This window comes from Erithacus rubecula (genome assembly GCF_903797595.1).
Source record: "Erithacus rubecula genome assembly, chromosome: 4".
Classification (NCBI taxonomy): domain Eukaryota; kingdom Metazoa; phylum Chordata; class Aves; order Passeriformes; family Muscicapidae; genus Erithacus; species Erithacus rubecula.
The window spans coordinates 32,803,482-32,872,731 of NC_136686.1; the positions used below are offsets into that span (position 1 = coordinate 32,803,482).

At 50.8% G+C, this 69,250-nt stretch overlaps 3 protein-coding genes across 5 annotated transcripts; 1 reads left to right on the plus strand and 2 right to left on the minus strand.

Moving 5' to 3' along the window:
- Window positions 1–2,350: 2,350 nt before the first annotated feature.
- Window positions 2,351–11,129, minus strand: TAB1 (TGF-beta activated kinase 1 (MAP3K7) binding protein 1). The gene is made up of 11 exons (XM_079304688.1): window positions 11,058–11,129; window positions 10,175–10,311; window positions 9,833–9,986; window positions 9,142–9,228; window positions 8,485–8,623; window positions 7,900–8,013; window positions 5,338–5,449; window positions 5,087–5,231; window positions 4,489–4,711; window positions 4,045–4,201; window positions 2,351–3,035 (listed from the first exon to the last, which is right to left on the minus strand). Exons 1-11 carry the CDS (start codon window positions 11,088–11,090, stop codon window positions 2,828–2,830), a joined length of 1,509 nt encoding a protein of 502 aa, XP_079160814.1. The 5' UTR covers window positions 11,091–11,129; the 3' UTR covers window positions 2,351–2,827.
- A 6,900-nt stretch (window positions 11,130–18,029) lies between these two features.
- On the minus strand, window positions 18,030–35,856 carry SYNGR1 (synaptogyrin 1). 3 transcript variants are annotated; one of them, XM_079303246.1, is made up of 4 exons: window positions 35,600–35,856; window positions 24,958–25,195; window positions 24,003–24,148; window positions 18,030–21,403 (listed from the first exon to the last, which is right to left on the minus strand). In XM_079303246.1, exons 1-4 carry the CDS (start codon window positions 35,696–35,698, stop codon window positions 21,251–21,253), a joined length of 636 nt encoding a protein of 211 aa, XP_079159372.1. In that variant the 5' UTR covers window positions 35,699–35,856; the 3' UTR covers window positions 18,030–21,250. The 3 variants fall into 3 exon arrangements, with proteins under 3 accessions (XP_079159372.1, XP_079159371.1, XP_079159373.1); XM_079303245.1 differs by having other exon boundaries at window positions 18,030–21,469; window positions 35,600–35,854; XM_079303247.1 differs by having other exon boundaries at window positions 18,030–22,690; window positions 35,600–35,854.
- Window positions 35,857–37,978: 2,122 nt separating this feature from the next.
- On the plus strand, window positions 37,979–44,574 carry RPL3 (ribosomal protein L3). Its single transcript, XM_079303505.1, has 10 exons — window positions 37,979–38,073; window positions 38,706–38,898; window positions 39,386–39,554; window positions 40,399–40,534; window positions 41,669–41,855; window positions 42,155–42,315; window positions 42,607–42,708; window positions 43,168–43,263; window positions 43,731–43,850; window positions 44,465–44,574. The coding sequence occupies exons 1-10, from the start codon at window positions 38,071–38,073 to the stop codon at window positions 44,507–44,509; spliced, it is 1,212 nt and encodes a 403-aa protein (XP_079159631.1). The 5' UTR covers window positions 37,979–38,070; the 3' UTR covers window positions 44,510–44,574.
- Window positions 44,575–69,250: the final 24,676 nt, after the last annotated feature.

Below are 69,250 nucleotides of genomic sequence, written 5' to 3' on the forward strand. Positions count from 1 at the left end.
GCACCTCCAGTGACCAGAGCTCAGGAACATGCAAAGCATTCCCACTACTCCTGTTTTAGGGATAAAACTTCTCACTTCTACCCTTGCCTTGCAGGGGGGTGGCTCTTGAAAAATAGTATTAGCTGCCTTTAAGACAAACTTATCCCTCATATTCAGGTCTTAATTTGCCAGCGTCTCTGCAGCAGTCCTGTGAAGCATAGTTGCACTGTTTTTCTCTGCCTAGGTCTTTACATTTCTAGTGGTTTTGAATTTCACTACAATGCAAAAAGGCCCCTGCTCTTGTTTCTAGAGATCGCTCTGGTTCTCTCCTCTTCCATCCACTCCTTCATTTTAAAGGGGCAGGGAAGAGGAGGTTTTTCCACTGTTGTTACAACCTGCATCTTCCCCTCACTCCCTGAGGACAATATTAAATACCAATATTGGCTCATGAGCCTCCTGCCCCTGTACACAATGTTCAGTCTGTTCCTTTGACCTGAACTCCTAAGCCATGGCTTACAGAGCATGCACAGAAAACCTACTTTCCTCATCTTTTTTCCCAGTGGCTGTACAAGCACAGCTTAGTGTGATCCACCCGCTCCTACCCGCATTATTTTTTTGCACTTCCTAAACTGGTAATGATGCCTAAGGATCTGTTTGTTTTGTGTGATCTGCTTTATATAAGTGTGTTGGCAATTCTTAAACTTTTATCTGGAGTATCCACTTGCTGGAATATTTCCCATTGGAACAGTTCTCAGTATAAGTTCACAAATACCAGAGATAAATGGGATGGGGGAACAAGCAAGAAAAACTTGTTTATACAGCTATTGAGATCTGTGCCAGGTTAGGGAACATAGAATAAGACAAAACCTTTCCAACTCCATTTTAGTCCATACCAGGATCACACTACCCTGTTAAATAGCCATACAACACCCTGGAGGATAGGACCCCCAGGTCAAATGACATTGTGGAGCAGCCCTGGGCAGCAAGGCCAGGCTGGGCTCAGATACCTGAGCTCTCTGCACCTTGCAGGGCAGAGGCAAGGGCTGAGGACAGGGTTGAGGGACTGCCAGCCCCTACCGTGTTCAGCCCTGGGGACAAGGCACCAAACCTCCTACAACCCTGCAGCTTTTGCCTCCAGGCCACTGAATGTCAGGTCCCTGGCAGGGCTGGAAGGGTCTGCACAGGAGGAGCCTGTGCTGGCACATCCAGCACACCCAGCCTCCCTGGGAATTACATGGGAGCAGGGAAACGCGAGCTGCTGCAGGCAGTCCGGCAGCACACGGGATCCCGCAGGGCAAAGCTGTGCCAGCGGGAGCTGGAGGGGCACAGGCACAGAGCCACCCACCCACGGGCACACAGGGATCCCTGCCCTGCCTTGCCAGGAAACGGGCACTTCTCACCGCTCTGATCTGCCCACGTATTTCTCAGTGAGCTCAGGTCTTGCCTCTGGGCACTCAGTGCTACTTAATTTATCCAAAGGGATAAATCCTCGTCTCCTACTTTCCAGGCTGGCATGCCACAAGTGCCTCAAACCCACACACCACACATCGGGGCTTGGCTACACACTTGGCTACAGCATCCCGTGCTACATCATCCTAAGCCACTCTCATTTCCCTTCTTCCTAAGGTGCCAAGCCTGAATGCAAATATAAACCCAGGAAAGAGCCCTGGCCAGTTCTTACTCTTGCCCTTTCTCCTCTAATCCCCTCTAGCCCTCTCCTGGCTTTGCCTGGTGCCTCATCACAACACCCCAGAGGTACCGGGTGCTGCAGGTCACCCCTGAGGCTTCCCGAGTTTGCTGGGGAAAAGCGAGGCGGGCTGGAGCCGGGAGGGAAGAGCCTCGCTTGCCGCCTGCCGTCAGAAATCTGAACTGAAGAGGAGGATTGCCGTGATCCTGGCGCCTTGGCCAGCAAGCCAGGCTGGGCTCACACAAGTGTGCAGCCAGCAGGACCCCTCCTCCGTCGCTGTGCATCTCCCTGCTCCAACACGAGGGTACCCATCTGCATCTTCAAGGCACCACGGCAGAGCTCTGACTTCTAGCTGTGCAGAGAAACTTCATTACAAACTCCATCTGCCCTCCACACCTTTCCAGATGGCCTACATGAAGGGAAACAATGTGCATTTTAGCTGCAAAAAACAATAACCTGTATTTATGGTTTGATTCTAAGCCATAATTCAGTGCGAAAGCTCAGCAAGTAAACAGAGCTTATGCTTTTAAGTCACCTGCAAGGCTTCAGGCCACTTGTTCAGCAGAAGCTTTCCTCCTGCAAGGTGCCAGCCTCTGCTCAGGAGGAGTAGAAGGTTTCACCAGGAGGAGCTGTCACACCCACACACGACATTACGAGGAAGAGAGCAAGCCACAAGAGTGCCAATGACTGTAGCTATAAGTTATTTATTCTGCAAAATAGAGGTATCTTCTATGGAGTTGAACACTGGAATCACAGCATTTTGAACTGAGTTGTGGAAACATTATGACAGCACACACACACACACACGCAGGCACACACGTGTACACCTACACACGCGCACACACGCGGCCTTCGTACGGGCCCGGCTCCTGCATGATCCACAAGGAGCCCTCTCTGCACCTTTACTTGCAAAAACCTGCAGTGAGGGCTGCATTCAAGACCCCTTCCCCTACTCACAGGGCTTCCCAGGGCTGGGCAGCATCGGGAGCATGGCACAGGCAACACGTGTGTAGTGCACAAGATCCCCTGCTCAGCGTGCAGCATGTCCTGGATAGGAGTTAGCTCTGGGCAGAACGCAGCCCTCGGTGGGACACTCTCTACTCTTGCTCAGTCTTTGCTCACACAGAGGAGCACAAGGTGTCTGCAGGCAGCAGATACAAGTTAGGACACAGTCAGTGCTCCCTGCTCGCCATGGTCCATGTTCCAAAGCCGGTAAAACTCTGCAAAATCCACATAGGGCTCCACACGCCCATCCTCATCGGGCTGGAGAGAGTGGGTGGGTCGGGAGCGGAACAGACCTCCATCTGAACTGGAGCTGCTGCTCTGCGTGTGAGTGTTGGTCGACTGCAGCGTCACAGTTGGGCTTTGGCTAAGGAGGGAAAAGGAGAGGACATGAACATCTTCATTCTACTTCACCTGATGCAGTGGACAAGAAAAGCACCAGAACAAGCACCCGTTTCTTCACCGATCAAGCTATCTTAGCAGACAGATAAAAAGTTGCAGTCACTTGCTCTACGAGAGCACTCAGTGTTGAGAACTGATTGTCAGAACCGACAAACATCAAAGGTATCTGATTCACATTAACTGGAAGGCCTTAAGTACAACCAGGCATCTAAGGAACAGAAAGGAAGCAGAAAAAACCAGGCATGCACTCTGCTGGCCTCCCCATACCCAGAACAGTATGAGCTTTACGGGAAGAGTCTGGCAGCAAGGAAAGCTGTTCTTGCATGACCTGTGCTGCAGCCAAAGCAGCTCTAGTGCGTCAGCCTCATTGTTTCTGGAGCTACAGAGCACAATACCCACAGTGCTTCTTCACTGTGCAGTGTGTACACACCATGCTGGGCCAAGGGCTCAACCTAAACTACAGCCACTAACTAGTATGACCCTGCAGAGTAGATCCAAAGAGGACCCAGTTCCAACCTTTATCCACAATTTTCCCCCGGGCTGTGCCTGTAAAAAAATCAACTTCAGTAGTGCAGCCTCTCCAAGAGCTTTACAGGTGACCTGCATAATCCCTCTTCCTTGCTGAAATGAAGGGCACCCACACTGCCTCTGTGCACACACCCAACACACTAGGCACATGAGATGCCAAGAGAGGGGCTGCTCACTGCCAGAATGCCCTCCACAAACAGCAGCAGATGCTGCTCCCAAGGCACATAGCCAGAGCTGTTCAGAGCTGTTGCTTTGCTCATTCCCACTCCTCACACAATCGCCTTCCAGCTAACACATGATGCTGGCTGTCAATATGGTAGTGGGGGGAGCACACTCCAGATAAGGGACTGACTGACAGGTAACTGACAGCAGTCCCTGCTTTTCAGCCACTTTATACAGCGTGAGGTGCAGGGAAAACAGTGGGTAGCAAGAGAGCAGGACTTTACTTAGTGAGGGTGGGGGTGGCTTCATCCAGAGTTGAGCTGCTGTGGGCACCATTGACCATCTGGCCTTGAGAAGGCATGACAAGAGACAGCGTGACACTTGTCTTGCTTGTGCTTTGGGAGCTGGAATATGGCACAGAGACTGGGTAAACACGGCCTCCTGAGAAGGGAGAAAACAGAAGTTATAAAATGCAATTCAGACATGAGCAACCAGGGGTGCAACACAGCAGCAAAAAACCCCAAAAATTTGTATCAAAGTGCCCTTGATGTTGTACTGTATCCCATCAAATTGTCACAGGTTTGACATCTCAAAAGCCAATAATCTTGTCTAATAAGAAAATTCCTTCTACACCAACTACCTCCTCTCCCAATGTGAGGTGAGTGCCGGATCAATCAAGAGATCTTATCTTCCTCCCCCCATTTTGTTTCATTCTCTCCCCAACACACCTTGCGTTGGTGTCAGCGTGGGCTGGCTCATCTCACCCAGAGGGTACCCAAAATTCCTCACAAGCAGTGTCATGTCTTCGTGACGGGGACAGAACTTGGACCGCTCCCCACCGCTGGCAAAGGTGTCACAGTGAATGCGCTTGACGCGGTCCACCACTGCTTGTGCCACAGCATCCAGTGACGTCTGCTTGGCAAACTCTGTGGCTATCATGGCTGCAATTTCCTGAGCAGAGAAGAGAAAAAAAAAATCACCAGAGAAGATTTCTAGGAGATTGTGGAGGAAACATTTTCCTGCCATCTGATCTAAGAGCTTTTATGGCAACTCATCTGACTGTGATGCTTACCTGCTGATAATGTGCCTTTGTGCCTTGAGTCTCCCACTCTCTTTAATGGGCTACTCCTAAGAGACAGGCAGCTGCCTAGAAGAACTGGCTTGGCAAAGCAGCTCCCATATTATTAGACTGGAATGGGGTGGCACAGGCATTCAGCCCGGCCAGCACTGACAGCACAGATGAGAAGGATAGCCTATATGAGAACAGCTGACACTGCTGCAGTGAGTCAAAAGCCACAAGAATGTCTCCCTTGTGAGGAGCCTCACCTGGTTGGCCTGCCCAGGCCCATGAGCTGCCTCTAGAGCTTTGTAGAGCCCTTCCGACATGAGCACCAGGAAGCCCGTCACCCCATCCAGCGAGTGCCCGCCGTGGATTTCAGGCTCTGCTATGATGGGTTTAGATTTAGCAGCACTGGAAAGAGAGAGTAATGCAGCATTTAATGATGACATAGTAGGTGAGAATTGAGTGATCATGAAGAAAAGGAGGGCTTGAAACCCCACAGTCGAGTTTTTCTGACCTGAGCAGTTCAATATCAGTATAGCCATATTTGACTTTGTAATCTCCAATGCGCCGAGTGCTTTCCTGCCCACGAATAGTTCCCACTTGTTTTATTTTCCCTGCATCCAAGCCTGCCAGATTGAAAATCAAAAATGCTTCGTTAACTTTGTGAAACTTGCAGAACTTACTCTGAGAAAAGAAATATCCACAGTTGCAAAGAACTGTACAACAAAATGAGACACGGAAGAATCATTGGGTGCTAAACAGGGAGAAAAGGAATAGCTGTGTTCCGAGGGCCACCTTTTAATTAGTGAGAGAGAAGGAAGGAGACACACACAGCCCAACAGGCATACTCTGAATGCAACAGCTGGCCCTGAGACAAAGCCCACATCCTGGTCCAAAGCCACCAGCACTGCTGGCCTGGCTGCACAGGCAGCCGAAAAGGCAGGGCAACATCTGCGCCCGTCAGCTCTGTATAGTGTAAAGGGAGGAGAAGGCAGGAATGAGGAAAACATGTGAAGGATTCTGTGTTTTCTTCCACCTGTAACTGACCCCTGCTCCTAAGCTCCACACGGCAATTTCACTAATACTAAATACTAATGCTAAATACTAAATGAGACTGCAGAGAAAGGCTGTGGAGTCTTCCTCGCTGGAGATATTCAAGAACCTGTACAATGCGCTCAGGGATGACCCTCCTTGAGCAGGAGCTTGGACCAATGATCCACAGTGGCCCCTCCCAACCTTACCCATGCTGTGAATCCGAGAAAAAAAGGGAACTATCTGTGAGAGGCAGAACTTGTCTCAAGTGCTCAAAGTGATGTGGGATACTCCTAAAATAAGAACAATGATCAAACAAGCATTTATTTAAATAAACTTACAGTGATATAGCTCTGGCAGGGGCTAGGAAGTAATCCCATCTGGAAGAAGGTCCTAACAGGGACCATCTGAGGGTTGCTACTATTCAAGGCAGGACTTGGAGCATATGATCCATTTACCTGGTCTGCTCTGGCAACCCCCTTTCCTCATTATACCTAGAGCCATCAGCCAGAAAACATAGAGATTTTATCTAGGGATAGCTGTCCTCAGTACAAGGTGAAGGCAAGGGTCCAGCTGAAATTCTCCCTTTGAGTCGAACCAAGCCTTGCTGCACAGATGGCTCCACACCTACCCCAGCAGTAAGACACAAGTCCTCCATCTGCTGCAGACCACAACTGACTCATCAACATGGCCTGGCTCATTTGCCAGCTCCTGGCAGGGAGGTACATGCCACTGATAGACACAAACACTGGGAGGCTCACAGGACACCAAGAGAAGTTGTGTCTAAATCACAACAACTCTCCCAGGGCACTGAACGAGCTGTGATGTGCCAGCTGAAGAATCATAAAAGCACAAGACCTCTCCCACCCTTCCCTCAAGACAGGGGTGGCACAGGCACTGTCATGAAAAATCCTATTCCCAGTATCTCTTATCTCTGTGCTTCAACCTAGCCCAAAACTAACTTCCCTTGGGTCCCCAAAACAGCTTGTGCATACTGTTTTGTTCCACAGGATCTTCCTTCTGCTGGGACTGTAAGCAGGAGCACCAGTGCTGGGCTAAGTTAAGGTTGGTACATCTAACAGATCCCTGTTCTCCTATGGACTGCAGCTAAATTCTGCATTTTTGGTAGTAAAAACACACTCAAAAAGTCTCTTTCCCTGGATTCTTGTATTTAGTGTTCTGTTTCACAGCACATATCCCTAGTGCAGGCGTAGGAGTAAAAGTGGGAATGAAAGAGAAATGGAATAAAACAAGACCCAGTAGCAGAAATTACCACATCAACAGCCTCACTGATAAGAATATATCTGCCAGGTGAATCTAATAAAGCATGCCACCTTAGATCTACCTAAATAAAAGTACACAACTCAAGTATCTCAGTAAGAAGAATTTGGTACTGGCAATCACACAAGTGGTGTGGGTTAGCTCTAGACCAAGAAAGCAAACATGTCAAACACTGTAAAGGAAAAGGGAAATTGCCTAAAGCAAAATGTCAGCATTAGGAGTTCAGCAGTTACTGATGTGAGAGGAGTAAATGCCAGTGCTTGGCCTGGCTCTGTCTGAAGTGAAGCTGCTTTTTTTCAGCAGCAGCTTGTACAAAGGCAAACTGAAATATACCATCCTGAGGGTGAGGCATCACACAGAACTTAAAGCAGCATAACTGTAGTTTGCCTCCACAGGAGCCGTCATACAATGTCTGCTCCACTTCTACCCTCTGGCTCTGTGCTTCCATTCCTGCCTTCCTATCGACTACAGCAACAGCTGGAGGGCAAATCAATGCCACTCTGGCAGCTGGACACAAAAGTAACACTCAAAACTTGAAACAAAAGCATCATTTTCTGCTGGCTCAGTGAGATGAGCTTACTCACCCTGTAGCCCCAGAATGGCTAGAAAGGCACAAAAAAAAGGCACTGAACTTGTCATCTGAAAACATAGTAAGCTTCTTTTTGTGGTTATTTATTGTTCCTGTGGTTTGAGTCATTCTTGGTGCCCCAGATAAACAGTCATGCGATGTTCTCAGCTAAGAACACGAAACCCAAATGCTCACCCAGCTGAGAGAAGCGAAAAAGTTCATCCTCATTCTCTGTTGTGTGGTCCACGTTGAGCTGAGTCACCTGCAGCCCATCCACTGTGGACTTGCAGAGCAGTGCCCGATTGGTACCTGCAGTGGGAGCAGCGAGATGAGGCACCAGATAGCTCTGCCGTTAACAGGGACAACATATCCAAAGGGAAAGGAACAGAGATGGGAAGAAAGACAGGAAAGAAGAGAAAGGCTCATGTACTGTCTCCTCATGATCTCCAAAACGCAGCCTTGCTAGCAGTATAGTGGGCCTGCTAGGCAGCTCTCCACCCAGACCTGAGCCACAACCTCCCAAGCAAGTTCTCTATTTCTCAGGGAACCTGCACTAGTCCTCTCGACCCATTTTCCCTCTGTTCTTTGGCCATATGCACCACATCAACCAATATCTGCAGGGATGAAGAGCCAGGTTGATTTCAACTGCTTGTGTAAGTAGCAAACATATCACTGCTTGGCACAGACCAAAGAAACTATCTTTTACTTATCTTTTATTTCCTAGAAGCCCTGCCATCCTCAGGAATGCTGATACCGAGCCACTGACAAAAACCAACTCACCCACATTGGCAATGTAGAGCTTGTTGTTGAGAACGACAGCCACAATAGCCATGGCTCCTCCAGAGATCTCCTGCTCTACAACCTTCAATCTCTCCACAATCTTTTGGTACTGAGGAGGGAGCTGGTGGTGAGGGACACCCTGGAAGCCAAAATGACACAGAAGCTTAAACACACAGTCCACAACACAGAAATCACAGCTGGAATAAAAATTATGTAGGGAGGGGACTCATCTTGACATGTCTTAGCCTTAGCCTGTACAAGACACAAAATTTTCTGCTCAATCCCAGTGAATGACACAGCTTTCATGTGATTCTGGAGAGGATATTCCAGCACACTTGAAGAACAGAGCTCATATTTGCCCAGATGCCATGTAAATTTGAAGCCTTTCCTCTCATCTGCATGGCTTTATCCTGGAAGAGCCACATGTACAGGCTGAACTCTTCTCTGTGGTACACTCAGTTCCTCACTCAGATAACCAACTCCGGGAAATGGACCAAGGCATTTGCTTCACTAAATGAAAGCTTCCAGAAGAGAAGTATGGAAAAGTAACTTTCACTTACAGCCTGCCTTGGATTAAACAGACTAATATGCCCAAACCTCATCCAGCAAGCTGGAAGGTGGGACCTCCAGCAAGCTCTGCTCTTAAGGTTACATTACCTCTGGCAGCTGAGATTGCAGACTGGCCTTCTCTGCCAAGGCATCATCAATGGACTCCAGGAAACTTCTTTCCACCACATCAAAAGCCTAAAAAAGTCCATAAAGATAAACTAAGCTCTTATCAATGCCTACAGACTTTGGGGCTACCCAACCTCACCTCTCTAAGACCAACTCATCAGAGTGGATGTTCACTGTACATACAGACTTTCAAGGACCACTACAGCACATTGAAACACAATTGTTTCAGCACAATGAGTTAACAGCTTGTAAAAACAATTTGCAACAACTCAAAACAGGAGACAACACCATAAAAATTACATTCACAGCAATGTCAGAGACCTATCTGATCTTGTGTGTTGATTCTGCCACTCAAGAAAGCGCGCTCACAAATCCATCTCCCCACACATTAACTTCTCCCCTTCACTCACTGTCATCTCCTTCACAGGATGACTTGTTCCTACACGTCCAGGCTGCAGCTTCCTGGAGAGCTCTCAGCACTGTGCTGACGGAGCCAGGGGACAGATGGGATGAGGCAGGAGTGAAACAAAGCACTACAGATGCTCAGGATGAGTGCAACTGCAACCACCAGATGTTTCCAACCCCCACAGAAAGCAGATGCTGCTCCCCTGATGGCAAAGAGGAGGTGGGTAGTGCAAGAAGCAGGAGCTGCTCCCACTCAAAGCTCCTTTACCTGCAGCAGAACTCGACGCACGTCAGCATCGCTGTGATCCGCATGGAGCTGGCCCAGCAGCAGCTCTGCAGAGAGCCTCTGACCCACGAAGTTGGTGACTCGGTTGCCATCATAGCCATTGAAGACACCATAGAGGTAGCAATTGTTCTCACTCCTGCCAAGAGGGCAGAAGCAAAGAGGTCACAGATCTCTGTAAGACAACAGTTATCAGCAGCAAGCTCCTGCAGATACCTCTAGCATGCTCAGGCCTCACCCTCTTCCTCCACGTCCTGTGTGACAAACTAAATACCTCTTCTACCTGTCCTTGTGCCAGCAGGAGTCGGTGTCACAGGTGCAACTCACCTGAATTTTAACCAGTTGTCTTCTAAGGGGTGACCCTCTGTCCCCTTGCCATCTGCACTGTAGGAACGGTTTGGAGCCGAGCCCACCCCAGAGAGATGGCAGGATGGTAAGTCATCTGTCCAACTGGGCTGCTGCTCCTGGCAGACGGGAAGAGGAACGAGATCACGTAAACCTCAAGCAGTGTGAAGAGAAGATCATGGTCCAGTACAGGTCACCAGTCCAGCCTCACCCTCTTCTCAACCCTTCTGCCTTTGCTAACTAGTAGCACAGCCAATAGCTCTGCATTTCCCTGCTGCAGAACAACACCACTTACCACATCCCTTTCCTCTGAAGCTGAGCTCTGACTACACTTCAGCTCTTGTTAACAAGAAACCAGAAATTTGTACGCAAGTTTTGCACTCCATACAGCACAGCACTAGCTTAGCCGTTCCGACAGTGAATCAGATCCTCACGCACCCCTGGCACGGGAGTGCAGGGAAAGCTCTGGATTCTCCCAGGACTACCCAACCGGGACAAGGGGCTGGGGCCTGCTGCTGCAGCCAGCAATTAGAGAGCCATCCCTGGGGCGCCATGTCCCGCTCGGCCTGCAGAGCCAACTGCCCCCTGACACAGCGGGGCACCCCGCGGCACCGGCACGGCCCCCGGCCACCTGCCGCCCGCCGTGCGCTGCAGAGCGCCCGGGCAGCCCGGCCCGCGCCCCGCCGACCGCGACCCCTGCCCTGAGGCGGCACAGCGGGCGGGAGAGCAGCACCCACCGCCCCACGGCGGGGGAACCTCCCCCTTCCCACACGGCAGCGCGGAGGGCGGCGAGGAGGAGGCCGGGGACTGCCTCGCACCCACCTGGGGGGTGCGTGTGCACGGAGGGGGGGAAGATGCCACTCACACTCTGCAGCAGACTCCTCCTCTGCGCCGCCATCTTGGAGCGGGAGCGGCCGCCTCCCTCCGTCCCTCCGTCCCGCCCTGCGCCGGCACGGCCCGGGCCCTGAGCCCCGCCCCGCCCGAGGCGGTGCCCGCACGGCCCGGGCCCTGAGCCCCGCCCCGCCCGAGGCGGTGCCCGCACGGCCCGAGCCCTCAGCCCCTCCCGCCCGAGGCGGTGCCCGCACGGCCCGGGCCCTGAGCCCCGCCCGCCCGAGGCGGTGCCCGCACTGCCCGGGCCCTGAGCCCCGCCCGCCCGAGGCGGTGCCCGCACGGCCCGGGCCCTGAGCCCCGCCCGCCCGAGGCGGTGCCCGCCGAGCCGGAGCGCTGGGAAAGGTGTCTGTCTGGCACCTTCCTGCGGGGCTCGGCGGAGCGCTGTCGTCTCCGTGTCTTATATGATAATTGGTAAATGAATCGTGTTAATCATAGAAGTTTTGGAGTTTGTATAAACCAGAATACTTAAAATAAGAAAAGAACATGGTCCTAGATAAAGGGAAATATATGATTAAACCCACTCTGTTTAAATCCCCCTCTTATGAATATTGTGTATACCGTTTTGTAAAAGGAAAAAAAGGGGGTTTTCCATAGTCTGAAAGGGTTTTTTTTTGCAGAATCAGATCTCCTGGCTTTGTGTAATCAATTGCAAACTATCTGCTAACTATCTTCTTCTGTTTTTTATCTACCAAGACCAGATGAATTGTCCGAAGAGCATCCCACGGAAGTTTGGAAGTTTCTTTGACCATCACTGCCTACCTTGCAGAATTATGACAACAAAACAATAACAATTACTGATTACTACAAGGAAACCATGCTATAAAAGGGAGCTGCAAACCAAAGTTCAGTGGAGCATGGAGTGTGCTGTGACCCCTCTGCCCCCCACCCAGTGCTCCATTGCTCTGTCCATATAAAATAAAGCAATCTAAATTTTGCTGAATATTGAGAGTTTTGTTTCTCATTTATCACATGAGGATCATATAATCTTGGGATCATCAGGGCTGGGGGACACATTTGAGATTGTCCAGTCCACTCAGCATGGCCACTGTTAGTCACATCACCCAGCACCAGATGCAGTGATGCTTAAACACCACCAGGGATGGCGAGTCCATCACCTCCCTGGGCAGCCTATTCCAATGTCTGACCACCGTAATAGTGGGAGAAAAGAAAAAAATCAAATAGCTAATCTGAATCTCCCTGTCTCAGCTTAAGGCCGTTTCCTCTAGTTCTCTCACTGGAGGCAGAGTAGAAGAGACCGGCCCGACCTCACTGCAGCCTCTTTCCACGGGCTGTAGAGAGCAGTGAGGTCACTCCTTAGCCTCCTCTTTGGACTAAAAAACCCAGCTCCCTCAGCTGTTCCACACAAGATGTGTTTTCTAGATCTTTCACCAGCCTTGTTGTCCTTTGCTGGACCTGCTCCAGCATCTCAATGTCCTTTTTAAGTGAGGGGCCCAAGACTGAACACACTCATTGAGGTGCAATTGGTACTGTGAATCCTGGACCCTGTGAAACGGGGTCACCCTGAGTGCCAGAGAGCCCTGAGGCACCCTGGTGTTTGTAGGAAATGCTTTGTAAGAAATGCTTTGTAAGAAATGCTTTGTAAGAAATGCTTTTCTTAGTAGTGCATCATGTTCCAAGGAACCTCTAGGGAAGACAGCCCAGGTACCAGCTCTCAGCTGCACCCAGCTCTACAGGCACCACATCCATGGCATCCACGTGCCTTAGCTTGCAGCCTGTGTCCTGCACTTTCCCTTTCTCCTTTGCAGGCTGTGACATGTAGCTGGACATGTCCTCAGGGAAGCAGCAGGAAGGTGTCTAGGACAGATGACAAGGGGTTCTCAATCCTCACCGCACTTTGGAGCAGTTCTTGGTAGTCTCAAGCCAGGCACAACAGTAAAATCACTTGTGTGCCTGCCTGAGTAATGCAGATAAAATCAGAGATCGCTGATTTTGCTCTTATTTAAGATCCTTTCTTGGCATGCATAGGCTGTTTCCATTGAATCAGCTCAACTGGGGGAGGAGGGAAGACACAAAATTCAATATCACTACTTTTCAATATTATAAATCAGCAGAAGAGCCCTCCAGGAGTGTGAATGTCGTATCTTAATGTGAGTGATGGCCAGCAGTCAGGCTGTGGCAGCAAGGGCTTCGGGAAGAGCCCTGTGTGCTTCCCTGTGTGTTTTGTGGCTGCAGGGGCTCCAGCATGAGAGATGTGCAGTTTCAGTCATGGGCAGCAGTGCAGTCATGGTGAGGATGGGAGTGTTAAATAGTCTTGACTTCCAGCAGTGGCTTGATACACTTATAATGACATCTTTGTGGCAGATATATTTGATTCGGGTGCACTTCAGATATAATTGTCAGTTAATTAATCTCATTCTATGGAATGATGGCTTTTGCTGCAGGGGTTTCTGCCAGAGGACTCCAGCTTCCTTTCCTGTAAATCCTTTGTCGATTGTTTAATTTCTTTCTTCGAAATATACAAAGATTACAGATCCTTCCCCTTCATGCAAGGCTCACAAATATACAGAGATTCAACCAGAATTAGGTACACAGGCAGAATTACCTTTTTAAAAGCTTATATTATGCAAAGATAGAAGAAAATTATAAATTTAGAGGCAGGGTCTACAAACAAGTTTCCTCAGGTTTAGGCTTCTGTGTAAGTTTGGTCTCAGTTATGTCATTCAGAGTATTCCTGTGGGTAAAGCTGTGACTAGGTACAAATAATTATAGGAATAGGTCTGAAGTCTGTATTAGAAGTAGGATGGACAGATTTAGTACTGACAAAGATTTGTTTTCTTGCCAGTATCAAAAAAAGAATTCCCAGTGCTGCAGAAAAACGCATAGCACAGCACTGTCCGTGTCATTAAAAAGCTACAGGCAAGTGTCTTTGCTTTGGAACAGGATGACACTTTTTCAGCATTGCAGCAGCAGCTTATGGTTATTTAATGCCATTGAAGGTTGCAGTCGTGCACCTTGATGAGCAGTCAGGCTCCGTCCTTGCTCAGAGCGACACTGCAATCAGCAAGGCGTTGGGTGTGCCCAGAGACTGTCAGCACGTATTGCATTGCAGGACTGAGAATTCAAGAGTCTTTTCTGTCTCCTGCTATCCATAAGTGAGTCCTTTTGAGACTAACAAGAGCAGAGTCTGTGTGAGAGTGCGATAAAGCAGAATGTGAAGGCAATGAGAGAGCAAAACCACTTTCCTAAAGATACAAGATAGAAAATCTGCCACTTTCTTTGTTTGTACAATGGCTTGTCACCTCTTGCAGTTAAAAATGTGCCCTGTTCCTAATTTAAATATCTGGCTTTGGCTTGTAGTCACTAATCTTTGTCATTTGGGTTTATCCTTTTCCTGCCAGTTTGCGCTGGAATGCAGACCTGGTGCAAAGCATTTTTTTCTTGGTGAAAATACTTGTGCCAGATTCTGCCTGGATACTCCTGTAGTTCTGCCACTGAGCTTCTGCCCTAACCTTGAGTTAGTCAATTAACTACTTGACCTGGAAAAAAAGTGCATGTTAGGATTTAGCAAACGAGGCCATTTGCAGCATTAAATGCATGTTTGTCCAGCATTTTGAAGTCCTCCAAAGGGAAGTGATACAGAAACCGGTGAGTTGCTCCATTAATGTCTGCTCATTGAAAGCTTTATGCAGCACTTGGAAGATGAAACAGTGCACCAAGTTTCTGTTGGCTGTATTGATCAAGGTTTTTTAACCTCTATGCTTCTTATTTTCCGCAAATCCTCTCAGAAATTGCTGTGCTGTATTCCTATGCAGCCAAGATCTCCCCAGGAATGCAGGACATTGGTCACTGAACTTCACCATCCATGCACGAGTAAATGAATTACATGCCTCAGTGGCTACCAGATATACAGCTTCCCCTCTTATGTTAAATTCCCACATTTCTCATTCCTCCCTCTCTCTCTTTTTGCAATTATTCTCCCATTTTCTCTGTCCCCAGTGCTAGGATTACACACAGAGCATTCCTGGTGCCAAGCTGTATTGCTGCTTTCCTGTTTTTATGGCTGCTTTCTCTGCAGGAAAGGAAGCAGCATGGTGGCTACTCGTCTGCTGGATGAAAGATGAACAGTGTGACTGAGCAATGTGCCATGGGGAGCAGGGAGCTCAGGGCAGCCCCTGCACAGTGCTCTTGCAGGTATTCAAAAACTGGGAAGCATTTACCAGATTCCTGGCAGAAGCCATGACATTATTTAGTTTCTCTCTATTGATCATGTGTGAGATAAGTTTAGGGAGATTTTTTTCTGTTTTGATGCTAACAGAGGCTGGAGCTAGAAAGGAAAGCCATGATTTTTGGCAAAGCTTGCAGGAGGATGGAAGAAAGGAGGGGTCTCTCAGGCAGGGCCAGTTTGCCATACTTGCTCTGCTCCTACTGCAGACAGAAAGGAAGGTGGGGGTGGCATTGAGAGGCCTCACACAGCTCCACCCCGAGGTCACCTCCAACTTCAGCCTGATGCTTCCCACAGGCACAGGTGCCCTAATGTTCCTCACTTCTTTGCAGGCGTGCTGGAAGGACAGAGAAATAAGATGGGGCAATAAAAAGAACAAGTGTTAAGGAAGGAAAGCTGGAAACAACAGATTCCTTCCCCCAGCACCCTCTAAGAGTTGGAGAGCCAATGTGGGGAGCTGTTGCCAGAGAAAGGGGGAACGATGAGAGTGTGCTGATCCCCCCAGGAGAGAGTCAAATACCTCTGCAAAACAGTTTGTACAGTTTTAGACCAGCTGAATTTTTGAGGGAGGGAAATGGGTTGTTTCATATAATTTTATTGAACTCCTTGATACACTAAACAGAGTTTCGTCTCCTTGAGTCCTGGGATTATGTGAACTTTAAATGAAAAGAAAACAACTTTATAACACAATTGTTTCTAGATGTCATGGCTGCAGGGAGAAGCTTTGAAACATGACTCATAAGCATGTGAAATACCAGAGCAAAACTAAAGAGATTTCAAATGATTAGAAAACACAAACAAACTAGTAATGTTGGAGTCCTACTCATCTGAAATGCTTGCTTTTGGCAACATCTTGTCTCACCAGTTCTTAACTCCACCTGTTGCCAACACAGACATTTGCCTTTCTGTGGGCTTGGTATCTCCACAAAACATCCACCCCAAAAGCTGTAACTGTAGGAAGGGTCTTTGTCCAAACAAAGATTAATCATGAAACAGATGAGTCGGTCCACCAACACTTTTGCATAAAATCTCGTGTGCATGTGCTGCAGTGTGTGCTCAGCAGTGGCCCCAGAAGAGACAGTTTGGAGGACTGGCTAGAGCCTGTTCACCATCATGTGCCTCTGTTTGATGTCCTCAAACCCCACAAAGGTTGGGAAATGTGGTACTCAGGTACTCAGGTCACAGCCTCAGTAAAAGGGGATGAGAAGGCAGCTTTAGCTAAGCATCAGCACAGGATGGGATTTTGAATTTAATTTTTATTGCAAAGCCTGTTGAAACAAGACTCTTTTTAGTGGTGGGCTACCAATCACTGACACCCACTGTGGGCTTATTTCCCAGGATTTGTTTATGTTTTGAAAACCTGCAGTACACCAGACACCTGAGCAATGGTCACACATAGATGAATAAAGACACATCAAAGGACTAAACAGATCTGCTTCCCTGGGTGTGAAAACACAGGTGTTTATTTTCATATGGATTTGTATCCTATATTCTGGTAAGTCTCCCATCCACACCTCCTATTGCCACATCTTTTTCACATTGAGAATCCACTTCTAACACAGCATGTCAGGTTCCTCAAGTTTTCCTACTGATTAGGTGAGAGACACTTGATGGTGTGTGTGATTTGAAACTTAGGCCAAGTAAAACATGTAACCATTAGCTTCCACTGAAACACCTCAATAAGGGCAGTTCTTTAGGTTTCTTTCCTCCATCCAAGCCACAGATTGTCATTCAACTTGCCAGCTTGACCACGCAGGAGCACAGCAGCTAAATGCTCTTGTAGCAAACCAAGCTCAAAAAAGCCATCCCTCCCCAAAGAAGAAAATCCAGACCATTTTTTTTTCCATATAGTATGGTTATTTTGAACGTCATAACTTTATTGAGACACCAGTAGTTACCACCTTCACTTTGTTAACCACAAATATATAGGACATTGTAAACACAGGTGCCGAGGTGGCGGGGTTTGCTGTAGTCGAATTTTGGAAGGGATGGGGACAGGGACAGGGGGAGGAGGGGTGAAGGGACACTCGGGCTTAGACAAGACCACTCAGAGGATCCTGTATGCGGCAGGCCATCCATGAGTCATCCTATATACGTATATATGTATAGCTTTATATTATACATCTTTTTAAATATATATATATAATATATATACTATACACAGGCAGTAATGTGGCAGGGGGAGAGGCAGGGCAGCCCAGGTGGTGTTACAGATGCCACACAGGCAGCAGGGAGTTGTCTGGATGGATGGTTCAAACTTGCTGCATGAGGTGGCCTCACTGGGTTCCTTACCTTGTACCTGCTCTGGGGATGGGAACTGAGATTCCTGTGGGAACCACCCTGTAATGCTGCCTTCCTGGGTCCTCCCAAGTGCTTGCAAGGGTACAGGGACAAAGATACCTCCTCCCCTGTGGGAACTGCCAGGAATATTGCAGAGAGGAAGGGCGTGTGATGAGGTGATGAACAGGGTGGTGGGGATATGGGTGATCCAGGGATGGAGACACATCAGGAGGCTGAATCTACAGACAGAACTGGGGCAAGGTTTCATCATCTCTTTGCCCTTCACAGCGTCTGCTTCCACAGAACAGTCCCTTACTTGGGGGCCTTGTAAGATAAGATGACATCAAGGGGCCATTGCTCCCAACAGGGCATGTGTAATCAATCCTCTGTAATCTGAACAAATGGCAGAGGGGAAACAAAGCCACCCTATCATTTTGCTTATACAGCCTTCCTTGTGATCTCCTAATCTCTAGAGTGGGGCTGATCTCACCCACACTTAGAATGTAAAAGGGAAATGCTCCAGTCAGCTGCTCAGGTCTTGCCTATGATCACCAGAAATAGGCAGCACCTTATCAGAAGCACCTAAGATAAGATAATCAGCCCTTTGCATAGGTCTGTATATCTCATCAGCTACAGAACCAGCCAAATGCCACTGGAAATTGCATTCTGCATTTTGAAGGGCTACATGCAAAATAAGCAGAGTCCCACTGCCAGGTCTGTCACCACCAACCCTCCACTGCAAAGGCTGAAAGCACATGAACCCAAGCAGAGGATGTCTTCTCCCATGAGCAAAGGCAAGAAGTTGTCCAAGTATCTACTGTTGTAGTGTCCCCAGTCACATCAATGCTTTTCTCATGACACCAAGCAAGATCAACAGAGGGATGGGAAGTAAGCCAAGATGAAGTCACCTGGCTCATGTCTCACTGAAGTGCTGGTTCTGAGGGGGAGGCTCATTCCTGCTTCAGGCCCACCTGAGCCCATCAGCTGGTTACATGAGGGAAGCAAGCCCCAGAGGATAAAGAAAAGCTTTCTCATTAGTCAGCCCCAAATGGTGTTTAGCCACCTACGTAACTGATGGGAGAAGGGGCATGCAAGATGCTCCTGCATCACACCCCAGAACAGAGTCCCAGGTAGATTCCCCACATACTGCCTGTACCTCTCCTTATGTGCCTAGTCATTCACAGAAGGGGGACCTCAAAAGGTACAACACATTTTTGTGCTGAAGGCTGGTTACTTATAGCCTCCACCTCCTCTCTGTTCCCTCCCCATACCCCAAAGGAAAGGATGAAGGATGACACAGATGAGTCTGGGTGAGTACAACTAATTTCTCTCCTCCTCCACCTCATCATTCAGTCGTTCTTCTCCCCTGGTGGGAGACAGACAGGAGGGTGCTCCCCCCACATCCAGTCACAACAAACCTCTCTCAATAAAGTAAACCCATCCCAAGCCTAAATATTAGGCTGAAACCCAGAAAATGAAGCCTGAGGGGCTTCCTTCCAAAAAGCACCCCTCCTATTTACAGTATTGCATTCACTCATAGCCACAGAGCAAGGGATGTGTGCCTGTGCCTAGTCATTCCTGCTGTAAGCTTAGGGCTACCTGATTCCTCACTCCGGTCCTCACCAGTAGGTAACCACCAGCAAGGCAGGGCAAGCCTGGGGAGGACAACCCATGGGGGCAGGAGCACAAGTCTGCTGGTAGGAAGTGGGAGAAATGGTGCCTGTATACAGTGGAGAATACTGCTCCACTTCCCTCTGGGGGCCTGCTGCTCCACAGTTGCTGCCCCTTCCCTATCTCTGTGGGGCACTGGGAAGAGGGAAGGACTGGTAATCTTGGTGTCCTCCAGATGAGATTTTCACACAGCCACAGGCCAGACTGTGTCCCATTCTCCCCACTCCTAAGGGGGCTATGAGGAATAGGCTGGATGTGCAGTGCAGGCACTGACAGATTTTGGATCTGCTCCTGATCTCTGCTACTGGGACCAGTGTTGCATGAAGCAGGGTGGCTGCCTGGGAGATGGAGCTCCTCACTGCTGCAAGGTAAAGCCTGCTCCTTGTGCTCTCAGAGATGTTTGTGCCTGGGAAAATTGTCTAGGTAGCTATTGCTGAACCATTTCCATTTAGGGGAAATCTGGCAATGTGTCTTCACCGCAGACCTAACCTGGAACAGAGAGTGGGCTTCCACAGTTGTGTCTTTACTTGGAGCAAAATCATGAGGAGTGTGGAATGACACCCATATGAGCTCTATCTAAGAGTCACTGCTGCCACCTAGGCGAGGCTTTAAAGTCAGCCAGGATCTGAGATGCTGCAGAAGAGCACTAAGGTATGGTCTATGGCAAGTACAGCAAGACTACTTTTCAGACAACTCAGTCTAGCCCCAACCAATTCTCTGCACACCAAGACCTCTTCCCTATCTGAGTGGGAGGCAAAGTGCAGCTGTATAGGGCAGGGCCCTTGGCAGCTTGGCTGTACCTCTGAGCAAGAGCCAGACACAAGCTGGCCATCCCAAGCAGCAGTACTTCTTTGTAAGTGGGGACCTGCTCCATTCCTGTATGCTGCAAAGATGGTGTCAGCAAGAGGCTTTGCACTATTGCAAAGGAACAGAGGAACAGAGGAAGGTTCAACAGGACCTGAGGAGCAAAACTGTCTCTCTTCTTCTGCCCTGGGTGAAATGACAAAGGTCCCCTCTCCCCCTTGAACCAGCCCAGCTGGGGTTGAAAGCTCCCAGGGCTCTTCTGGAACCCACCCCTCCATCATTCCTCCCACAGGCACTGTATCTGAGCCCAGAGACTGGGCATGGCTCCCTTCCTGCCTCATCGAACACTGGTCTGGGAAGAGCAGTGACTAGCAGATGCACAGGCAAGGGGAATCACCTCCACCTCAATCTGAGGAGGCTGAGGAAGGAGTGAATCTCCAGGCACTACCCCTCTGCTCTGCTCAGTTTCTTGCTGTAAGCTACATACATGCCTGTGATTTCTGATTGTACCTGCAAATCTACCTTTTTCCCTTCCCATTTTCTTTCGTTGTGCTTCCCCCCTCCCCAATACCACTTCTCCCAAACCCTCTGAAAATAAAGCACTCCTCCCTCATAAGCATGTGGCAGGGAAAAGTTCCCCTGTCTTTACATGGAGGACGCTGTTCCTTCTGTCCTCCAGGCCCCTCCTCACACTCTTGAATGCTGACTCCAACACCATTCTCCTCCCTGAGCCACCAGGTGCTTCAGACCAATCTGGATGCTCGCACATCTACTCCAACCTTTAGTGACACCATCTCTTCTAGGAAGGTCCCTGATCTCTTTAATTTCTTCTTTTCTGCCTCCACCACCCTTTCCCCTGCCCTGCCAGTACCATAGCTCCTCTCCTGTCCACAAGACAGACTCTGCCCTCTGTAACAAGGCAGGAGGGAGAGAAGGAAAGTGGGAACCTCCCTATCAAAATGCAGATTTTTGAAAAATTCAGTTCTGGCAGATAGCTTGGTGGGAAAGGAGAAGGAATAGGTGATGGAGAAACCTTTTTTCCTTTTTTTCTTTTTTTTTTTTGCCTTTTTTAAAAACAATAAATAAAAACAGATGACCCAGAAGGCTGGAGCATAGCTGAGAGCCACCTCTTGTACCACTAAGCACGTGTCTTGTTTGTGCCTCGGCTTTCTGCCGGCAGTGGGAACGGGGGCAGAAGGGAAAGGGGAAGGGGAAGGGGCGTCAGTGGCTCAGTAGTTCTGCGTTTGGTACCCCTGTGTCTCGGTGTCAAAAGCATCTGCTGGAGGGGGCTGCTGGTACGTCCCCACCGCATCTGCAGCATCCTCCTCGTTGGTGTAGGGAGCATAAGGCATGCCGGAGTCCTGGCTTGGGTCCATGTAGTCCTGGGAGAAGAGGGCCGAGTCGGCACCCAGCTGGAAACGCTGATACGCCAGGAATGCCTGGCCCACCTTTAAGGGAGGAGGTGGAGGGAAGAGATGGGAAGCAGAGAGGGGAGGGAAGAGGAGAAAGAGGAGGAACGTACCGAAAAGAGAAACAAACAAAAGTGGGGTTAGTAGTGGTTATGGATTAGTGTGCGAGGCCCGCCTGGCAGATTGCCGGTGAAACGCCCCACGAGCATGGAAATCCACACCCTCCCACAGAAAGCACGAGCCCACAAGGAGAGAGGAGGACTGGGCAGGGATGGCTGCAAGACCAGCTGGCTGTGTGCAGCCTGCCAAGGCTCCCTGCTTTCTCTGGGATGGTCAGGGCACCTCCTGTCTGCTGGTGGGGTTTCACCAACATCGCACGGGTTGCAGAGGCTCAGCTGGCTCATGGTTATCCCAGTCAGCCCCTCCTGGCTGTGGGAAGGCAATCTGCCTCAGCAACACCAGAGGGCTCAGCTGCTGGGCTGCAAGGCCAGACTTGTAAAGGCCAGTAAGGAGAGCAGGATTTGACACCAAGTACTGAGGTAGAGGTCACCCCCTGCTACACCCTCATCCACAAGGTGTATCACAGAGCTTGGGAAGGAGCAGCAGGAAGCAAGGCAGCTGCTTCCCAGACCAGGGGACAGATAGCAGCAAACTGCTGTCTCCTGCCTCAGGCACTGCAGCTTTTGGTGGACTGGGGGAGCCTGGGCATAAGGTTCAGCAGGCGTGGCTCATTGTCCCAGAGCATCCCTGAGAGAGACAAGCAGTCTAGCAGGTGATGGGGGAGAGGTTTTTGGGGAATGAGGTCTGGGAAGAAATGGAAGAGATAAAATCATGGGGGCAGAGGGCATCTCCTGGCTGAAGAATTAGGTCTGAGCAGTCATCAAAAAAAGGCACAGTGGTGTTACAGCATTAGTTAGGGTATGGGTGAGGGAGAGAAGGGAGCATAAGAGGAGAAGAAATTGCTAGTTCCAACTCTCCAGAGGGAGATCCCTCTGTTCAATGGACAATCCCACTCCAATTCAATGGCCCATATTTTCCCATCCCATGCCCTGCAGTGACTACACACTCATAGTCAGGGCATTGGAACCAGCTCTGCTCAGTGACCTCCTCCAGCTGCATCCCTCCACCCCTTCCCCCAAATTCTCCCATCAGCAAGGGGCACTAAGGCAGCAAGGATGGGGAGTTAGGGAACAGGGTATTGTATTCCTCCTGAAAATTAATGTCTCTGAGTCTCCGGAAAGCCAGAAATGCAAGGAAGCCCTGTGAGGAGAGAGAGGGGTGTGGGAAGGAAAATCAGTAAGGTAGAGCAAACCAGAGAGTTTGACTGAAATAAAAACAAACCCCAAGGAACCAGAGGACGAGGACGCCTGTTTGGCCACTTGTGAGTCTGTGCATGGGAAAGGATTGCTGCAGGTGATGACACCTCCAAAAGTGTCCTGAGGGACCTCTTGCAAAACCCTGCTCCTTGTCTCACTTTCTGCTGGAGCTTGCAAGGGGCTTCTGGCAGCACTTGAGTGCAAGACACAGCTCATGAAGGGAACACACACTGCTGTCCCTCAATCCTGTCTGGTGTCACCATGGTGAGGGTGCTGACAGCACAACCTTTTGCAGCCCCCCTTCCTCTGTGAGCTCCATAGTCTTAGGGCACCCTCCCTATCTTGCCCCTGCCCAACATCAGGGCCTGTAGGAAGAGGAGAAGATAAAGCCACAAGAGCTTATGCATGGAGACAAGGTTAAAATGCTTTCCTGCTGGGCACTAGCCCGTCACTTCAGAAAAAAACACTTGTGCTCGGTGCTCTCAGGCAGGAGGAAGTCATCAGAGATATTTATATTGCACCCAACATTTTTTTCCAGGAAACTAGCAATAAAGAGCTGCTGGGGAAAGGGCAGTCTTAAGACAGCACCATCACCTCCCTAAATAGGCGACCCAGTGAGGTGGCACTCCAGTGGTGGGTGCAGAATCCAGAAGAACAATGATGACATCTTGTATGATGTGAGCAAAAGTGGGAGGGTGATGGGTGCAACCCCTGGCCTGCAGCTCCTTTCTCTGTTTAGTGTCTGTAAGGTGAAAATGCTGATGAAGTCCTTTGACACACAGAGAAAACAGTAACAGGTTGTCCAGAGAGGTGGTGAATGCCCCATCCCTGGAAACATTCAAAGTCAGACTGAACTGGGCTCTGAGCCACTTGATCTAGTTGAACATGTCCCTGCTCTTTGCAGGGGGTTGGACTAGAAGGCCTTTAATAGTCCCTTCCAACCCAAATTATTGTATGATTCTATGACAATGGTGGCTGGGATCCAGCTTCTCCAAGGTCATATTAAAGGTCTGTCGAGAACACTCCTTACCAGGATATGGAACTCTCTTTACCACTGTGCTTATTAGTGCTCTAAAACCTTCTTCCACATAAGTTTGAGTCTCTGTTTCCCAAGTTTACTTCCTAACCACCTCCTCTCCTGCTTTTCCTTCTCAGAAGCCATGTGAACTGAGATCCCAGAAGGAACCATTCTTAGCCAGTCACCTTTCATTCCCCACAGAGGGCATTTGAACCAACATCATGGCTACTGTACTCACCCAGGTGAAGATGGAGAAGAATGAGAACGTGATGGCTGCTCGGGCTGCATCCCCTCCCTCATTCAGTGGGTTGTCCTCTGGTTTTGAAGCTTGCCACTGGTTGGTCAGAAAGCAGAAGCCAACGAACCAGAGGAATGCCCAAAAGGCTGGGATGGACCACCACCGGCATGCCAAAGGGAAGGACAAAGACAACATGAAGATATGTGTGAGCATAACATATACATATTACATTTCTCTGGACATTTCAACCCTCTGAGACCCACCACTGTGCTGCAGGCTGGGCCAAAGTGATTGCTCAGCCAGTCTGAGCCCAAGTGAGCTGGCAGGCTCCCTGACAGCAAATTGTCAAGGTGACCAAGAGATGTCTGCAGAGAGCACCTCAGGAGAGTTCATTTGCTTGAGTTTGGACTGATCACAGGACTTGCATTTGGCCTTGATAGGGAGCCTGAAGGGCTTCCAGTACTAGAGCAATCACCTGGGCTCTATGAAACAGGCACTGCAAGGACAAGCAAAGAGCAATGCCTTCCACAGAAGCTCCAAAAGAGTGGGAAGCAGCTGGTCTGCAGTTACAGAGAGACCAGCTTGTGCTCAGGACAGAACAGCTCAGGGACTCACATCAAGGAAAGATGCTGAAAGATCACTAACATGCTGTGCCCTCGGGAAAGGGGTGAAGGCAGGAGCTACTCACCCTCTGCCAAGCACACACAGACACCTGGCAGTGAGGGAAACGGGCATTCTAAAGCAACAGATAAACAGGGCACGATCCTTCCCCTTCTCCTGTCAGCTAGGATTGCTAGGCAAGGGGCTAACTGTGAAAGAACTCAAGTGCTTCACCTGATCCTGCCCTCACCCCACCCCTGGCCCCTCTGACATACTCCAGGGGAGAACCTGACACTGCTCAGCCTGCCTGCATGGCTGGAAGGAGCCAGCAGGGCCCCAGGGCCGGGGAGCTCACCCGAGACGCCGATGTCCGAGAGCACTGCCTTCTTGCGGTCCTTGACGCTGCTGATCTGCGGGAAATAGGCATCCAGGGCCAGGTAGAGAAGGCAGCTGAGGAAGGCCAGGACACCCACGGTAATGCCATAGTTGCAGGCGTTGTGATTGCGGTTGAAAATGCAGTGCTCCTCCACCTCATCCATGCGGTTCACGTAGCCCTCGTTGACAATGGAGCCGAACACCACGATAGAGAACACCTGGTGGGGAGGGAGACACATCAGGGCAAGCCCCATCTCTCTGGACCAGCAGAAAGGGGTAGAGCTCTGCAGGGGATAGACACCCTGCAGCAGCACCTTTGTGCTCTGCTGAGCTCTTGCCCTGCTGCCTGGGTTGTAGGCACAGGGAATTTACTGGGAACATGGTCTCATTTTATTTCTGAGGATTAATTTAAAATGGGACATTTTTAGATTGAACCTTTTTATCCATCTGACCTAAAGCGATGTAAAGCAGTTGCAGTCTGGAGTAAGGGTGGCCTCCCACAGACACACAGGGAGGTGACATGGAGTGTAAACTGGGATATGGTTTTGATGGGGGTGCCTGCATACAATGGCTTCAAGCAGTGGAAATCCGCTTAGTCTGCACTTACTCTCCCACTCACTCCTTTCTCTTCAAGAGATTAATTGTTTCTACCATGCATCTGCTCTGATTTTATCTATCAAGCTACTATGCTCTTTTCCTCACCCACCCTCCCACAATCCACAGTCCTGCTTGCTCTGCAGCTCCATTCTGCTGGACTTCCATTCTCCCCATTTCCCCACACCACACACCTCTCTCCACCAGTTTTCCACCAGCTCACTCCATGACACCACCTATCCTTCTATTCACTCACCCAGATGCCAACAGCCTCCAACCTTCCCCACAGATTTCAGGGGCCAAACATCCCTGCTCCAAGTCCACTTGTCAGTGTGAGTCCTCCCCACCTGTCACCACCACTGCCACTACATGTTATTTTAAGTCAGGCAGAATTAAGGATGAGTCCAGGTAGAAATGCCCTAATCCACAGTTGCTGGTCTAATCTTTGCTCACGGGCTTAGCCTTTGTTGCCTGCCACAAGGCTGTCCCTCTTTGACACAGCAGGTTCACCAAAGCAGAGAGCTATTTACAGCAGCCCCAGTCTTGCACCTTGCATCTCAAATAAACAGCTTCCCCTTCCCCACTGTAGAAAGAGGGGAATACTAAGGCAGCATGTACAGATTTTCCTTTGCAGGGCACCTGGAGATCCTCACTAGGAACAGCTGACTGGATGCTGCCTGCAAGGAGAGCCTCGGGGAAATGGGAATGGGACCTCAAGCATGGGATGAAATCATATATGAAGTGCACTAGGACATCACCAGGGTACTCTGCCAGCCTGGGAGATGTCTGCACAACAAGAGCTGGCACCTTGGAACAACCACCCCATCCCCAAGGAGAAGCCAAGGAGGACCCCAAGGAGGCCAAGTCTCCTGCAGGAAGGGGAGCTAGGCCTAAGTGTTTGCCTAGTCAGGACCCCAATACCACTAAACCCAACCAAGTACCAGAAGACAACGCAGAAATCAGAGAAACAGCTTTGTGAGTGCAGGGAATATTATTGATTAATGCCTACCCAATACACCACCCATCATCAGTGAGGCTGGATACCTGAGATCCAAAGCACTGACTTCTGCTGCTTGGCCTGTGGCATCAAGAATCAGAGGAAAAGCCTTACTCAAAGTCCCCCAACAGCTCTTGGGCAGATGCTCAACATCAACCACATTTCACCTGCCTACCTCTAACAAATATCCACTGACACCAATATTATTTTTTCACTTCAAGTCTCATAATTGGGTCACACTTGGGTTGCTGAAATTGGGTGTATCACACTAGAGCAAACTAAAAAAAGCTGGAAGCTGGTGTTCCTAAGCGTAGGAGCTGTATGGGTTCTCTGCAAATCACAAGAGCTTTTTAAGTTTAGAATAAAATAACCCATTTGTCCTCCTCCTCCTTCTTCTTGCAAATTGAGATTGATCATATTTTGCAGAAATTGCCTGTGAAAAAAGAATCTCTTCTGCTAGAAGCAAAGATTTAGTTCTCAAAATTTCAGCCTGAATAGTTTGGAAAGCAGCAAAACTGCAGACAATTACAGCAAGGCTCTTTCAGTGGGATGTCTCACAACAGGCTGGGCTGACAGGTCTGCTTAGGGTCATTGGCAATGACACCCTTTTCCTCTGACCCGAGGAAGAGCTGACAGACTCCTGAAGTGACATCCCAATGTGAGGCTGTGACCAGCACTGATGGTGTCACCTGGAGTACCAACCTCCATATACTGAGCTTACAAATAAGCTTGGGTGCCCTGTTTTCTGCAGCATTAGACAGAAAGCTCACCTTCTCTTTGAAAGATGAGGAACAGCCTCTAAAGTAGCATAGTCAGGTGTTCAGCTTTGGCTTAGGACTCAAAACTGGTAGAATGTTGATTCCCTGAGTCAGACAAACCCTTGCAATGAGCTGCATTGTGAGTCTCTGCTTACTCATTCAGGATGAATGAACTGTAATAGTCTCTCCCTCCAGAGACACATCTGTGGAGATACATCCTGATACACATCTTTTCTCTGCTCTTACCTTTGGGTTTGCTGCTGGGCTAGACAGAATAATTTCTTTTTGCATTTGCTCTTTCATACCTTTTTATGCTGGCACATCATAAAGGCACAGCTGAGTCACAAGACTAGAGGAACATCTCCTTCTCCCTAATTTTCAAGCAGAGGTGGCATTCCTAACTTCCCTTCTCCATCTGCAGTCAGTGAAGATGCCAGACTTCTCTCCTTTGAAGAGAAACTTGTTTCACAGCCTGGAGGTGCCCAATGTATGATTTACAGTCAAGCATCTGATTTCAGATTATCTTAGGAGATTTCTGAGGAGATTCCACTAAGAATGTTCTCACTGTGGATGTTTATCTTCTCTGTCCTGAAACAGCCATCCCAGACTCTTTGTCCTTAGGAAAGCTTTCTATGGACCAAAGAACAGTAGCTTAAGATATGTCTCCTTTCTGTGTTTTCAACTCACCATTGGCATCAGCTCTGATCCCCACTCCATTCCCTGGCACTGCAGAGAGAGCAAAGAGGGGGTATGCTCCCTCTGCCAGCCTGTCACCAGCCTGATGGCACAGCAAAACGCTGTGAGGACCCACTGTGCACAGGAGCCTTGGGCTGGGCTGGGTTACACTGACTGGGCAGGCTCAAACCAGAGATTCCAGGCACAGCTGGACAGCAAAAGAAGCAATTACTCCTCCTGCTGCTGCTGCTGCTGACAGGCAACACCACCTGTCTTATTCCCATGATGTCCATATCCGCAATCTGTTGCAACAAACAATTTTCTGAAAAAAATCATAGTTATGAGAGCTTAGATCTTGCAGCCTTTAGGAGGGACAATTGCACACTTCATCCATGGCAGCTATTCCTTGTTGGTAAGGGAGCAGCTGGGTGAAGCTGGGTGAAGCTCAATGATGTGGTAAGTCATCTTAGAAAGAGCAAGTATTTTATTTCCTTGATTTCACAATCCATGCCCTGCAAGATGATACAAGCAGCAGATGCAGAATGAATGAGTGCCCAGCACAAAGCACCAAGTTTACAAGGACTGTTTAAGTTCCTGTTCCTATCACATCTGCAGCACTTGTAAGGAAATGCCAGTGACCACCAGCACCAGCACAAGTCTCTTATTGCTGTATGTTTACACTGCTTGTGTATTCTCCTCCCATTTGGCACTTCCTGCACAAAGCCTTGCCTATGGCCACTGATAAAGTGGCCCAAAAAACACATCCAGCTGCAAAGAGGAGGCAAGGAGAAGGTGACAGAACTCTTCTCCTGACTGAGCAGTGAGATGCAGGTGAGTGGCTTGTCCACAGGCCAACAGGAGGCTTCCCAAGGCTCCCAAATGCAGCCCATCCATCCACTCTGGAGAGGGAGATCCCTGGCCACTTTCTTTTACTTGGAAACAAAAACCAGCCAACCATCCCCAGCTTTGTGCACTTAAGCTCCCTCATTTCTTCAGCAAAGCTGCTTCAGTCAGTTAACAGACTTGAACTAACCAGATTTTTTGGTTGAGAGAGTTTCTTTAAGCACCCAGGAGCAACATTAATTGGGCAGGTGTGCAGCCTGTCTGGAGGTACACATTCATTAAGCAGCAATATATTTGGCTGTATTCAAAAAAGGGACAGAAAAGAGCACTTGGAAAAGACCTGACCAACTCAGCCCTGCTGCTGGGACCAGCTTTGCTCCACTTTACTGCTCCTTAAACACCATGTCCACATAAGTTGTTGCAATCACTTTCCTCGATGACTGTTTTCATCCAAGAGCTTCGAAGACAAGAGCAGCCCAGAGCCAGGTGCATTGCAAAGCTGACACAGGCAGAGCAACGTGCCAAAAGACACAGCAAAATGAACTTAATGCTTAGCACTGCAGGGAGGAGACAGAGAAGCTGAGAGTTTTCCTCTCCTCGTTTTTTAAGGGGTTCATGCTGGCCATTACAGGCATGTAAAGGCTCATTACAGTGAGAAAAGTGCAAACCAGGCAAAATTCTGCACCTTGTCATAAAATACCTTTTTTTTCCCCTTTGGTAAACGAGGTGATCTGATTTTGCCAAAGGTGAGAGATGAGAAGAGAGGCTCTCCAGTCCCTGCCCACTGCAGAAAGCCAGGCAAAACCTCCTGAGCATCATGTGAGGTGTTTTCCACCATGCTGCCCATACCCATCCGTGCATCATGTGACGGATGCAAAGCACAGCCAGCCTCTGGCAGTGCACTAGGATTTTCCTGCACCTCATCCCAGGACTTTGTCATGCTGTCCTCCTGACTCCATTGCCAAGATCCCCATGATGGCTGTGGTGGGGATGAGGCTGAAGAGGGTTTCTGCTGAGCTGCCTGCTTGGGCTCACTGCAATGCCCTCCAGTCACAACCTCTGTCGCACTGCATGCTGCCTCTCCCTCTCACACACCCCCTTTTTTACTCTGTTATAGAGAGGAAATAGTTTGATGACATAATATTCCTCATGGGACTTCAAATCAAATCCCCCTCAGGCAGAATGAAGCCATAACCTCTTCTAAGCCTGATCTGGTAACGACCAGAAATAAATCTGTTTAAAAAGAAAGCAAGAGCAGGAGATTGTGCAAATGATAAACTGGCAGAGATGATCTGGCTTTTTCCTTTCATTCAGTCACTTGCAAATGGAGTCTCTGGAAAGCTTTGGAGTGCCCTGCACAGACATGGAATATTATTATTGTTATTGTCATTAAATCTATTTGTATTTAGTTCACTTTGAAGAAAACACATGCAGCTTTTGAGATGCATGGGACTACCAGCTTGGAAACAGGTGGCCTCTATTTATTCCCCCCAGCCAGAACCACACAGGCAGCAAACAACTCCAGCCCACAAATCTGAGCCTTGTGCAGGTGCTGGAGGAGGCCAGTCTCTCTGGACCCCATTTCCCTGAATGTGGGACAGGGGAAAAGCATGGCTATGGCAGCACCTCCCTCCCAGCTCACCCTCCCTGGCCATCAGCCACGTGGCACCAGCTCCCCAGCCAGGGCTGAGCCGGAGCAGGTGACTGGACACAGAAAGGCTCCACATCCCTAATTCCTGCCATGGGATCTGGGACACACTTTCCTGGCCAGCCAGCTTTTTTTTCACACATGGTTTGGCAGCTGACTGCCTGGCCATTAACCCTTCTGCCTCCCACCAGACCTGTGCTCAGGTCTCATGCACTTCCCACAGTTAAACAGCATCTTCTGTCCCACCACTGCTGGTGACAACCCTCCACAATCACACACCCATGGTGGTATCCAGGTTCTTCTGTGCTTGGTCCCTACATTCCTGTGCCACTGGTCAGCAAAGTGACTACCCAAAAGCTGCATCTTTTTCCTAGATGAAAAGTTCCATTTTCTTTCTAGCAACACATCTCCCCTCCTTGGCTTGGCTGTGTCAGCATAGGCAGAGAACTGCACCCTGTGCCACCTGCAGTGCCTGCTCCTCTTGCAGCCTTGTTTTGCCAAATATTTGCTTTAGCTATGGCCCATCACCACGCAGTTCCTCTGCTTCTCCCCTGTATGCTTCTCATGTTTTGAAACAGATTACATATGGTTGTCTTATTTTTGCTCATGTTTCTGACTGTCTTTGGTCCCTATTGCTACTTCTCAGATTTTTATCTGAAAATGTCATTAATGAGAGATTTGTTTCTGCTCCAAGATCCTCCCTGGAAATGCTATGCTGGAAACAACACAACCTGCTGTATCCAACCTGAATCACTGTGCAACTGTTCATATCTGGTTTTCATCTTCTGACACAGCCTTTCACCCAATCTCAGTGACAACAAAACTCCAAAAATCCTTTTGAAGCTGACCTAGGCAAGGACATCCCATGAAGAACTGTCCCTAGGGCTTGACTGAAAGCACTGAAAGTGCTTTGAACCACTGTGTTCTTTCATCTGCACCAATTTACCTCACAAGCACACAGCCAGTGAACGTGGTGGCTGCAGCAAAAATGGAGTGGAGGAGCAGAGGCAGAAAGCATGAGCTGTGGGTCAGGAACACAACAATGTCTCAGCTAAATTAACTGGGGACAGAAAGAAGGAGAGGGCCCAGTTGCAGCTGGTTTTAGACTAACAGGGCCTCCAGGCTCCAGGGCTCAGTTTAACTGCCATTGCAAGCCCATATTACATGTCCTTGGGAAGAGACAAGTGGTGTTGTAAGCCAAACATGAGTGTGGCAAGGCAGGAGATGGGGCTCTCTGCCATGCTATGGCTAGCTCCCATCCTCCAGCTTTCAGGTGCCAACCTCTCATGGGGAAGCCAGGAATGTGGTTCCTGTCCTTCACTTGCCTTGTCCCCTCAGCTGGAGCTGCTTGGGATGTGCTGTGCCTGTAGACACGAGGGACAGCCCTTCCCATACCAGTTCAAATGTTCTGGATGCTCCTATCAGCCAGATGACTTGGTGACAACAGCAGCAAATGATGGAAAAGGAGACTGAGTGCCTCTCCTGACCAAACCTCCCTTTGGAGAGGCAGTGACCTTGGTGTCGGAGGGGGACTCAGCACCTCAACCTATGTGACAAATTTTAATGTGCAGCTCTGGTTAGAAATATTCTTACTTAAGCCCACGTCAAAGCAAACTGGGCCTGCTTCCAAAAACTGAGTTACTTTTGCCTTGTTAGGCTTTTACATCAAGCAGCACTTCAGTTTCTCCAGTGAGCAGGTTTTCAATCAGACAGGAGCACCTGGAACAACCTGTTTCAATTAGCATTTTACTTATTTATGGCGCCAGTGCTACATCCAATGTCTGCAGGGTGCAGAGGAGCCACCCTGCACCAGCTGTGGGGAGCACTGCTGCACTGCCCTGTGGGTCAGGGCACAATGGGAATAGGTAGGGATGTGCTCACACTCACCTGCTTTATTTCAAGGACAATCCTGGAGCTGTGCAGCCCTAGCTCAGCTGGGTCACCCAACGCCATTAGCTCCAGCTGTAGCACCAATAGCTCCAGCTTCTGGGTCACCTGAACATCCAAACCTGACAGGGGAGCCCCACAGAGCCAGCACTGATCACCAGCACACACAGCAGGCAACCTTTCTGTAGGGAGACACTCACTCTGCTGTGCCTGCTGGCATCCAAAGCACCCACGAAACCTGAGCTGCCTCACAACACTGTCCTGGTGGGCAGATGTTCCAGAATTGCTAAACTCTTTCCATAATTTAACATTCTCCTTGTCAAATTTATCCTATCTCTTCTTCAGCAAGGAGCAACATAAACTATCTTTGGTCAGCCCATCCATCTGTTCCTGATCCTGCAGTTCTCCCTGGAGATTTGCTGCCACCTCAACTGGGCTGCAAACTCCCTGGGCAGGAGCCAGTTTTGGTACCTGTTGGCAAAAAGCCATACACACCTTTGTGCCATCATGAAGTCTGCTAAAAGGCAGCATGACCCAAGCACAAGGTCACCGCCTGAGGAAGAGATCATGAGAATTTCTGCTTCAGGAGAAGCTCATCATGTGAAACAGGCCAAAAGGAGTCTCCAGCTTGCCCTGGAGACAATGAACCATTCATGCCATGAGCAGGATAAAGGCAAATGAGATCTCAGGAGATGGCAGGCAAAATACTTTCAGTGTGTGCAAAAGCATGTGAAAGGAAGGATTCTCAGAGATCACGAGGAGGGAGAGCCCATGGCCACCAGAAGAGCTTGGCTCATAGAGGCTGGCGCTAGAAAGTCTAAGTATGGATGCAATCACAATTTATAAATACCCAGGGGAAAACACCAGGGATGGAAAAGCACCATTTAAACTGAAGGGCAAAAGATCACAAAAGTAAACAGATATCAAACAGATTTACAGCGGAAAGCCTCTGACCACGGGAAACACGGAACCCTCTCTCAGAGGAAGTGAGAAGGGAAGAAAACCACAATCTAGTCTTTTCTCAGCAAAGTTCATCCAATTTATGGAAGGGGCCATAAAGGGTCTGATGCTTGTGACAGCCTGAAAGGGGATTTCACTTCCAACAAGGACCCCTCTTGGTCTCAAGTTTAAAGAAAAGACCAAAACTATAACTAAATACTTGGGGTGAGCTTTTGGGTTCCTCTGCTTTGTTAAAGGAGAGATGCTTGGGAGGACATACAAGACCAAGCCAGTGGAAAAGCAAGAGAAGGAAGGCATAGCCTTGCACCATGATGGCCATGCCACACTCCCTTGCTAAACTGCTGACCTGGAGCACCTTCAGCTTCTGCAAAAGGACTTTAATTTCCAGGTCCAAGTGAAGTGCCTGGGGTAAATCCCATCCTGTCCTCTGTCAAGGTCAGATGGGCAGGGAGAAATAGCACGGAGTCCCAAGGAGATGCTGCTCTCCAGAAAGTACTTCTTGCCAGGAGAGACCTTGCAGGGCACAGAAATGAGCTCAGCAAACAAGCCAATAGTGTCTGAGATACTCTGAAGCAGATTAGGTGCCTAATTAAAAAACAAATGTTTTGTTTGTTCTCTCTCCCTCACCTGGCGCCTCCGGGAAGCCAAAATCCTGCAGTGCTTGGACGAAGGGGTAAAAAAAACTACCAGACTGAGAGGCAGATAAAAAAAGATAAAATTCTGCCAGAGAGATTAGCAACGGGAGAGCCTTTGTAGGTCACATCACGTCCATCATGCCTGGGCACACAGGCTGGCTCCACTCCAGCCTGCCGGGGCGGGGGGCACAAAAACCCCCTCGCCCTGTGCCCAGCAGCAATCCTGGCACTGCCAACCCGCTCCAGCGCGATGTGCTGAGCTGTAAACAAGCTCGGGCAGACGGACTGACAGACAGAATGCCCGCAGTAATCAAGTCCTCAGCTGTCCTGGGGCTCCCCGGCCACCCTCCGAGTCACCTGCAGGGGATATCACGCACCCACCCGGCGGGCAGGACAAGGGCTGCCTCTCCACCACCCGGAGCAAGCCAGGCCACCTTCCCTTCTCCTCCTGTTTCCACCTGGCGCTGCTTTTATTTTATTTTCCCGACGGCAGCCTGCGCTTTGCCTGCCAGCTCCCATGCGCATGTGTCTCCCCGGCGCTGTGTCCCTGCCCTCCCTTCCCCGGCTCAGACCTCAATCTCTCCCCCGCCAGCGCTGCTGCAGCTCCCGCTCCCTTAATCCCAATGACCTTCTTGAACAAACGCGCCAGCCCCATGGGCAGCCATGGGATCAGCGTCACGGGAAGAGCGAGAAACCAGCCCGTGACACTCCCGTTAGGCTCCTCTTTCCCCCTGCCCCCTTCCCCACGAACTGCGAACAGGAAAACATTGCAGGGAAAGCAGGTTAGGGGGCTGAGAGGGTAAGGGTAAAACACAGAGCAACATCCAGCCCCCACAGCCCCCTGAACTCACCCTAGCACCCTGTGAGCCACAGGGAAGCAATTCCAGGACCGCAGCATTCCCCCTCCCGGGTTCCCCCTGTCACCCCATATCCTGTCTCCCTGCGTCCACCATAAACACACAGGCACGGAACAGCGAGAAGACACCCCACCCTGGAAACCACCAGAGATGGAGACCGGGTCATGGTGCAACCTGACTCACTCCTTCCCTCCCCAGGGAAGAAACCCCAAGCCGGCCTGCTCTCCCCCTATATGGCCCTATATCCACACAGGCAGACATAAACATACAGCTGTGCATCTGTGTGCGTGAATACATGTGGATATACCGGAGATTTATACATACGGAGATATATAAACCCAGATCCCTACATCCAAACACACCTGCGGATATACATAACAGAGACACAGCCATAAATGCTATCGAAGGATATCTCTGTGTACAGATCTAGGCTGTGTGGAGACATGCTGACGGACACAGACATACGGATACATGCACATATAAAGAATATAATAATAATAATTATATAATACATAACAGCATATGATGACAACATATAATAAGACATAATGGTATATAACATACAGCGAAGTGATTCTATATATATATATATGTGTGTGTGTGTGTGTGTGTGTGTGTACATGCAGGTGCAGGAAGGTCAGCTCGGGGCCGGTGGCGGCCGCCCGCCCCGGAGGGAGCCCCGCGCCCCCCGCAGCCCGGCGGGTCGCCCCCCGCCCCGGTGCCGGTGCCGGTGCCGGTGCCGGTGCCGGTGCCGCCGCGGGCCCTTACCCAGGAGACGAACCGCAGGATGGTCTGCGGCTGCCGGATGAAGGCCTGCGGGTCGAAGGCGCCGCCGGCTTTCCCCGCTCCGAAGGCGCCCCCGTCCATGGCGGCGCGGGGGTGGGCGGGAGGCAGGCGGGGGGCTCGGCGGGCGGTGCCGGGCTGCGCCGAGCCGAGCCGGGCTGCGCCGAGCCGCGCCGAGCCGAGCCGTGCCTGGCAGCCCGGCGGCGACGAGCCGCGCGCGCCCGCCCACGGGGCCGCGCCGCGCCGGGAGCGCGCACCCCCCCCTTCCCCCCGCCCCGCCGCCGCCGCTCATGGCGGGGACGAGCCCGGGCTGGAGGGCGCGGGCGCTGGGGGCTGGGAAGGCCTCCCGGTTATACGGCGGGACACCCCAGACCCCCGGGGGAGGGATGGGGCCGATGCCTCTGCAGGTGTGTGTGGGGCCCAGCCCGCCCACACCCCCCGCTCGGCCCTAGTGAGACCGCGTCCGGGGCCGTGTCCCGTCTGGACACCCAAGGAGCCGCCCGAGAGGGTCCCGCAGGCACCACAAAAATGATTTGGGGTCTGCAGCATCTCTAGGAGGAGAGACTGCGGGAGCTGGGCCTGTTTAGTCTGGAGAACAGAAGACTGAGAGGGGATCTCATTAAAGCGTATAAATATCTCAAAGGTGGGTGGATGGTGCCAGACGCTTTGCAGTGCTGCCCAGCAGAGCAATAAGCTCAAACACGAGAAATTTCACTTCAGCATGAGGAAGAACTTCACCTTCAAGGTGGCAGAGGCACTGGAGCAGGCTTCCCAGGGAGGTCGTGGAGTTTCCCCTTGGAGACACCTGGATACCTTTCACATGCCACCTGCTCTAGGTGTCCCTGCCAAAGGACTAGAGAGCTCCAGAGGCCATTCCCAACCCAAGCAATTCTGTCACTCTGGGATGCTGCCCCACAGAGGGGTAAGGCTGGGCCCTTGGGCCCATTACCCCTCATCAGATGGACAAAGATGCTTGCTGAGCCTCAAAATCACTCTGCAGCAAAGCCTGGGGCTCTCTCACATTCCCCACAATCAGCACCCTACTGCACTGTGTCCATGGGAAAGGCCAGCAAAAAGCCCTCTCTGAATGTGGGAATCCAGACTTTGGGGACACCCCCTGGCTCTAGGAGACAGAGACTGCTAGATACACACCTTGTGCTCTAGAGACTGCAGCCTTGAGAGTAACTTGGGCTTCTCCATTGCCCAAATTACCACCACGGCCCCTGGCATGGCCAGGAAGGGATGTGTGGGGAGAAGCCTGGCAGCCTTAGGGGCATTCCCAGCTCCTTGGCCCATGCCTGCTGTGCAGAGTAGCTGCATATCTGTGGTCTGCTGGCTGCTGCAGAGCCTCTGAAAATCTGTGTTAACTGCACTGAAATGGAAAGCAAGCCCTTGGGTTCCCAAAGCTCAGCAGTGGAAGCCAAAAATGTACAAGAGCTAAAGGCAAATGTAAGAGGGAGATGCAAGAGCATTTAGAGCCAACCCATGGGCTCCCATTGCGAGTTCCAAACAGTGAGCAGCCTTTTGTGAGGTGGGTTGGTGGTGGAAGATAAACACTCCTCCATCACATCCTGCCACAGAATCCTAGAATGGTTGAGGCCGGAAGAGATCTTAAAGGTTATCTAGTCCAAACCTCCCTGCAATGAACAGGGACAACTTCATCTAGATCAGCCTGCTCAGAGCCCTGTTCAACATGACCTTGGATTTTTCAGGGATGGAGCATCCCTGTTTTAGGAAGATGAGCTGTCAGAACAGCTGGATCCTTGAGTCTCCAGTTCAGTCTGGTTGCAGGAATCTCCCCATGGTGTCGTGTTAAACACATTGCTGTCTGTGAGCCCCAGCAGATCCTGAGGGCAAACTCTGGGTGCCCCACGAGTGGGATGCTCCAGACCACCTCGCTCTGGGTTCCACTGATACCTTGGGTTTGCATCCCCTTCCATACCACAAGCAATGGTGGATTAAGACCCATGTTCATTATAATGACACAGATGAAATTTCGCCAAATGAAATTTTGAAACTCCATTTCATCAAAGTAAATGAAAATTCATTGAATGAAATTCACATAACGAAATAAAATTTAATTAAATGAAATAAAATGAAACGATGAAGCGAAGCTTGATGAAACTAAATGAAACGACGTCAACATTTCATGACATGAAATAAAATGTCAAAATTTCCTTAATTTCATGAAATATCTAGAATGAAATGGAATTGAAGAAAGTGACATAAACATCTGTTATCACCAGTGACCGTGCGCACGGAAGTTCCCCACAAGCCCCGCCTGATGGTCTTGCTTTTTCGCGCATCGCTGCCCGCGCACCTTTATGGCCGCGCTCGCCACCCGTAGCGCCGCGCGCACCGCGGCACCGCCCACCCTCTCGCGAGAGCGCGAGTCGGGGCGCTTATAAAGGCTGCGCGCGGCACTGGCGGCCCTTCCGGCCCGGCGCGTGGACAAGATGGTGGGTGTGGAGCGCTCGGGCCTTGCCGCGCATCCCGCGGGCATCGCCGCCATCCCGGCCCTGCCCGCCGCACGGCCCCGCGCCCGCCGCCCCCCGCACCTGCGGGTCGCCGTGCGGGGCTCATTTCGGGGCGCGGGCGAGGCGGTGCGCGGGGAGGCCGGGCAGGGCGCGGTGTTCGGGAGGCGCGGGGGGCTGTGGGGGCATTTGGGGCTCTCTTTTCTAGGAACGGTTATGGCATTTTTGGGGCTTTAAACTTCGCGTAGGGCGACTCGTGTCGAGTATTTTTTTCTTAAAATAAAGCCATATTTGCTTTTAGTTGCGTGTGTAGCTGCTTATGGCTGGGAGTTCTCCCGATGGAGCCCTTACTTGGCTCTTAGGTTGCAGAGAGAGGCTGCAGGGGTGGTACTCGAGAAAAAAACCTTTTGAAAAAAAATTGCACTTCCACCCAGAGCAACTGGCTCAAAGGTGAATGTTGAGATGCTGGTTTGCTGCAGTTCTAAAAATTCCTAGAATGTGAAATGATTTGGATAGCTGTAAGACTCCTATTCTAAGGCTAGGACAGAGTTGGCCCTGGCCCTCCAGCGGGCACAGGCGAGTCTGTAGCAAGCACTGAATGCTGGTTTTCTCTCCAGTCTCACCGCAAGTTCTCGGCCCCGAGGCACGGCTCCCTGGGCTTCCTGCCCCGCAAGCGCAGCAGCAGGCACAGGGGCAAGGTCAAGAGCTTCCCCAAGGATGACCCCAGCAAGCCTGTGCATCTCACAGCCTTCCTGGGCTACAAAGCTGGCATGACCCACATTGTCCGGGAAGTGGACAGACCTGGATCTAGTATGTATTAATGTTCCTCTTAAAACAGGAGGTGGGGTTGGTCAGGAGTGGGGACAGGTGGCCCAGTAGCAGCTCTGGATTTTAGTCGAAGCTTGACTTCACCCTGTTCCAAGTCCAAGTAGGTGGTGTATTTCTGCTGTAACCACCAGTTTGGTTTAGCTGTACACTAACAGGCTCCTTGGGATGGCCCTTCTGAATAGGGGGACATCAGTCAGCTGCTTTTGGTGTTTTTTTGGAGATTGTCCAGTCCTGAATGTACTCCTTGCTGCCATCCATTTTGCCTGTCCAGCTTTGCTGACCTGAGCCAGCCTCAGTTTTGCAAGGAATTAAATTATGACTTCAGGGCTGGTTCCTTTAACCCTGCATCATCTCTGTGAAAAGAACTTGAGTCAGTTTTCTTATGGAGGACTTGGGAGCGAGAGGAAAACAGGTGGTGATAAAGAGTTGCTGCTGGAATTAATGGTGCTGTATTTCTGTTTCCATCCAGAGGTGAACAAGAAGGAGGTGGTGGAGGCAGTCACTATTATAGAGACTCCTCCCATGGTCATTGTGGGCATCGTGGGATACGTGCAGACTCCTCGTGGTCTCCGTAGCTTCAAGACCGTCTTTGCTGAGCACATCAGCGATGAGTGCAAGCGCCGCTTCTACAAGAACTGGTGAGAGAGAGTGCAGGCCCTTGCCTGGTCTCAGGCAGTGGTTCATATTTGTACTGCTGGGTTGCAATGATCCTAGCACAGCGTTTTAGCAATTAGAGGTGATTTGACAGACTAGCCTGATAATGGGGTAGGCTGTAGGAATGGCTCCATGTGGGTGGCAGCATAACTTTGGGTAGTGCCCTTCTTGGTGTGGTGGCCTCGGGTTTGCCTGAGAGCCTTAACAGGCTACACGTGATGATACTTCGACGGGCGGACATAAGGAAATCGCCTCTGGCGCTTGTTGTTGAGTGTCGAGTCCTGACTGTAGCCCTGTTTTCTCAGGAAAGGGGAATACAAGTGTCACTTGGGATTGCCGTTCCAGGCACTGTTGTTGTGATTGAGAGTGTGCATTTGCCCGAGGTGGCTCCAGCGTGTCTGGAGCTTCCAGCCTGTTTATGAACTTGACCGGCTGAAAAGACGTCAGAGTAAAGCAATAAAGTTCTCAAGGGTGTTTTAGGAATGCACACAAGGGAGGGAAATTAGAGTATTTTGAAGCAAATCAGAGTCTTCTCACAATTGCTTTAAAGATCTGTTTTTTTTCTGTTATTGTTTGACATCTCCTTACAGTCTTTTGTTTTCTGTAGTGTGAATGTTAATGTGCTTTGGAATTCATGGCAGCTCCGCTCAGCTTTGGCAACTTCGCCACTGTCTGATGAGCTCCAGGCTCCGCTTGCCAGTGGAAAGAGTCATTAGAAGCTGGCAATGAGCCAAAACCAACTGAGGTGGCAGCTCCTTCCGCTCACCCCACTTCCCTGGGGATTGATGAAGGGCTTAGCCAAACCTTGTCTCTGCTCTGCTCCTGAAGGCACAAGTCTAAGAAGAAGGCCTTCACCAAATATTGCAAGAAGTGGCAAGATGAGGAGGGCAAAAAGCAGCTGGAGAAAGATTTCAATAGCATGAAGAAGTACTGCCAGGTTATTAGAGTCATGGCTCACACTCAGGTGAGTGCCTGTGGGCTCAGGTATGCTGGAAACTGCTGAGAGAGCACACTTGAAACTTGATCCATCTCTGTAGGGAGATTTCTGCCTTCCCTGCAGCTTGATCCCTGTTCAGCACATTACACATTCATTCTCTTCAGAGCTGTGCTTATAGGATGTTTGAGGAGCCTTGGCAACCACAGGCTGGTTTTGAAGGAGTATCCAAAAGAGGCTGAGCTGTAGTAGTAAATTTTTGGACTCAGTCCTTTGCTGATACCATCTAGACCTGGACTCTCTTAATTTCGGCTACAAATAAAACCCTACTGAACATTGAACTCGGGTTTGTGTGCTCAGCATCATTTCGGGCTGCATTCTGTTGGGATTGCAAGCACTCAGACTTCTGGCAGCTTCTCTTGCTCAGCTGGTGGAGGTGTTCTGTGAGTGATGTAGTGTCTCCCTGGCTGTCAGTGCTCTGACTGCTTTCTTGGGAGATGCATTAAATCTTTTGAGTTGGCTCGAAGTGCAATAAGATGACTAATTTTATAAAATTAATTTCTTATGGTAGACAGTACAGGTAGTGTTACATCTTCCGTTGATTCTCTCACTGGTTCCCTCTACTAAATAACAGTAGAAGTAACTGTAAATGCTATCCAACCAAAGTGGCTTTAAGTGTGGCAGGCTTTATCAAACAATCAGAAGAGTTTGGATTGGAAGGATCTTAAGGACCATCCAGTTTCAACCCACAGGAGCAGTATCCACTTGACCAGGTTTCTCAGGCCCCTATCTAACTTCACTGAACAGTTCTAGTGGTGGGGCCTCCAGAGCTTTCCTGGGCAACTTGTGCCAGTGGCTCATGACCTTCATAATAAAAATAATCCTTCTTAGGTCCAATTTAAATCACCCTGTTTCTGTTTAAAACTATTGCCCCTTGTCTCTTCTTCTTTAGTGGAATTTGCCTGATGGCTGTGGGGTTAGAGAACTCTACTCCTGTGGGAGGCATATAACTTCCAGGTGCAATGACTTGCAAGCCACTACACAACCTTCCCCCTTACTGTAGGGCCTTCTTTAGGTTTTATATTTTGGGAAAGGATGCTGGGCTTATTAATAGAGGGTCCACTTTAGAAGAGCAGGAACTGAATGTCATGCTTTGTGTTCTAGATGCGTTTGCTCCCCCTGAGACAGAAGAAGTCTCACCTGATGGAGATCCAGGTGAATGGTGGCACTGTTGCTGAGAAAGTGGATTGGGCCCGGGAGAAGCTGGAGCAGCAGGTGCCTGTGTCAACAGTCTTTGGCCAGGATGAGATGATAGATGTCATTGGAGTCACCAAGGGCAAGGGATATAAAGGTAAACAAATGGAAGTCCTTCTGTTTGTGCTAGGATGCAGTTTTTAATAAAATCCTGGCCTTGAGTTTTCCCAAGTCCATGTGCCAAGAGCTGGCTTGGTAAATCCGTACTGCTGTCACAGTTCAATGATGAGACCATGGAATGAGCGCTGGGCACAGCGCCTGACATCCGTGAGGAGTCATTCCATGCTGCCTTCCTTCTGAGAACACAGCCCAGGGACAGCCAGGGAGGGACTGCACCTTGAAGGGTGCTTGAAGACTTTGGTGACATCTCAGCTTGACAGCCTTGGTCCCTTGCAGGTGTCACCAGCCGCTGGCACACCAAGAAGCTGCCGCGCAAGACTCACCGGGGGCTGCGCAAGGTGGCCTGCATTGGCGCCTGGCACCCTGCCCGCGTCGCCTTCTCGGTGGCCCGTGCTGGCCAGAAGGGCTACCACCACCGCACCGAGATCAACAAGAAGGTTGGTGCCTCTCTGCTGCTGGGAAACAGCCAGAGCTGCTTGGTGTCACCTCCTCTCTGACAGTGAGCAGAGTGGCGAGTTTTGCTCGGGGTGTTTTGCTCTGTTAGAATGTTGTCTTGGGGATAGTGGCTGTGGTTTGTTATGTTGGATAATTAAAATTCTTGCATGGCCACGTGTTTTCCAAGTGCAGAGGACTGTTTCCTTTGAAGCTGTATAGAATTCTTGCAGTTTATCTGATGACAGGCTCTTTCTCCTATCTTCTGTTAAGTACACTTTCTTTTATGTTTTCAGATTTACAAGATTGGCCAAGGTTACCAAATCAAGGATGGAAAGCTGATCAAAAACAATGCATCAACTGATTATGATTTGTCTGACAAGAGCATTAACCCTCTGGTGAGTTGCTGCAGCTCTGTGCCAAGAGTCTGTTGTGAGCTGCAATCCTAAGAGGCAAATGGGCCTGGCATAAGTCACAAAATGGCTGAATGAAGAGCTCTTGAAGTAAGTCAGCTGCTCTTTGAAGTAGTGGTGTTAGTCACCCTCAGTATTGACTTCTATAGCATAGAAATTGCATTTGTTATGTGGCAATAGGACAGAGATGTTGCAAACCTTGAATGGTACTTGTACAAGGAATAATTTGAAGAGTTTTTGCTGTTTTGTCATCCTCTTAATCAAAACCCTATGGGAACAAGTAAATGACTGCATTGAGAAACTTGACCAGTGGAAGGAAATACTGGAAACAGGATTTCAGTGGTTGTGGGAATGGCCAAGGCCCAGAAATTGTGTGGATCTGTAGGCAGGTGTGATCACTGGTCCTGCTTGGTACAGAGCACTGACTGTTCTCTCCTTGCTCAGGGAGGCTTTGTGCACTACGGTGAGGTGACCAATGACTTCATCATGGTGAAGGGCTGTGTTGTGGGGACCAAGAAGAGGGTCCTGACCCTGCGCAAGGTGAGTAGTGCAGCCTGCTGCCACGTGGGCTGGAGCAGTTCAAGGGAGCTGTGCTGCCTTTGGTGCAGGTGGTGTGCTGGGGAATCAGGTGGCTTGCTAAAAGAAAAGCCTGCCACACCAACCCACCTCATAGTAATGGCCATGGAAGTGGCACGATGTCATTTCTGCAGATAACTCCATCCAGGGTTGTTGGTAGTGATGGGTGTAGTTTAAGCTTGAGAATTCTTGTGACCAGAAGGATACTGGCAGAGTGGAGCTCATGCTGTGGGAAGCTGACCAGTCTTCAGCATGGGAGGCCAAAGGTGCAGGGTAGATGGGTAATGGTCAGTGTTCCTTGCATGTGGGCAGCAGCTGAAGTCAGAAGTTAGTGGGACTGAGGAGGCATTAGCCATGGAGGAGACAAGTAGCCAGTGTACTGGAGGATAAAAGGGTGCTCTGCTGCATACTCACCTGGTATCTCTCTCTAGTCCCTGCTTGTGCAGACCAAACGCCGGGCCCTGGAGAAGATTGACTTGAAGTTCATTGACACAACCTCCAAATTTGGTCATGGCCGCTTCCAGACAGCTGAGGAGAAGAAGGCTTTCATGGTAAGGGCTCTTCCTGGCACGTTCATTGTGTATCACTGTTGTCTTTGAGCTCATGGCAGCTGATAGCTTGGCCTTTGGGCTGTCATGTGGCCTGAATTGCTGTGAAACAGAAACTTCATTTGAGAGGCCTCCTCTTGCCAACTTGATTATAACTGCAGGGGGCCTGGGGTCTTATTTCCCTGTGACAGCTCTTGGTGTCTGAAGGGTGTTGCCATGTTCGGGCACAAGTTCTTCAGTGTTGGAGCACAGAAGAGCACTGCTCTATTTCCCTTAAGAGCAGCTTGGGAGGAGGGTGCTCACAGTGGTGGCATTCCCCGTCTGTCACTTACTGGAGAAAGCAGCGGCACTGCTGTGAGCAGGAGCCTCCCCAGCAGGTGGCACCAGCGTTGCTGCTCAGGCACATCCAGAGCCACCCAGTCAGCCCAGTGCAGCTGCACCAGGTTCAGCTTTTCCCAGAACCTCTGGCTGTGGGCATGGGGTGTGGGGTTTCCAGTGAGTTGCAGCATGGAGGGCTTCTTTTACCTTGATTACTTTACAGCTTCTATGATTAAGATGTTGTGTCTTTTGTGCAGACTGCTGTTTACATAGCTTGTTTTTTTGTGGGTTTTTTTCAGGGACCACTCAAGAAGGATCGCATTGCAAAAGAGGAGGCAGCCTAATGGGTGGAATGGTCCTGTGGCCTGTGTGCTCTCAGACCAAAAAATAAATATTTTAAAGAAATTAATTTTGCCTCTTTGTGTATACATTGCTATTTCAAGCCTGGTACTTTGTCTGCAGGTACTACGTGTGGATCACACCAAAGAAGCATGTAGTTTTAGCTCATGAGCATCCACCTTAATGAAGGGTTGCTCTAAAAGGAACTGAAGCTGCTGTTGCTTGTTTTGCAGAGCAAATGCTGTGGGTCAGAGCAAGGTGTTTCTGGTTGTGTGAAATAGTGAAGCAGCAGAGGCCCTAAATGTGCAGGTGCTGAGGTATTAGACCACCTGTCAATACTCTGCTGGATGGACAGAGAGCTTTGAGTCAAGTGGATTTTGAAATAAACCACACAGTTCAAACCACTAAATTTTAGGTTGCTGGTTGTTGCCATGGAAACCTTTCAGTGTCTGTAAGGCAGGGGCTGCAGCCTGCACTTTGCAAATGCTGTTTGTTGCTGTCCCTGAGAGCAGCAGAATGCAGCAGGTATTCTGAAGAATCCCAGCCCCTCAACAGCTGGATTTTTCTGAATGCACGTAGCTTCCCTGCTGTAAGGTGGCAGGAAGCAGGCCTGCCTGGGTGGGGAGGGGGATGATCTGCATCCCACCCTCTGAGGAGGCAGGAGATCCCTGAGTGCTGCTGGTGTTGTGTTACTGCCTGACCTAAAATACCCTGCTGGCTCCAGGGGAGATGTTTGGTGTGTCCTTCACTGACCATAATTGGAGACATGGCAGAGATTGAGACAATAACCCCCGACCTTCACACCAAAATGTAGCACTGCCCTGAAACAGACCTGGGTTGGCCCTATTTGCTCTTAGCTGAAGTGGGGAAAGGTGGGATGTAGAGATTTTTTCCTGTGGTGATGCATGAAAGCCTTTTAAGAGTTAAAGGGTGGCAAGAAGTAGGAAAAACATTTACCTTGTTTCCCTAGAAACCAGACTGGGTGACTGAAAGAGCTGCCTGGCTCACTGTCAGCCTCATTTAACACATGAACCTGCTGGCTGATTTCAGCCAAGTGAAATAAGAGAGGTCTCACCTGCTAATTTTTTTTTGCCTTGTCACAAGTCTCAAATTGGCAGGTAGCTGGAGAAGATCCTTTAATTAGTATTCCTCTGATGCAGAAAAGTGGAATGAATTCCCAACCTTTGTCTATCCCAAGCCTACAGTTTTATGGGCAGCTCTGAGGAGTGAGGGTTTTTTCCCCCACCTGTAAGCCTTAGGTGAGCTTTTCACTTTTTAAAGCTGGTGTGTGTTAGCTGACTAGGGAGGGCTTCAAGCCAGCCCTGCCTGCTGCTGCTTCCATCTCACCAGTCAGATGCATCCAAGGGATTTGGGATTATTAGGATAGATGGATGTGCTGGGGGAGAGAGCATCCATGACAAACTATGGACTACCTTGTTGAAAATCTCTAAAAGCATTGATTTTACTATACCTTGTGGTGGGAGCTCTGGGATGCTTCTGATTTTAAGTGACAATGATAGCTGAGGGAATTTCTAGTCAAACTGGCACCTAAGTAGGTGGAAGCAGTCCTGGAGGAATGTCATTGTTGAAGATGCTTGGCGTGTGTCTGGCAGGAGTTACTTTGTCTTGGAGCTCAGTGCCAGACTTGTGTTTGTTTAGTTTTAAAGCGATTGTTGCTGACTGATAAAACAGCGGATGGTGAGGGGAAAGAAACCCACAAAAGCGGTTTCCTGGAATCCTGGGGACATGCAGCGTCAGGAGGTGGCGCTCCTTCCTCTGTAGAAACTTGGGGCTGGCCTGGAGAAAAGCCGTGCTCAGCCGGGGCACCTGGGCTGTGTGGGTCCTCTCAATCCCTCCAGGGCTCCCTGCAGCCCCACGGTAACACCCGGCTGCTTTGCAGGGCTGCTCCTGGGAATCTGCTGTGGGAGGGCCCTGCCAAGGCATGTGGGTAGGGAGTGAAGCCATGGGATGCCACGCTGGCTTTGGCAAAGCCTCCCACTCCTAAGACCTGTGTCCACCCTGCTACTCTGATCTCCCAGCCTTCCTGCTCCTGCAGAGCATGTATCCTCTGTTTTGGGGACAATCCCCAGTGCAACAGACAGCAGTTATTGCAGATCACGCATTGGTCCAGCAGCTCCTGAGCACCAGCATTTTTAGGGTGACTTACATTTATTTTAAGTTGAGCTTTTTATTCTTGGCAGTGTCATCTCATATGAGTGCTGTGGCAGTGCTGCTTGCATGCATGTTCCTTGCTCCAAAATATCCAACAACATCCCAGGCCAGTCAGAAGAGATCCCACACCCTGGTGATGCTCAGACCGACCCGAGAGCCACAGGAGGACAGGGACAGCCCTGACCCTGCTGGAATAACACCAGGAGCCGTGGGAACGTGCCCTGTCCCAGCTGGTGGTGGGAGGGCAGCGCTGGGAAGTGGGGCTGGGTTCCAGCCCCGCACCCGGTGCTCCCCAGCTGCCAGCAGCGGGCTGGGACCCGGCACTCCCAGGGGGTGGGAGCTGCTTTTCCAGCGGCATCTGGCCCCAGCCAGCCCTGCTGCCTCTGTTCCTCGCCGAAGATGAAACGAGATGCAGCTGTGATGCTGGAGCAGAGACCTTAGAAGTGTGTAAGGATGCCTTGGGCGGGGGGGAAATCGGGTTCAAGTTGGAGGTCTTGGCTCCCGCAGTCAGCTTCACAAGTGGCCCAGCTGACACCCTGCCTTCCCAGCCCGGCCCCTGCCTTTGATCCCAGTGACAAGCAGGGAGCTTCAAGTATGCTCGGTGGGGGAGAAGGGCTGACAAAGGTGCCCCAGGGGAGCCGTGGCTGGGTTCACACCGCAGCAGATTCTCTGCCAGAGCAGCTCCACGGGGCTGTTCCGAGGGCGGCGTGCCTTTGATTTGCAGCCCCCCCTCCAGCCCGAGGACTTCTTTTGTACCTGACAACTTGCTGGCTTCTCACCAACCCTTAGAAGTGCCTGTGGGACCTGGAGGCATGGATGTGGTGGGGAGTGGTTCCCCACAGAGGCACTCCCAGCGTGGGGCAGGGGGATGGCAGGCAGCCCTGCTCCAGGACTCCAGCTCCCTGTACCAAAGCAAAGCTAAAGTTTCCCCATTCCCATGGCCACCAGGGCCTTCTTGCCACGGAGGTGTCGGTAGTCCTGGTGCAGCACTGCTCCCTGGCTGGGCACGGGACTTATGGGAGGCAGTCCACATGAGTTTTGGGAAGTCTTCTCATTCCTTCCCCCAGCATGGTGCTGGGGAATCACATGTTTCTGTGGTGACTGATGGGTGCACGGGAGAGGACTAAATTTGTCTTCTACAGGCTCCCAACTTCCCCAAAACTGTGTGAGGCTGTCCTTCCTTCCTGGTAGGGACAGCTCCAGGGTCCCCTGGATGCCCAGGTGCCACCCAGCTCCCTACAAGCCCCAAAGCATTCGGATGTCAGGCAGCATTCTTGGTATGGCATCTTGGTGTGGCATCAAATTCAAACCTAAGGGTTGAATCAGGGAAAGACATATACCTAGATCGGGCTTGGAGATCTAAGGGACACCTCTGAGGCTGTCCATCAGGCTCAGGCATCACTTCACACCCAAATGCCACATCACAGGGCTCCTAAAATAAGTATTTTTTAACTTCTTTATTGACACCAGTGGCAGTAGAGACTGAATTAAGCCAACATGGGCTGTTGCTGCTGGGCACAGCCATGCAGGCAAGCAGTGAGGAGTTACCCCCACAAGTATCATTCCACGGGGTAATTCCCCCCTCAGCCTTGTGGCTGGAGCTGTCTGCTATGCACTCTGCTCCTCTCTGCTGTGTTCAAGGGGTGGATGGAAGGCAAAGCTCACTATTCCTCTTGGGAATCAGCCAGCAGCCGGGGCTCTGGCAGGTCGGTGAGGAGCTGTTGATGGTGGAGGTATTTATAATCTTTGTTTGGTTCCAGCCAGGCTGGACGCCCACTCCCGCTTCCCTCCATACAATAAGATCAAACAGCTCCGGGACATTTCCTTGCTCCTTGCAGATGAAATTCTTGCATCTGCCGACCTGCTCCGCCCTGCCCGGGGCTGCAGCCTCTTCCTTCGCTCAAAGACCTGGAGGGTTGCTGCTGCTGTTTATTCTGCCCCTAAACTGGAGATTTGCTCATTTTTCCCACCTCATTCCACACCATTTTCAGAGTTTATGGGCAAGAGGTACAGGACTGTCACACCTTCCCCACTTCTGAAGGACCTCAGCTGTGCTTGATGGTTCACATATGGACTTTGCTCGTGGATGTCACAGCAAGTAAAGCAGGAAAGCAGGAGTATGCTTGCCCATGGCAAGAGCAAGTTGCCTGCTGGAGTTTCTATCTGTGCCACACATACATCCTCTTCTTTGGTGCCTGACCCTGGTGACAAGCAGGGCTAAGGAGAGGATGAGGTTCTAGGAAGGCAGTACACCTATGCTGGGAAGGTTGTCTGCATCACAGGTGATGCAGAGGCAGGATCCTTGCTGCTGGAACCTCTGGCTGCTGGCCCCATCCCAGCCCGAGGCTCTCATCATGCAGTTGTGTTGGGGATCTCATTAGACCCTTCCACCAAAGGCTCTTTTGTTCTGGGGATCCCTCTCAGGTGCTCAGCAATGGCAGACCATCATCACCACTGAGGCCAGAGATGCAGGAGGGACAGCATGCAGCATCCCTAGGGAGGTGACACTGAACACTGGCAAAGGCCAACTGTCCCCCAGGCTCTGCTTGAAGCAGAGTGAAATCATCCCCTGGCACCCAGCCACAGGCAAATACCAGCCCAGCTTCACCTGCCTCCTCTTCAAGAAGGATTTTCCTGCTAGGCAGGCCCCAGGGATATCAGCCAACTGATGGAAGCTGTGGCTGATCATACCCCAAGCCATGTTGTGCTGTCCTGTCCAAACCAAGGAGGTTTCCATTACCATCTCCAGGGGAATACTCCTGCTCTGGGAAGCAGGAGTGTTCCCAGGTATCCCCAGAATTTAGAGGCTGCTGGTGTGGCAGGGGAGCTTGGCTGTGGACAGGAGACACAGCTGTTTTTCATGTCCCCCCTCATAGCACAGCTCATGCTCAATCTTTCAGCAACTCCCTGTGATCTAGGGGTAAATTATGGGTGTCAGGTTTGGGGCAGCCAAGAGGGGATTTTGGAGGGGGGAGGTAACAGGGAGAAGCACGTGTGAGTGGCTGGGGAAGGACAGAGCAGGGTGGTCCATAGCTGGATTTTAGTACCTTTGCAGCATCTCCTCCTTGAGCGTGCTGGAGTTTCAGTCTGTGCTTGGAAGGTCAAAATGCACATCACCCCCACTTCGAGCCTCAGCATCCCTTTTTCTTCAACCCAAGCTTCACCCCTACAAAGAAAACCCTCAGCACTGCTCCCCCATGCCTTGCTGCTCCCCCTGCTTGCCCCCAGGGTGCTGAGCTGGGTCTGTGCGGTGAGGAGTATGGGATGTGTGCCAGAGGAAGCGGAGGAGACGGCGGGGAGGGACCCAGGTGTGAACTGCACAGGTACGGGGCTGTGACTCAGCCCTGGTGCCCGGTGTTGGCACTGGGAGGGCTCCCCCAGGGAACTAGACATGCCACCAGCCTCACTGCTCAGCTGCCTTTTGCTCCAGCAGCCCTGCTTGGCTGCCCCGGGGCTGCTGGGGTGCAGGAGCACTGAGCTGTCAAATTTAGTGCTTTTCATTTCCATGGGGGAAAATAAAAAAAAAAACAACAAAGCACCTCTTTCCCCTGGAGACCCAAGAGATGAACGTACCCCAAAGATTTTCCACACCTGGGTCCAGCCTAGGGTCAGAATCTGTTGGGGTCCAGCCATAGAAACCCTTTCTCCTTGCAGGCAACCTTCCCTCCTCCTTCTCTTTCTCCTCAAAGAGTTAAACCTCTCTCCAATTCAGCACCTTTTCCCCTCCCTCCTGCCCCCGGGATAATGTTTAACCGAGCTCATTGCTAATTAAATATCGATGACCTCAGGCAAGTTTTGTTATCGTCTGGAAACACCTGATGCATGTGTCACCAGAAGGAGTTTTTCTTGTCTCAAGTACACCGGCAATCCTTGAACTCATGTTGGCTTTTCCCTTCCCGCCCTGGCTGCCCCTGCCCGTGGGCACCGAGGCTTTGCTGGCAACCGAGCGACTCTGGCTGGTGGGGGCTTGTTGTAGCCACTTCTAATTCCAGGGGGCAGACATGGTGGGAAGGAGAGTTTTATTCCTCCTTTCCTTCCCCAAAGCATGGTCATTGCTGCCCACCTTCCACAGCTGAATGAGCTCTGCTTGAACTCGGTGGACTTTCCTCTTCTGGGCTGAGTCTGTACTTTCCTTCCTCCTGTGAGCATGGACATGACACATCTTAGAGTTGGGCTCTCCAAAATATCTCCTGGGATTTCCCAGGGGAGCAGCAAAGTCCCACGAAGAGAACTCCCCATTCCTTCTTCTCCTGTCCTCAAGGGCAGACTTGGACTGACATTGCCAGGATGAGCCAAAACCCTTAAAGGCTGCAATGGAGAATGGGATAGGAAAAAAAGGGAGCAAAAGAGACAGTGAGAAAAGGGAGGCTGTGAAGGAGTTAGACATGTTCTGGGAAGGGGTTGTGAGTACATTTCAGGCAAGATGGACTTTTACAGGGCAAAGCCATATTGTAGATGGATTTGGGACAACTGTCCCCCCTGAGCTGGATGTGTGGAAGTAGAGGGGACTCCTCAGAAACTGCACAGCAGCTGAGGTTTCCTGCCAGGTCCACCAGCCTTGTGAACAGCCTCTGAACCTTTATGCTCAAGGAGGTCTCTCAGCCCTGCAAACATTCTCAAGGCTGGTTTTCTTTGTGGCGAGGAGCAGAGGCTTTGCTGACATCATTTTCACACTCTGTGGTATAAATAGCCAACCTGAAAAACAAAGGAAAACTCCCCATGAAGACCATGTAAGGCAGAGCTGCTGTTGCACCATTTATTTATTCGCTCACTGTAGCTATTTCCTGCCTCTGTTGGTCAGAGACCTCCTGTGTTGGCCAAAAATCAGATTTCCTCCCTTGCCAGGAATTTATGGATCAGTAGCACTGATGGTAATGAGGGAATCACAACCCCCCAGCCCTGACAGGACAAATTCCTGTCTACAGTTGGCCTTGGACCCACCAGTTGCTACAAGGGCCAGCATATCTGCTGGGCATCTACAGGGTAGGGCAGTGGTGACTTCCCCTTGGAACAGCAAGATCAGGGCTGAGGCTGGAAGGTTCAGTAAGGCTGGAGGAATCAGTAAGGCTGGAGGCAATATTTGCTCTCTCCATGAGTTCTGCAAGTCTGGTGTTCACTGGATGTTGCAGCAGGCAGGACTTCTTCAATTTGCAGGACTTCTCTTGGGTTATAGCACCTCCAAGCCACTTAGAGTCCCAGTGGGAAGCAGATGCTGTGTTGGAGTGGGCACAGTGGGAAGGTTTCCAGGCCATAAAGCCAGGGGGGTGTCACACACAGAGCCAGTTTTTGCTGTCCCCAGCCTGCAGGTCCCTGCTTTGCGAGGCAAAGGGAGCAGGAGCCCAGCACCTGGGAGGGGGAGGGCGGTGCAGACACAGACCTGGCTTGTTCAACAAGCTGGAGAGTGGCTGCAGATGCACCTTCTTCAGGCTCCAGCTGCACTTCGGCTCTGCAGCTCCTTCCCAGTGCTTGTGGCTGCCTCCAGAGCTGCCAGCAGATCAGTCTGTGCATGTGCTTCCTTGCTTGCTCCAGGCACCATCAGCCAGGATCGCTCAGCCCCAGCTGTGCTGGAGTGAAGGGGGCAAAGCTTCCCCCGTGGTCCAGCAGTCCACTGGGAGGGAGGCAGCCCCTCATCACAAAGTGGTAGCCAGCAGCTGGGCATGGGACCTCCTTCAGAAGATGCAGGCAAACATTTTGGGCCACGAGTGAGAGCTCCCTGAATTCCAGATCTCCATGTGGGATGCTAAGCAATCCCAGCTGTCCTTTGGGCATGCCTGGAGTGGACAGGTGGACACACAGGTCCAGCACTGCTGCTGCATGGGAGCACTCTGCAGGCATTAGCTCCTTTAGTCCTGCCTGTAAGCCAGAGCTGCCTTCAGCTCTGTTCTTGGGTGAAGACAGCCTGCAATTACTCTTCCCCAAAAATGCTCTGTTCCCTGGGAAATGGAGCTGGGTTGGCTAGGGAGAGGATGGCACGGTTGCTGTGCTGACTGTTGATGGGGACAGCAGATGGGGACAGTCAGAGCTGCTTAGCCTGGGCACCATGGCCAAGGTGTGGGGATGGAAGGAGTTGCTGGCATGGAGCAGTTTTCCTTTCTGGCTGCTCACTCCCGCCCTGTGCAGAGCAGGCAAGGGGACGCCAAAGGTTGGTGTGAGCTGTTTGGAGGTCTGACTCTAGGGAGGGTCCCATCCAGAGCACTGTCTCCTTAGTCATTGTTATCAGGATAATTCCCCAGCCACTCGAATCCTGTTTTTGTGCTGGTGTTGCCTGGCTCTACTGGAGTGAGGGGGGAGAAACACAGGAAACGCTCGCGACGGAAGCAGAATCATCTCCTGGAGGGAGCGAAGAGCTGCTGACGCCACTGAGGGGAACAAAGAGATTCAGAAGGAGTTACACATGGGCTTGTGCTGGAGACAGCCCAGACAAGTAGTCTCAGTCCCATCTTCTGGCACACCTCACATCCCTCCAGCACACTGCACCTCCATCTCCCCCAGCCCAACCTCCTGCACGGAGTTCTGGGGTGCAAAGAGACCTTGGGGAGTCCCAGGTGAGGAGAGAGGCAGCTGTGAGCTAACACACATGGTGCTCTGGCCATGGAGAAGCCCTGGAGGGGGTGATCCGGGGAATGTCCTTTACTGTATCCCCAGCTGCTGCAGGAGCTTTGGCTGGTGTGGTGCAGCAAGGGTGGCCATGGGAACAGCACAGCCCTCGGTGGCAGCGTGGTCAGAGAGCTGCTGCCTCAGAGCTCTCCCCCCAGCACCCCCCAATGCCAGGGGGGCTGTCCCCACTCCTTGCACGCACAACAGGCCCTCTGTCCCCCAGGCACAAAAGGAAACTCTGAGCAAAAAGGTCAGAGGGCCTGGCATCCATCTCACACAGGGCCAGGAGGAGCATGCAAGCCCCTGCTTGGCAGGGCCACAAGCTGCCCCTGTCCTCATCCCCATCCATGGCACAGTTCAGGTCCTAAGGGAGTCCCCATGTGCTTCCTCTCTTGAAGGTGCAGGCCAGGAATGCATCCCAAGTGCCAAGGAATCTTTCTTGTGCCTCTGGGACAGGAAACCCACACTCCCAGAGCAGAGCAAAGCCCTTGAGTCTCCTAGCTGCTGGCCCTATGGGGTGCTAGTGCCTCAGCCAGGTCTGGCTGGGAAGATCTCTGAGTCCTGGCCATGTGTGTGGCAGTGGGGTGTGATGGCAGTGGACACTGCCCCCTCCTCAACACGCACAACCAGGGTAATTCCCCCCATCCAGCTCCCACATCCCTTACTCCAAGAAAAGGATGTGTACCAAAGCTGTAAGTAATGAAGACACATTTTCTGTTACGAGGGGCTGGCTTTGCATCTCAGATCCTTCTATGGCACCGGAGTAAGAGCCCATTCCAGCTCCATCAGAGACCCCTCCCCTCCCTAACCCCATGTCCATGGCACGAGCACTGCCTGCTCCAGAGCCAGGAAGGAGGATTTCCCCCACCAGTGATGTCATGAAGCTGAGTGATGCTGTGGGACAGTGGGGACCATGGAACCATTTGGGGCAGCACTTTTGGGGGAAGCTTACAGCACCTCTACCCTGCTGCCTGCAGAAAAGTGCCGCACAGCCAGGATGCTGCTGCTGCCAGGAGTGCCTCCAGTCCCCAGGGTCTGCCTTTGTGAGCAGTGTTTGTGGCTGGAACATAAGCGTCAAAATGTCATCAGCCCCTTATCTGCAAAGTATCTGGGTCCTTTTGGTACCTATCAGCCTCCAAAAATAGCCTAGCAGGGAAAAAGAATACATTCCTAAAATAGCACCACCAGTGCTGGAGCTGACACCTGGTTGAGTGCCCACCGCAGCTTTGCAGGGAGATTTCAGATCCATTCTCCTGTGCTTTCCCAGCCCAAAATAGCAGCCACACCTCACTGCACTGGGAGGCTGGCAGGTGCTTTCCAGCTTTTGCCCAAAGCAATGCCAGCTGCTGCCTGGCCACCCAGTGCCACCGTGGGACAGCACTGAGTGAACCCCTGTGCCCACGCTGCTCACACGTCCCACGGAGCTGCACAGCCCTGGAGCACAGCAAGGGCCAGGTGAGTCACCCCTGGGATGCAGGGAGGGAAGGGCTGCCTGGCTGCCTCCCTGACAAGGAGAGCTGCTGAGGAGGAGGAAGCTGGGAGGAAGGAAGGCCTTGTTTGTCCGTTCCCAGAGCCGTGCAGGAACTGCTATATGAGGAATTACCTGACCTCAAATCTCCAGATGCTTTTCACTAATTTCCTGATTTGAGCCTCCCCCAGCTCCTGCAGCCTTGCCCTGTGCTCTGCTGCTGCTGCCTCCCCTGAGCCACCCCAGCACTGGCAGCTGGTTTCCTCAGGCTGCAAGGACTCTTCCTCCTCCAAATTTATCCACACCTGCTCTTCCTCCTGCGTGGGCCACATTCCCTCTGCATGTGTGAATGCAGAAGCCCAGCTCTGCCAGGCAGGGCTTGGCCACCTGGGAAGGCAGGGAAAGCCATGGTGGGTGTGTGCTCCAGGAGTTCCTGAAGGAGTTACAGGGAGGATGCTGCAGGTGTGGGGTGTCCTGTGGGACCCAGGTGGGAAACTGGGGGCTCAAGATGTAGGAAATCAATGCTCTGCATCTATCACTGGCACATTTTGGCCTTTCACACATATTCCAATCCTACACACCTCCCTGTGCAGCCCCTGCCTCATGCAGTGTTGCATTTCTCAGCATCTGTGGAGGATAAGACCATGACAACAAAGGTCTCATGCTCCTTGCAGACTATTGCTTCCTCTCCTGCCTGGCCCTTTAGAAGGTCTGGGCAAAGATGTTTATGCAGAATACAAAAGGTTTAAGGATGTGTGTTGGATTCTGGGGGATGGAACCCAGCATGAGATAAATGCTGATCTGGAAGCAGGATCCAGCACTGCTGCTCTTCATATTGAGCAGCATTTCCTGGGGCAAGTGGTGGAGGAGGGGTGAGGCTGCTGGGATCAGGGGGGATGGGAATCATGGAGATAAGGTGCTCCCAGGATGTAATAGGAGTCTGTGGTGTCTTGGAGAGCAGGGAAGGCATTTTACTGCAGAGCAAACCTGGAACTGTCACATGTGTCCAGGAGCAGGGCTGGGAAAGAACTTATGGAAGGGTATGCAGAGGAAGGGGAGATCAGCAATGTGCTGAATGGGGTCTTTTTGGATCAGGGAAGACTTCTCTTTCAGTGACCATGCTGGGATTTGAATTGCTCAGAGTGCCCCCAAAAGCAAGCTTGAGAAATAGAGGGCAATGGAAATGGATTGCTGAGGGGAAGCTGAGAAGGTAGGGAATGGCAAAACCTTTTTTTGTCTCCAGGGAGGATCTGTTCAACTGCAGACTCTCCAGTTCTTTGCAACCTCATAGCACCCCACCAACTCATGGTTAAATTAGGGTTTGAGACCTTCCAGGCTGGGGCATGAAGGGGGGATATGAGTCAAAACAACAAAAACAGCACTGTTGAGGAGGCTAATTTCAAGGTTGGGATGGATCTTTTGAAATAACAGGTTATTTCTAGACTTAGGAAATGAACCAAGTAGCCCACAGGCCCAGAAGGAACCATGGGGAGGTCTCATGGTCTCACACCTCTGAATTCAACAACCTGCTGTGCAAATTGAGGTCACTGGCCATTGCAGATGACAGGAACTCAGGGAGAGGAAGAGGGGACAGGATGCTTGGCCAAAATACCTTAAGAAATGATGTTAAGGATATCCCCTCTCCTCCAGAGCCAAGATGTGACAGCACCTCCCCAGGGCTCCATGGGGAGCAGTGGTGAGAGGGTTGCTTACAGCAGGAGAGGCTGCCCCAAACCTCTCCCCACCTCCATCACTTTTTCTGGACTTCCTCTGACTGCAGCACTGGTTTCCCTTGCCCCTTTTTTTTTTTTTTTTTTTTTTCATTTCAACATGAGAAGCAGCAAATGAAATCTTCTAAGCCCAAACCAACAGGATAAACATGGGTCGAGACTGAGCAGGGTGTGGTGTAATGACAGGGTCATGAGGTTGCTGAGAAGCCATAGGGACAATGTGATGGGTTTTAGGGGTTTGGAAGAGCAAACAGGCTTGTGCTGCAGCAGCAGAGGAAGCAGGAGCAGCCTGAAGATCATGCTGAACCCTTCAAGCACAATAGCCTGTCCAATTCCACTGCCCATTTGAGCCAGTTTGCCATTGCTCAAGTACCTGGGCTTTCCCAGGGAGGTGGGGGAAGCCCTGCCAGCACAGGGAGCAGAAACCCTGAGGGGCTGTGCCCATGATTCTTGGCCTGCCTCTGTCTAGCAGAAAAATTACAGCTGAAAGACTCATATCACCTCAGGCAAGGAAGGTGGGGCAGTCCCTTAGGGATCCCTTCAGTCACCCAGTGGACAAATGGGACTGTTTGAACCTTAAAGTCTGCAGCAGAGCCCTGTGAAATGCTGGTGGTTATCCAAAGAGAGGGGGCTGTGGCCATGAGCAAGACTGTGGCAGAACTTGAGAAATGCACAGCTTTCCTGGTTCCTGGGAAAGGAAGCCACCATCTGTTTTCAGAAAGAGGAATACTGATGGAAGAGCAATTTCATTAGATAATCTCTCTAATTAAGACAGGTGACAGGATGCAAATTTCCCTCCTGGAGAGACCTTTGTGGAGACCTCAAGCAAGGATGTTTCTGACCTTGTCCTTTCTGTCAAGGCCAAGTGCCTGAGCAAGAAGAGAAGCTGTGGGTCCCCAGGACCCTCTGTGGCTTCATGGGAATGCTGGGGACCAGCAGCCAGACCAAAACAAAGTGTTCCATTCCCAGGATAGAGAGATCCCACAGCACCAGGCTGTGTGCAAAGCTGCCTTTCTTTGCCAGTCAACATGTGCTGAGGGTCCTTGCTCGGGCTGTGCATAATCCTGGCAGCTGTGTCATTCTTCCCCTCTACCCAACCCCCTTTTTCCCCTGAAGAAATTTCTACGAGATTTTTTTTTTTTTTTTTTTAATTGGCTTTGTCTGTTTGATCCCTAGTTCCTATCCAGGCCAAACAAGGAATGCATCTTACTGGAGACAGGATAGAGGACTCTTGGAGTCAATAGTTTTCTCCATTGTCTTTCAAATGTGTGCTGAGATGTCCGTAGCTGGGGGACCCATTGTGCTGCCTTCCTGCTTGTTTTTCCAACAGTCTCCAGTGAATAAAAGCAATGCAAGAGCTTGTAATACACTTTCCATGACCTCTAATCTTGTGTACGATCTATCTCAATTGCCAGGTCGAATACAGTATTCATTAGCACTGGTTCCACCTCCATTTCATCTACTCCTCCAAAACCCAGCCCCAAGCTATCCCTCTGCTGCACCACCATCTCCACTGCCCTCATCCACACCTTCTTGTCCCTCCTCCCTTTCTTCTGCTCTCCCAAGTCCTGTGTCCTCCCCTCTTGCTCTGAGCATTTGCTCTCTGGAGGTGCTGGCACGGGGAGGTGACAGATCCTGGTGAAGGAATGCCTGCACCTCCAGGAAGGTTCTTCTTTGGGACCATCCTACCTCCCCATCCCACCATGAGTGGGTCAGGGTGGTGCCACTCAGGAGTTGCCAGCCCTGGCAGCACAACAGGGAGCCAAAGCCATGGCTGGATGGGTGTTGAGGGCAGACAAAGGCTCTGGGTTTGCCTTCCCAGCCTGGCTATGAGCTCACCCTGCTGCGTGGGCTTGATGAGATTCCCAGGTGCACAGGCACACAATGCAGCAGGGAAACCCTGCTCTCCTGCCTTTATTTTGCACAGCTTCTCTGGGAATGTTTGCCCTTCCTACAGCTTTCCTGTGATGCAGGAAGCCCTCAGGTATCCCTCAGCCACCTGGACTTCAAGGATGAGTCACCCTCTCTTCCCATGTTCTCTTCAGTCTTCCCTTTAGCAAGGACTGGCAGCAAACAGCAGGAATGAATCAGAGGCCAGGGTAGCTGAGGGGCCAGAAATCCATTCCTGGGCATCCCAGCATATGTGTCCCAGCTCCAGCACCACAGGGAACTGGGAACAGGCATCCCTGGTGATCCCAGGGAACAGAGAAATCTCCAAGCCATCTCACTGGAAGCTATGCTTAAGAATTCCCTTCCTAAAAGGACTGAATTCAAATTGTGATCTTTTGCAGCCACAAAGGGACATTCACAGGGCTTCCTCTGGACAGAGTAAGGATCCCTCTCCTTCTCCAAAGGTTTGAGTCCAGACCAAAGATAAAACACCAGCTCCATGCTTTGGTCTTCTTTCTTCATCACCCAGGTTTTTCTTTTTTTTTTTTTTTCCTCTCATTCACTTCTTCATTGCTACACCAATGGGTAGACCCTGGTCTGGATGTTTGTGCCCACCCCAAGCTGTCAGAGCTTCCCTCTGGAGCTGCCAGACTCCATGATCAATGTCCTGGCTCTTGTCAAGGGGCTGCAGGCAGGACCTGGGGCACCACCACAGCCCAAATCTCCAGACAAACTTTATCAGCCACCTCTGCTGAGGAGGCAAGTCCACCCTTGCTCTGGGGTTCCTAAGCACTGTGCAGCTGAGCCTCTCCAGAAAACTGGCAATGGCCTGAGCCACACTGGGTCTGACTGCTTGCAAATCTCCCATCTTCTTCCCACTTCCCAGGGATCCCATAATATGCCTGTACCTCCCTGTGCCACACTGCAATATTGGTCACTGGGGGCACCACAGCCACAAAAACATGGGCTGGGGAAAAGGCTTGGCAAGCAAGATTTTCTGAGCTGTGTCATGCAGAGGATGAGGGGATTGGACTGAGCAGTCTCTGGGTTTAGAAAAGGCAGCTGGAAATCAGCCTCTCCTTCTGGAGATTGTTCTCATGGTTACAGAAGGGACCTATGGTTTGGTAGCTCTGCTTCTGTGTGCCTCTCTTCCCAGAGCTCTGCTCAGCTCAAGCCCATCACAGCTGTGGGGGCAGCAGACAGGCTCAGTCCTCTGGGAATTGAGGTCATGGCCTGGCCATGCACAGCCCAGGCTGGGGGTGGCATGGGCAGGCATTCTGATGCTTCCCTCTCCCTCTCAGGAAGTTGGTGCATGTGCTGTGAAACGCTACCCAAGTATTCTGCCACCTTTATCAGCCTCGGCTTTGCAGCCCATAATCTTGCTCCCTTTTTCCGAATTGCTCCTCGGGTTACAGCTGCTGATGTGACTCGATGGGATGCCGTGCAAGCAGAGTGGGGGACACAGCAGATGGTGGGGAAGGAGAGGGGCTGTGGCTGCTGCTGTAGGAACCCACAGGGACAGTGGCAGTTCCAGGGGTGCCCGGGGGGACAGGTCCAGGGCAGGCTGTGGCTGCCCCTTCTGCTGCAGCTCAGAATCCAGGTGAGCTGCCCGAGACCCTCATTATCTCTGATGCAAGGCAAACAAAAAGGGGAAAGTGAGAAGGAATTCCTCATCTGAGAGGGCTCTTATCACCTTTCCGCTTCCCTCCCCCTGGAGAGATAGGAGCAGCTCAATGCTCCCTTGTTCCTCGGGGGGCCTCTCCTCCCTCCTCCCATCCCTGTGGGGGTGTGATGGGGGCTCCTGGCACACCCTTGGGCACACATTCCCTGACCCTCTGCCCCCACTGAGTGTCCAGCACAGCACCTCTGGGTTTTGCAGCCCTCATCCAACACACCAGGGAGCCCCCAGGTCATGGAGAGCCTTTTGCTTCACCTTGGGAGCGCCGTGGCTCCCAGCACACGCTGAAGTGGCAGAGCAGGCAGGGACACAGCTCAGCCTCCATCAGCAGCACTAACTGAGCAATTAAATAAATCACCCTCTGAGAGAAGCAGAGCGGGCTGGATCAGGGCAGGAGGAGGCAGCAGCAGGTGGATGGATGCTCCTGTAGCACTCAGGTCCTCAGGGCAGGCAGAAGAGCTGAAATAGTCCCTAACATCACATCAGGGAGAGGCAGACATGCAGGAAACCCATGCTCCATTCTGGCAGAGCAGGAAAAAACGCTGGTCAACATCACCATGACATCTCAAGGCCCCTTCCACCCATCCCTGTAAGAAGAGCACTTGGGAAAGATTTTATGCAGCACACCAGCTGCCAGAAATGGTGAAACTATTGATCATCAGGTTACAGAGTGGTGGCATAAAATCATGTGAATCCAAAGAGTGAACAGATGGCCAGCCCGAGCAGGGATGAAATTATTTTGTAGCAGATCTGACAAGCAGCTCAATTCAGTGTTAGTACAAGAACCAGATTTGATTTGGCAGAGGAGACAGGGTGCTTGCAAGGCATGGTAGGGCCACATTTATTCAGTTCTCAGGTTTGTCTTCATCCTGAGGTTGTTTCTCTCAAGTTGGGGCTACACTCACAACTCACTCAGCTGTGGTTTGATGCAGTTGCCCAAATATTGGTTTCCAGTTTCATTTCAGATGCTGTAGTGCATCCTGCCTGGCCTCCAGCTGCTACTCCAGACGGTCTTGGGCTCCAGTAACTTCCATGGCAGATCTGCCAGCCCCCTTCTTGTGTCTCAGATGCCCTAAGACATCTCAAATGACTCCAAACCACTTCATTTTGGCAACAAGATCCCAAGATTATGAATACACTGAAGAAAATATTTAATTTGGCTTAATTTTTGTCCTTTTCTGACAGCGCCTTGGGGATTTTAGGTAGGCAAACCTCCAATGAAGTGGCCATAAATCAATCAAAATAAAAGGGTCTGTTCAGCACAGGGTTGGGAGAGAAAATCTTTGTAGAGCCAAAGTCACAGAAAGTGCAAATATTTCCACTCTGTTTTTCCACATTGGATGTTGCAATTGACCCTTTTCTTGGTGACTGAGGTGTCTCAAAGAAATACTTGTCTGAAGGACTTGAGAGTTTAGAAATGCCTGTGGCTGATATGCTGATTTGGAGTCAAACTGATCAGAAACCATAACTGGAGCCTGAATAGGATACCAGCGTAAGAGAGTGACCCTGAAGCCCTTGCAGAGCCAGGGAAGCTCCTGGCTGAGAGCAGAGCTCTCAGAGCTGCCTCTTTGTGGTGCATTGCAGGAGAATGCCTGGGAAAGTCCCCTGGTTTTTCGTTGAGCAGGAGATGCTGCCAATGTAGAGAAGGCTGGCAGAGCACAGGGGCAGGTTCAAGCAGGCTCAGCCAGGGGCAGTCAGGCTCTGGAGGCTTCACCAGCTCATGCAAGCAGAGAACTCTGCACTCCTGGGGTCTCCTGCTGGCAGCACACTTTGGTGGACCTCCTTCTGCAGGCTGAGTTTGGAGGAGCAGCTCTGCTTCTCCTTATTCTTTATTCCCCTGGCTTGCAGAAGGATATGGAGAGTGTTGGGAGGCTGTAGTTTGTGAAGAAGGATCCCAAAGCAGAGGTTTGCAGGCGTATCCAGGGACACAGCGAGGTTCCACAGGGTCTGGGGCAAAACCCAGGTCTGTGATCTTTCCTAAATGAGGATGTCTCATAATGTAATGAGCCAGGCTCTCTCTAGAGGTACCCAGGGGCAAACTGCTCTCACTTTTCTTTCTCCCTTCCTCCTGCCCTGCCCACCCTCCAGCTCATCCTGGGCATGTTAAATGAATTAAAATTAAACGCATCTCTAATTTATCTCCATTCTATTCTCCCTGGAGAATGGTTGTCCCAGGGTGATCCCTCTGATAATGAGAACTGCTTTCAAAAATTAAAAAATACTTGTTACAGAAACCCCAAAACCAAATGCCTTGAGATTAACGAGGAGGCTAAAAAAATGCGGTGAATGCAAGTTTGCAGAGATTAGCAGCTGTTCAAATGCAAGATGATCACCCAATGGCATATCCTTCCAGAGCATTGACTGAAACCCTACAGAACTATGAATAGATTAGGAAAAAATGCTGGCAATTGCTTTGACTTTGTGAGTGGTTTCATGGATACCCTCTCAGGAATTGGTGAGGCAGACACCCATTCTGGGCTGGTGAACTCTGTGTTTCAGAAACCAGGGTGGGACTCACAGACATCTGAACGTGAAATTGGAGGAATATTTGTTACTGAAATTCCAGTGTGTTTTCCAGAGAGCTGGGATGAGGGGAAAGGAAATGACTGCCAGAATCTCTCCAGCCCTGCTTTCTTTGTGCAGCTTCAGAAAGAAGCACAAATGACCCAATGTAAGCAGGCCAGGGAGCGAAGGTCCTGCTCAACAGGCATAAAAATCCTTGGCATTGTGAAGTTGCACTTCATTGGGATGATGAAGGTGATGAAGGTGATGGGATCCTGTGCAGAGGACATTCCTTCACTGTGTGGCACAGCAGGAGGTCAGACAGAACAAATCACAGCACTTGTCTGGGGACTGGGATGTGTAAGAGGAGATTAGGTGATGCTGGCTGCAGGTGTGGTGCTAAAGTCATTAGAGCTCTGCTCAGGATGGGAAGAAGAGAAAAGCACAGCCAGCTATGGGAAAAGCAGATTGCCAAGGAAAGCCCTGAACTTTATGGTGTTAGATATTTCCCAACAAGGCTCCAGGTGCTGCCCACACATATTCAAGCTTAACCCTGTGGAAATCCAGCTCCTCGCTGCATACAGACACAAAACCTCCCCCAAGCAGGAGGCAGCCCAGACCTTCCCCAAGCTTCATCTTTGCCCCTTCTACCCCCTCATCCCCTCTGCCCTCTGCCCCTCTTCCCTTCCCCATCCCGGTTGTTCCAGCACAGCCTCCCTGCGTGCCTGGCTGGGCTGACCTTTCCCGGGACAAAGGCTGCTATTGACTGTCCAGCGATGACACAGAGCCACAGACACAGCAGTCCCATGGCAGCACAGCTGGCAGTGGGGGAGGCTGCCCTGGGAAAGGGGTTAGCCACCAGCCTGCCTTTCGTGGCTCTCGGTGGCCTGTGCGTCACACGGGTGGCTCCGTGCTCAGACACGCTTCTCAGCCCTTTAGTCCCACTGCGAGGTGCCAGAGCCTCAACACTTCAAATTAACACCCATATCAGGGCTTTAGGAGCTTGCAGTGGTGGTAAAATCCTTCCCATGTGCCCACGCACCGAAACAGCTTTGCTAGGGAAAAATATGTCTCACATAGTTTGGGAGAGATGCACGCTTTGATTCACTGAGTCCTTTGTGTCTGGGCACCATGACAGCGTAGCTGTGTTTTAGTGGCACTTTTCACACAGTCTTTTGGATGTGGGGCTACAAGGCAGGGACCATTTTATCAACTAACCCCACTACTGACCCTTTCTGCAGGGCTTGGGATGTCTGTTTCCCCACATCTTAGCCATGGGCTAACAATTCCTCCCTGTCTCAGCAGGGAGAATAAATGAGTCAGTGCACACACAGCAATTGCAAGATGGAAATTGCTATCTGAATGCTGTGATGATGATGAATATTACCATTGTTGCTCAAAGTGCTGGTGCCAGGCAGGACCAAAGGATCTGTTCTGTACAACTCATGGTCCCTGCCCCAGTCCCCTTCCAGCTTCTCTGCATTTTCCCAGAAGCATCAGTTCAAGTTTGATGTTTCTACCCAGCACCACCTCTTGGCAAAAATCACAGGTCTTTATGATTCAGAGCCCATTGCTATATCTCTGCCTGGAGCTAAAACAGGAGTAGAGAACACCTCACTCCTGACAAGCCCAGCCCTTCAGCAGAAGGAGGTCAGCATCATTCTAGATCTAGGATGCAGTAAAGGTGCAAATGAGAGGGACACTGCTTCCTCCGTGTCCTGCATGAACATCACAGGCAGAGGCACTTTGCTAGCCCCACCACAAGCTAAACTGCAGCCTCTCAACCCAGAAGAAGAGGCAGGAAAACATATACATAGCATTAATGTACCAAAGTCTTTAGATTGGTAAAGTGCTAAAGGTAAAAATAATAGTTCTGGAAACTTGTGGAGTCAGGCAGGAACTTCAGTGCAAACTTTAAACAAGGAAAGACACCATATTGAAAAATGGACTGATCAGTCCAACATAGAAAGGTTTTAAATGTGTTCACCACACCTGGCTAAGCCAACAGCTGGATAGAAAAGCTCAAAAAGGAAAGGACTATCCTCTCCCCAAATCCAGTGTTTTATTCCAAGCCAGTCAGCCAGGCCACCCTTCCAGCATGTCTGGGGCCAGCAAACACCTTGCTGGCAATGTCTGAAAGATCTCACTGCCCCTTATCTGCTGCTGCCCTCGGGGTCTGTGGGATAAAGGAGTCCCAGTTGCACAAGCCTGCCTCTCCCTCTCTTCCTACCATCCTCCATGAGAGTGGCAAATGTCCCTGTGTTCTCACGTGCAGTGGGGTTTAAAGGTTTAAAGGTCCTTATCAACTGGTCCTCGACCTGCAGGCCACTCCAGCCTGAGCTCCCACACGTGTCCTTGGGAATGTCCCTCCCTCAGAGCAGAGAACAGATACCCAGGGTTTGTTTTGCCTGCTGGGCAGTTTCCCTAAAGAGGTGGGAGAAAAGGGGGGTTAATTCAGGGTTTCATTAACCTAAGAGTTGATTGCAACAGAAACTTGTCCTATATAGGAACTGTGTCAGGAAACAGGCTGAGGAGGAGGGGGAGAAGGGAGTGGGTTATAGCAGCCCTGCTGCTTCTCCCAGGCTCTCTTCCCTTGGCCAAGTCTGGAAGAGCAAAGCAGTTTGAGTGGGTTTGAGTCCCAGCTCCCAGGCCCATCAAATTTCATGGGGGCAAGGAAAAATCAAAGTTGTGTGTGGCTGCCTCACATAAGAAACACAGATAATCCCACAGACCATGTGTCCCATGTAGGGACACATGTGAGTCCACAGAGAACCTTCAGGCCACTTGCATGGCATCCATTCCCATGTAAGAGATGGTATGGCAAAAACCTCCCTGCACACACTCATGTGGCCTTTTAGAGATGTGTGGAGCATCTTTTGCTCAGAGACACAGCCACAGGTACATTTACCCAAAATAACCATGTGGATACTGCCCAGTATGAAGAGAGAGGGAGTGGGAGTGAGTGGTTTTAGGATTGGTTTCTGCTGACAGCAAAGGGGATGATTCCTCCAGCCTGGCCATGTCTTCTCCATCTTTCTGTGTCATCATGAGAGAGCAGGTGGCAGGGTGGCAAGCTGGAGATGATAAGGCTGAAAACAATCCCTGCAAAATGGATGAACCACGGGGAAAAAAAAAATAAAAGGAAAAATAAAGAGAATGCACAGCTGGAAGGAGAGGGGAGAAGGCAGGAGAGCTGCTTTCTCCAGAAGCTTTTTTCCAAGTGACTCGTGCCAGTTTTTGAAACCACACCCTCAGTCACAGACAGAGATGTAAATATGTCTGTTCCCAAGCAGAGCTGCATGGTGGGGACACCTCTCCTCCCCAAAAAGCACCCACTTGGCTGCCCTGCATGGCTGCAACCTGCACTGCTGGGGAAGCAGAGTGGGAAGGAGGTTTGGCTCAGGAGCTTCTGGAAACTCCTGAGACCAACTTTGGGAATGTGTGAGAGCTGCAGAGGTGCAAGAAGGAATAGGCTAAAGAAAGAGGAACTGGGGAAGGAGGAAAGGAAGGAGCTATTGCCACTGGAGAGAGTTTTCTGTGACCAGCATTGCTGAGATTTCTGCAGCCCTGGCAGCCCTGCAGAGAAACCTGCAGGGAGTGAGGGACAAGGAGAAGGAGAAGGAGAAGGAGAAGGAGAAGGAGAAGGAGAAGGAGAAGGAGAAGGAGAAGGAGAAGGAGAAGGAGAAGGAGAAGGAGAAGGAGAAGGAGAAGGAGAAGGAGAAGGAGAAGGAGAAGGAGAAGGAGAAGGAGAAGGAGAAGGAGAAGGAGAAGGAGAAGGAGAAGGAGAAGGAGAAGGAGAAGGAGAAGAAGGCAGACAGGTGGACAAGAGGGTCTGTGCCATTCCTGTGCTGTGTTTTCCTGAGATAAGTCTGACCTATTTGCAGCCACCCCAGAGCAGCAGCAGGAGCTGGCCTTTACGTCTGTCCTGACCTTCTATTGTGGCTCAAGCATTGAAGGAGATTAAGGCAGTGATCAAACAACTCCCAAACTTTGAGGCATTCCCAGCATGGGTCCACAGCAATGCAGAGAAGCCCAGACTTGCTGCCAGGTCCAAAACAGCCCATCTGGCATGTCCATGTCCTACACCAAGCAGAGTGGCTGGGGAGCCTGGGGCATCTGGAGGGTCTAACTCACAGCACATGCATGTAGTGACTGCTCATCTTAAAATCCTGGACGACACCTCTCCCAGCAGGAGCCAACCACCACCAATGGCTCAGAGTCAAGTCCAGATCACTGTGGTACCCAAACATGCCAGAAACATCCATCATGCCATTATTTTCTGCTGAGTTAAGACAAGTCCTGATCCAGGTCATAAATAATTGTGGGGAGAGAATGAGAAGAAGGCAGAAAGATTGAGATGTAGCAAAGGTCCCAAAATCCATGTTTCAGGTATGTCTGGTTGGCTGCTCCAATGGGAAGGAGGGGGTCTTGTTGAACCTTGGAGCACAAGACCCTTCTCAAGGGGAGGAGCAGTGGTTGTACAGGATGTGTGTGCCATGAATTCTGTCTCCTGCTGCTCACACAAATATCTGGGCAGGGTGGCAAGGGCAGGAAAAAGGGAATGTGTGCTCCTTTTGCCACTTCCAGACTTTAGGGACCAGAACAGTCAGCCCAGTACCTTTCCTCAAAAAAGGGGCTAGGAGAAGAAAAGCAATGCATTCAAGGAATATCTTCAGAGGGAACATGAGGAAAACAGGGTTTCAACACAATTTTCAGAGGTATGAAGAAACTACTGTATCCCCTTGCTGTGCCTCAGGTGGTTGAATGCATGCACCTGTGTTGGACAGTCCTTGTGCAGTGACTATGCTGGCACTGGTGGCACTGGTGGCACTGGTGGCAGCATGGTGTGTCTGAAGGTGGCAGGCAGCCCCTTCTCCTGAGGTCAGGAGAGCTGTCCTGGAATGGCACATGGCCAGCCCATAGGGAAGGACTAATATTTGGTGCAGAAGCTAAAGGCCTGCAGGCTGGACTTTACTTCAAGAGCAGCCAGAACTTGAGATGGCTGGTATTTATGAAATAATAGGTTTGGGGTTTTTTTTAGCAGCAAGAAATCATCTTTGGATCCCAGCTGGGTCCAAGGGCTGGTAAGACGTGAGGGTATATCTGTACCACAGCCCTTTATCAGGATTTTTCCATTCTCTGAGGTATCTCAACCCTCTGTCTGCCCAAGATAATGGAGAGGCAGCCAAAATGGCATTTTAAACTCTTGGCTCCCTCTACCAACAATTGGACAAAGCAAAGAGGCAGGATGGGAGAAGCTGGTTTTCTGGAAACTTCTGTTAGATGGCAAGGGGGTCACACCTCCTTCAATAGAGATTTGAGTCGGGGGTCATTTTACATCTGCCTTTAATGAAGAATGGTGGGAAGGGAAATTTAGCTCCAATGAGCTAATTAAATATATATATATATAATTTCCACTCTGTTAGCAAGGGGAAAAAAAAAGCCTTGGACCAGCTGCTAGGTCATTGTTTGTGAATTTAAAAATAAGTTTCTTGGCATAGGTTTGAGAGATGGAGGCAGTATCTAGTGTTGTCACTCCAAAGAGTAAGGGAGAGTGAGGGAAAGAAGGATGAGGCCAGGCAAGGATCACTGAGCTTGACTACGTGTTGCTCAGGTGTGTCTTGGCTTTTGAGCCTCTTTTCCCTCTGGCTGGTTTAGGTAATCAACATCCTGCCCAGATGGTGAGCCTCACCAGGAACAGATTTACAGGTCCCACACCCTGAAGAGGCTGGAAATATCCTGCCATGGGGATGGCTAATGTTTAGCCGTGCCATGAGCACATTGGTGGGGCTAAATGATCCCAGGCAGGCTCACCTGGGACCCTCAGGCCATGTAAGCTCCATTTGGGCTCAGGTGCAGGTACCTGCTCCTGGCCTGAGCTCTGTTGGGGGTGTATCTGTGCTGTCCCCAGCTGTCCTGCTCTCCTGGCTGGTTGCTCCAAGTGGACTTCAGTCTTTAGCTGGTGGTAGCTGGGTCTCCAAGATGCACCTTGGGCAAGTGATGCAGCCCTGCCTTGAGCCCTCCTGCTGCTCCTGGCAGCATCTTCACTGGTCTGAGGCTGGGTCTGCAATCTGTCCCTGTTGTCACTTTGGTGGTGCTGATCACCTGTGGGACCCTGCTGGGGGTGTGCTTGGCCTGAGCTGAGCTCTCCTCATTCCTGAGCTGTGCTGGAGCCTGTGTGTGACCCACACCCACACCTCCTTCTTGGGTGAAGACTGTGCACCTTGCACCCATGCTTCCCTAGTGATATATAGTGATACTGCATCCCTTTTTCTGTCCCTATGGCTTCTCAACACTGGCTTTCCCACGTCCCCTCCCACTCCCTGGCTCTCCACAGCAGGGCCTTGGCATCCCTCCCCATGTCTGCCTGACTCTGGGAGTCTTTTTTCATCTCTGTCTCTCTGAAGCACATTCATGTGCCTGCACTGCTTCCAAGTAATGATCCCAGCCTGGCTCCAAGTTCCCTGTCCTCACACTGTGACCTTTGGCTGGTCCTGTGCCACCATCCTCACCCAGTTCCATGACCCAACACAGCAGCCAGGACATTTTACATGCATGGAGCCCAGACCCCCACAGGGTGTGAGGACACACCTTGATGTTCTGCTCCATTTAGCCCCAGCTGTGCTGGAGGTACATCTGTGCCTGCTCCTGTCCTGTCTGGTTTTCCTAGACAGACTCAACACCTGCTTTGTGGTCACTTCATCTCCAG

What these genes read in the sequence shown, in the direction of transcription:
- TAB1 (XM_079304688.1), bottom strand. Translation starts at nt 11,090, where the DNA reads ATGGCGGCGCAGAGGAGGAGTCTGCTGCAGAGT. An exon ending in GACAACTGGTTAAAATTCAG is followed by an intron (nt 9,987 to 10,174) that starts GTGAGTTGCACC and finishes CCCTCTTGGCAG; the next exon opens with GAGTGAGAACAATTGCTACC. An exon ending in TGCGTCGAGTTCTGCTGCAG is followed by an intron (nt 9,229 to 9,832) that starts GTAAAGGAGCTT and finishes GGACTTTTTTAG; the next exon opens with GCTTTTGATGTGGTGGAAAG.
- RPL3 (XM_079303505.1), top strand. An exon ending in GAGTCATGGCTCACACTCAG is followed by an intron (nt 40,535 to 41,668) that starts GTGAGTGCCTGT and finishes TTTGTGTTCTAG; the next exon opens with ATGCGTTTGCTCCCCCTGAG. An exon ending in GCACCGAGATCAACAAGAAG is followed by an intron (nt 42,316 to 42,606) that starts GTTGGTGCCTCT and finishes TTATGTTTTCAG; the next exon opens with ATTTACAAGATTGGCCAAGG.
- SYNGR1 (XM_079303245.1), bottom strand. Translation starts at nt 35,698, where the DNA reads ATGGACGGGGGCGCCTTCGGAGCGGGGAAAGCCGGCGGCGCCTTCGAC. An exon ending in TCCTGCGGTTCGTCTCCTGG is followed by an intron (nt 25,196 to 35,599) that starts GTAAGGGCCCGC and finishes CCTCCCCACCAG; the next exon opens with GTGTTCTCTATCGTGGTGTT. An exon ending in TCTTCTCCATCTTCACCTGG is followed by an intron (nt 21,470 to 24,002) that starts GTGAGTACAGTA and finishes CCTCCCTTAAAG; the next exon opens with GTGGGCCAGGCATTCCTGGC.